The following is a 72,089-nucleotide window of genomic DNA, read 5'->3' as shown; positions in this document are numbered from 1 at the left end:
CCTGGGCCACATTCACCTTAACTAAGCTAGTAGAAGCTATATGTGGCAAGTTGGGGGCAAATATAGCTAGATCATGAAAAATTTATCTTTGGCGCACCTAAGATAAAGTTTCACACATGCACATATTTTCACACAAGCATGATCCACATAGCCTTTACACACCTTGTCTTAGCATGGTACACTCACATCATCATGCACACACTTCTCTATATATACTTTACCACCAAAAATACGCACACAAAGGACTTATTAATTACAACTTGACCTCAAAAAATTTTCCATAGAGCTTCTCTATATCACACTTTACCACCAAAGATACGCACACAAAGGACTTATTAATTACAAATTGAGCTTGAACTTTCCCATAGAGCTTAGTCAGCACCCAAAAGAGATACCCAAGAAGCAGGAAGCCAAAAAAGATTCAATTAAATGCACATCTATCTTTGGCATGCTCAAAATAGATTTGTGACTTGTGGGACTTTTTCTTGACAAATTTTATCATAAATGTGTTTATATGGTATATATGAAGCTCCATGTCAAGTTTCATCAAGATTGATAGAGCCTAACTCCTAAAAGAAAACACAAGCTCTAATTGAAGAAAAAGCGGACACATAATTGCCTATAAATCTCACCACAATGCTCAAAAATCCATGCAACTTCATGCACATCACCCACATCCTATACACATTAGCCTATACATTCACTTTGGCACAAATTTGTAACCATATGGACATACTTGCATCTTTGGCACGCCAAAGATAAATTTTACTAGAATGCGTGTTTTTTGCAGTTTAGAGATTGTATTAGCTCTTCTACTTGCTAGTAAGGGGTGGCACAAGTCTGACAAGCATTTCTGATGATTTCTTGTCAGGATCTCTCTCATCTACATTGGGGGATCCAAAGAAGAAACACATGAAGCCTAAAGTAGCAGAGCTACCACTCTACTAGCTAGAAGAACAATCTCTCAAGAAGGCGAACCAAATACCAGCTAGAGCACCAACATGTAATGTCTACCATGGGATTTTCAAGAATGCTCAAGGGGAAAAGGTAGAAGTGAAAATGTTACCAAAATAAGCCAAGGACCTAGCACAACAAGATACAGTTAGACCACTATGGGAAAAAATGGGTCATAGACTTTATCTAGTTGGAACCGTGTAGCATCGACTTCCAAAGAGCTTATGAGCTGATGTATAGTGTCAACTAAGATGGTCAAGCCACCATTTTGGATCCAGTGGAGATAAACATCACTTCAGAGCAAATAGCTGACACCTTGAAGCTGCACAAGGGAGCAAGCATACCATGCTATCAACCAAGCAGATCAGCTACCACCAGCCCCCGAGAAAAATTTATGGCTGGTGGACAAGATGGATGCAAAAGGAGAAGATGCACCACCCAAGACACCACCAATTGCTACAAGATTGCGACGACAAAGAATTTTCAAATTCCCTCAAGAAAAAACAAAAGAGGAAACGGAAATGGCATTAGCGACACTTGAAAGTGACGAGAGCCCCCTAGAGAAAAGAGCAAGAGAAAAGGGCAAGGCCAAAATCAAAGAGACATTTACCAAGAAGCGGCCATGCCCGATTTAAAGAGTTAGCACAAAGAGTGGCCAGGGTCGAGAGAGAAGTAGCACCTTTTGAGCTTGAACAAGGGCTAAAAGGAGATTTTGAGGAAAAGAGGCAACCAAATCCAAAGTGCTTCAAGATTCACATAAAACAACCATTATACTGTCACCACTATGACCCATTGGTGGGAATGGATGCCCTTTATGAGGAAGAAGAGAATTAAAGGGAGGAAGTCAAGGCACATCAAGCTAAAAAAACACAACCAGTAGAGGCAAAAGTGGAAGAAATGACTACAGGGAGCATAAATAAGTACCCACCAGTACGTGCCTAAAGACCAGCCTCAAGAGGAGCCAAGCACTCAACATGATGAATTCCCTGACACTCAAACAGAGGTTCTATAGGTGTCCAAATAGAAACCCACTACTCAGCCATGTGTAGAGCTACCAAACAGAAGAGACAATTGAACAATCACATCAACATGAAGCCAACACTTTCAGGCAACTTGAACACTTGGAGTACATTGACAAATATGCTAGATATGTCCTGGAATCTGTGGATAGAATGAAAAATTAAGTCTATTCTTGACACCATCATCTCCATCACCTCTAGCAAAAACTAAAGTTCTCAACGGCTAGGCTTGAGGTGGTTGAATCATTAAATGATACATTTAGCAAGGCCATAGAGACTACAAATAAGAAACTAGAAGATGTGACACCAAATCTAAGGAAGACAACACAACAACAAGAGAAATATCTCAAAGAGGTAACCATTGCCTTACAGTTGACCAGTTTATTTTCTCAAAGAGCGCAAGTCCAGCTTGATGTAGCAAATGCTCAAGGGATGCTCAATTAGCACAATTAGAATCATGTTGTCAAGAGAAAACTCAATTACTCAACCAACTGCAGGCCAACCCCACCATGGTTACACTGCAAAACACTAATGAGGCTTACAAAGCCCTAGAGCAACAGACAAAAGAGCTTGAGATGGAAGTCAAGCTTGAGAAAATGCAACATCGAGAACTCTCAATTGGATTTATGTAGAAAGAAGAAGGATATCAAAAGGAAATTGCACATCTCAAGGATGAGCTTAAGAAATCTCAAGAGGCTATCAAACCTCAAGCATCCACCTTCGGGAAGGAACAACAAGAGAAAGCCATGGGAGACACAGATGCTTTACAATTCATGAATTTTGAAGAGACACTCACCATAGAAGCAAGTCTCCCTGAGCTTCTGGTCACACAAGAAGAATCTGTACCCTTTGCACCTACAACAAGCTTGATTGTAGAAGAACAAGGCTTGCTTAAAAAGCAAGTAGAAGACGAAATTGAGCAAGTCTAGAAGGAAGCCATGTAGTGCGAGGAGAGGATTCTTCATTCGATCAATGTCAGCCTTCTCATACCACAAAATATCAATGAAGCGTGACAGGCTCTCCCCTACCCACTATTGACGTTTGAAGTATTGCAAATTAAAGAAAGATTGCTCAAGGAGCTTGCTATCAACCTAGCAATGGTACATCCCAAATGGCGCGACACTTGGCTAAAACGGAACCCGAGATATCTTATTCTCTACACCAATGCACCAATGGAAATCAAGCAAGATCCAATGCAGTGCCCAGTCTAGAGGATCCACAGTTGGTAATAGAACTCCATCATGAAGCAAAAGCGGCACACTTGGCTCAATTACCTATGGTTCCCGCTACCACCACACAACCTGAAGATTATATGGTGGAGAATCTTTCATCAACAATAAAGCTTTTTGTGGGATATCAGAGTTGGCTTGCATTATTTTGGTCAAGATTTCAAAGATGCTTCTTACTTTTCTATAGACCGTCCGTGAAGTTGAGCACACAAATGCCACCTGGATGTCATTCCTTGAAGGAAATCAGGGTTGATGCTATGATTTGTCAAAGCTACCATTGACAGACGCAAAGTGGACCCCGAACCCCGATGGCCTCTAAAACGCCAGGGACCGAATGGCACGCCTCGAGCCTGCCACGATAACATGAACAACGGGCACCACCTAGCTTTGAGCGGCTAGGACGCAAAACCATGATGATATGAACACCGCAAGCCTACACACCGAGAGAGAGAGAGAGAGAGAGAGAGAGAGAGAGAGAGAGAGAGAGAGAGAGAGAGAGAGAGAGAGAGAGAGAGAGAGAGAGAGAGAGAGAGAGAGAGAGAATACTTGCAAATGATGAAAACCCTCGGGGGTGTGAGGGTGAATTATTTCTGCAATATTTACAAGGTGGCATGTCGTAGTGGTAGAGAGGTAGGGAGAGGAGGTGGTGCAACCTACTTGGTGTGTTCTCTAAGGCGGGTCAATGATTGTGAATACTTACCACCAAGAGCGTGCATACGTGTGTGCATCGACCATTGGAGTCGAGAGATGGATGTGGTTCCCTTCGCATGGTGCAATTCTCAAGGCAAACCCAACACACAAGCCCCCTCCCCGTGATGGTGATAGTGTCAATCCTTCCTACTACACTCTACCAAATGCTTGGTTCCTCATGAATTGCCGCCCCCCCCCGATAGTGACCTCTCAGTGCCAATTTATAGGTGTTGGCTGCTTGGATTATGGTAATCCCAGTGTGGTTAGGGTAAGCTTAATCAGGGAGACAAAGCAAGTGGTGGGCCCGGTGTGGTTGACCCTTGCTTTGTTTTGGGAGGTTATTAAAAGATGGGAATCTCTAGGTGGGCCTTTGTGACCATCACCTAGAGAGAGGATATTTACAAAAAATGGAAATTTACAATGGCTTGGGTGAAAACTGAAGATAATGATGAAAATAACCTATAAATTACTGGGATGGCATTGTGGTTGCAAGTTGCCGGCGAATGGCGTGCTGCCGGTGCGTCGGTGTCGAGCGTACTTCTTTTCGGAGTCGGCCGGGGCATGCCTTTGGCGCATTTTCTCTTTTTGTTGTTGGCGGCGCGTGCTTTGGATCCTTCTTCTTTTGTTTGTTGATGGCGTAGCCGTTGTTTTCTTCGTTGTATCTGTGGTGCGGTGTGCATATGCGTGTGTGTGTATGTATTCCTGCATGAGGGCGGGTGTGTGTGTTTTGTATAGGTATGTGTGTGCGAAAACGTGCGTGGGAAGGGGGGCTTTATATATATAATGTATATATAGTTTTTTTTGTTTTTCTTGTTGATGGCGGATGGTCGGCGGCCTGTTTCTGCGCAAGGCGGATGGGGGGGGTAATAGGGGTAGAAAGTGTGTGCGCGGTGTGTGTGTGTGTGTGTGTGTGTGTATTGTGTGTGTCTGTGGGTGTGTATTGCGGACTGCGCGAGGCGGATGGGGGTGTGTGTGGGTGATATGCGGATTGCGCCTGCGTACAGCGCCGATGGGAGAGAGGGAGAGGGGGTTGATCGTGTGTGGGTGTTGTGTGTGTGGGTGGTCCTATGCGACGTTGCCCATTAGAGGGATAGAGAGAGAGAGAGAGAGGATATTCTTGCTTGCGTGGCCTGCGCACCCGGGTGAGAGAGAGAGAGAATCCGCGCTGAGCTTTGAGAGAGAGAGTGTGAGGGACAGGGAGGGGTGAGGCTTTGGGATAAGAGAGAGAGCTCGGGGAGGTCACCTAATAAAAATGTAACCTATCACGTGAGTTCAATAGAAGGGTATTTAAAGTTCTTGAAACTTACAGAAATATATAGACAGAAGGGCATTATTTTTTCAAATTTGAAAAAAACTTACATATTTTAAAAGAAAAGGGTACATTATATTCCTAAAACAATTCATAGATAAGGGGTTTTACAAACATGTCTTGAACGCACGTGATATGGTAGTTTTACACATAGTGAACCCCCCGAGAGCGAGAGCGAGAGAGAGAGAGAGAGAGAGAGAGAGAGAGAGAGAGAGAGAGAGAGAGAGAGAGAGAGAGAGAGAGAGAGAGAGAGAGAGAGAGAGGGAGAGGGAGGGGTGAGGTGGGGAGTGGGGTATGGGAGATGTGTGGGTGAGAGGGAGAGGGGGGGTTCATTGTCTTGCATGGGAGCTTGAGGACGAGGGGGGGGATAAGTCAATGGGTGGAGTGAGGGAATATATCCGCGGGCCAAGAGGGGGGGGGGGATTGAGTCCGAGGGGAGGGGAATGAGGCCGATGGAGGGTGAGGCGAGCGGGTGGGGAAGAGGGAGGAGGGGTCAGGGAGGGAATACTAGCGGGCCAAAGGGGGGGCGGGGAAGAGTGGTAAGGGGGGGTAATGTGAGGGGGAATGTAAGGGTGAGTGTAAGAATACGGAGAGCGGAAGGGGGGGGTTTTCATGCGGCTCATGTAGAGGGAGCACGAGAGAGGGGTCGAGAGTTTTTTTTTAGAGCTTCTGCTTGGTTGGGGAGGGTAAATTGGAGAGAGAGAGAGAGAGAGAGAGAGAGAGAGAGAGAGAGAGAGAGAGAGAGAGAGAGAGAGAGGGTTTTTATCCAATGCCCGTAGGGCGGGGGGGGGGGGGGGGGGGATAAGCTACGGTGGGGGGGTACTGAGAGTGGGGGGAGGTAAAATGAGTTTTTTTCTTTTTTTTTCTTTGATTTTTGAAAGTCGGCTATCATTAGCCCTCTCCCTTTTGGCTAGAGGCATTCATGCTTCTAGCCCTTCTTCTGCTTCTTCAGCTATAGAGTTAGAGGGTTCTCCCTCTTCTGAAATGTCTAGCACAAATTCTAGGTCAAACCTAAGAAAATACCTTTTCAATCTCCATCCATTGACTCTAGTCTTGTGAATTCTCCCATCTGCTTCCATCAGCTTATAGCTGCCGTTGTCATAGCGCTTCTTGATGATGAATGGCCCTTCCCATCTGGGTTGAAATTTCTTATCCTTCCTAGTGTCAAATCTGTTGTCGTATCGCAATACTAACATGCCTTTTTCCAGTCCTTTCTCTTTAAGCCCTTGATTGAAAGTGAGTCGGCGTCGTTCTACTTCTGCTGCATAGTGATTGATTGCTTCTTCCCTATCTAGTTGGAGTCTCTCTAGATCCAAGATGTGGTTTCGGAGGTTTACAATTGGACGATGTGTCTGGCTAGCCAAGACTCGTAAGCTGGCTATTTGTACCTCAATGGGTAGAAGCTAGATGCCTCCTTCCCATAAACTAGATGGAAAGGAGTGAAACCTAGTGATGTTCGGAACGTTGTTCTGTAGGCCCAAAGAGCTGCCATGAGATGTTTATCCCAGTCTCCTGTGTGGTTGTTCACCTGTTTTGTGATGGTATTGCAAATCATTCCATTTAATTTCTCTACTAGACCATTGCATTGTGGGTAGTATGGTGTGGAATGCCGACGTGTGATGCCTAACTTCTTCATCAGTTCTCCCACCAAATCACCTCTGAATCCTGGTCCTCTATCTTATATTATCTCAAGAAGAGTGCCAAAACGGCAAACGATATGCTCAAAAATGAACTTTGCCACCTCTTGGGCTGTAATGCGGGTGGTGGCCGTTGCTTCTGCCCATTGTGTCATGTAGTCTACACCCACTATGATGTACAGTTTACCTGATTGGGCCCTTGGTAAGGGACCGATTGCATCTATTCCCCATTTCCCAAAAGGACCATATGAAATGATAGGGGTTTGTGGCTCGTAGGTTAACGTGTGATCACTGGCCATTTGACAAGCCTTACATGTTTTACACCAATGGTGTACATCTCTGTTCAAACTAGGCCAAAAGTATCTTGCCTGTAGAATCTTCCTACTGGTGATATCTAGAGAAAAATGACCGCCGCAGACGCCATCATGGAAACTTGAAATTACCTCTGTGATTTCACTGGAGGTTGGCACCCGCCCGAGAATTTGATCTTTGCCCTTACTATACAAGTGGTCGTCTATAAGGTGGTACCTAGTAGCCTTCCTTACCAGCCATTGTTTTTGGCCTTTGGTGTGTTCTACTGGACATTCTCCTGTATCTAGAAAGTTGATGATATAAGGCATAGCATCACTACCTTGGAAGAGGGGTAGTTTTAATTTGATTGCTCCTACAGGAACATCTTGTATTCTTTCTTTAGCTAGTGTATCTGCCTCTTGATTTTCTGCTCTGGGGACATGGAAGAGCTTCACTACTTCAAACTTCTTCAGAAGGTCCTTAACTTGGCGAAGTTGACCAAGTAAAACCTGGTTTTTGCACTCCCAGGTGCCATTTATCTGCCTTATCAAAAGCAAAGTGTCGCCGAACACATTCAGGCGCTGAATTCTATGTGAAATACATTGTTCCAACCCAAGGATTAGGGCTGCATATTCTGCTTCATTGTTGGAGTGGGAGTGTAATAACTGCCCCATGGAGAATACTCTTTCTTGCTGTTCATTGAAAATGACCATGCCTGCTGCAGACTGATCCATTGTTCTCTTGTATGCTCCGTCAAAGAAAAGAGAGTGAGCTCTCTCTAGCTTAGGACTTTCTTTCGCTGGTGTTCCCTCCTTTGCTTCCATGTTGACCTTCAGCTTCTTCTCATAATGGTGATGAGTGAGAATTCCCACTAAACTAGCCCTGGTGGAGTTTTCTACTTGCATGGTGTAGTCAAACTCTTGTAGTTTAATTAACCACTTTGAGATCCTAGATGAGACATCCATGTGTCGCATTACATATGGGAAAACCTCTTCCATTGTCAGGATTACAAATGTTCTAGGCAGAAGATAGGAGTGGAACTTTGTGGTAGCAAACATTAGTGCAAGAACCATGTGTTCTACTTCGGTGAATCCTTTTTCTGATGGGGTCATGACTCGACTAGAGAAGTAAATAGGGTGCATGAAATAATTTTTGGGATCCTTTTGCATTAGCACTGCTCCCAGTGTATCATTTCCCACACTAGGGTTCACATAAAATGGCTCGTCCCACTTAGGAGGTGAAATAGTGGGAAGCTTAGCTAGGACTTGCTTCACCTCAGTAAACTGCTGCTCATTCTCTTCACTCCATGAGAAAACATCCCTCTGGGTGAATTGTTGTAGGGGACGGACCACTTGAGAGATAGAAGGTGAATGAAACTGCTTAAGTATCTTACCTTCTGAAGGAAAGAAACCAGTTGCTTGGCGGTGGTGGGTGATGATAAAGATACCAGAGCCTGAATCTTGCTAGGGTCAGCCTCAATTCCTTTTGCTGAAATTACATGACCAAGGAGAGTGACTTTGCTCTCACCAATGTGACACTTGTCCACGTTGAGTTGGCCACCCAGGGTTTGCAGCCTGGTTAAGCCATCATAGACTTTGCTTAAATGAAGGGCTCGTGAGCTATAGATGCAAAAATCATCTATGAAAACCCGTATTGATGTCCCAAATTAGGGTTGGAAAACAAAAGTCACATAGCATTGAAATGTGGCTGGGGTGTTAGTGAGGCCAAACGGCATCACTCTGTAGGCAAAACATCCCCAAGGTGTGATGAAGGTTGTCTTCTTTTGATCCTCCTCCGCAATTCTAATCTGGAAGTATCTTGAGTATCCATTGCATATTGTGTAGCGTTCGTGACCTGCCACTTCATTGAGTATTTCATCCTAGAATGGGAGGGGAAAGTGGTCTCTCTTCGTGGCTGCATTGAGAGGTTTATAATCCACACAGACCCTCCACTTACCATTTTTTTTTGGTGTGACTACTACTGGGGAGACCCATTCTGAATCTTTGACAGGGTAGATGAAACCTGCTTGTAGAAAACTTCTCACTTCTTTAAGCAATGCCTCTTGTTGGATTACTCCAAGTCTTCTGAGCTTTTGTACTACGGGTTTACTACCTTCCTTGAGCTTTATGTGGTGCTGTACTACTGGAATTCCTGTGATCTTATCATAGCCATCAATGAACAAAGTAGTGAAGTTACCTAACATGGAGACGTACTCCTTCCTTTCTTCATTGGTTAACTCATTTGAGAGAATTTTTTGTAGCTTACCTGCATCCTCCAATGACTGCATACTTGATGATCCCTTTTGGTTTGCCGAGGTTTCTTCAGATTGTGCTAATCTGTCTGGTTTTTTAAGAATGACTCCCATTACTTCGATGCTACTGTCACTCCCGTCGGTGGTGGTTGTGTCTTCTCCTGAGGTAGACGAGTAGTCGCTGGTGGACTCATCTTCTGAAGCCTCCAAGATCATGTTGCGTTGCTTTGCAGTCCTCATGTCATAGAATATGGACTTCCCTTTAGCATCATTCATCTGGATCATCCCGGTGCTCCAGTCTTGTTTAGCTTCCATAGCCATAAGACAAGGCCTTCCAAGAATGATGGGATTTCCCTCCCCTTTGTGTGGCATGACAAAGATGTCTACCTCCACTTCTGTATTGAATGCTTTTACTTTGACCGCATTTACAATGCCTACGCATTTTACTCTTACATTGTTTGCCATCTTGGCTCGGCAGGGTGCCGGCCTACTTACCTCTAGACCTAGATGGTGCATCATCTTTTCACTCATGACGCATATTTGCGCGCCACCATCTATGTAGATGTTTGAAAACCACTGCCCTTTGATGTGAGCGTCCATGGTTGGCAGGATGGCATCGAGATCCCTCTCAGAGATAGCCCCAGCTATCCGTGGTCTTGATTTCCTGGTACTTACCATTTTCGTCTATTGCCTCCTCATTCTGGGTGCAAGGTGGAGTAATTGGGGCGAAGTTATCTTTGGGCCCTGCATTAACACATCCTGAACTAAGTCATAGGGTTGTGTCATAGTCACCTAGTGAGAAGTCCACGATGTCTATTTTCCGCCGCGGTTTAGCTGCTTGCTTGCTAGACTCGGCCTTCCCTTTCATCTTCTCTTCTTTTTGAGATGCCTCCTCGTGCCTCGCACGCTTCACTCCCATAGCATCCACTTCTTCTACCTTCACTTTTCCTTTGTGCTTCTCTTGAGCCGACTCTTCTACCTTCGCCTTCCCTTTAGCCTCTAAGCTAATAACACTCACCGCTTGGTTCATAGCAGGTGGTGGGGGTAGTGGCGGAATGAGAGGTTGGGGTGGTGGTTGTTGTTGTACAGGTGGTCGCAGGATTTGGACCCGTGGAATTGGTCCTGGCTGCCTAGGTGGTGGTGGTCTTGCTCTTGGCGGAGAGATATGATTCTGTCTCTCCCCTCTATTGAAATTCTGCCACCTCGGGTGTGGGCAGTAGTATATTCCATGGCTGTCTTCCCCACAGTTGTAACAGTGGTACTCTGGGTTTTGCCTTCGTTTTCCTCTTCCTTGTTCTGGGTTTCTGCTAGATGCATGCCCTTGCTGCACCAAATGCACAAATAAACTCTCTAGTTGGGTGGTGATGCGACTCAGCAGGTCTTGCTGTTCTTCGGATGCCTCCTGTGGTTGGACTCTATGATTGGCTGTTGCAGCCACTGGGGTTGGTCGGGCCGAGCTTGTTTCCTCTGACTCGTTTACTCTTGCTTACATGCGCAGCTTCTTGTCTTTAAGGCGGGCTACTTCGACTGCCAACTCATATGTTGCAGGAAACCTTCCCTTCACCTTCTCTCTAAGCGGCAACCATAGACCAGCAATGAAACGGTCCTTCTTTAGGAAATTAGGCACTCCTTTGCCTTCCTCCAGTGTGGCAACCCATCTCTCCCATAAGTCCACAAACTTTGACTCATAGGTGGCATACTCCAGCAGGCCTCCCTGCTTTAATTCTATCAGTAGCTGCTATAGCTTCTCCGAGGTTGTGCCTCCACCAAACCTCTTTACAAAAGCAGCCCTTAACACATTCCATGCATTCTTGGTAGCCTGGGGCAATGCATTATACCAGGACTTGGCCTCTACTTTGATCAGTAGAGGAAAAATTCTAAGTCGTGAAGCGTCGTCATCTTTGTTGGAGACGACACAAGCAATGTCAAAATCATCCAAAATGTCGGTGGTGAGATCCTCTCCCTTCTTTCCACTGAACGTGGGGAAAGAAATACTTGCCATGGTGATGACTCGAAAAATTACAAACTTTTTTTTTTACATCAACAGGAGCGGCTATAGCAGCTTTTTACAGGGATGGATGGATATGTTAAAACAGGATAAAAATAGAGACATTAAAGGAATGATGGTAATCTAATATGGGGAGAATGATAGGGTTCGGGGAATTGAGGATTTCTCCTAGTACCGCTGCACTGAATAGGTAAACGATCTTCTGTTGGTAGAAGAATTTCCTATCTACATAGATATTCACATGCATATGCTGTAGGAATCTGAACGGGAATGCCGTTGGCCCGTTTTCCATCATGCACAGAGGGTGGAATACTTACTTATACTCTTACCGTGCAACTGTTGATGAGTCGGCACATCCACAAGAGGTCGTCGCCTTTCATGGGCTCTACCTTTCCTTCGTTGCTTAGCACGTACGGGGTGATGGCGACGTGTCTGACCACTCCCAGCCTTATGGCTAACAACAATTGTAGGTAATTTCCGTAATCGGCGTGTTGCATGAATTCTACTCCATTCAGCTGCAGCTCGTCTCCAGCCCACTGGGTCTCTCCACTTCTTCTTCAGGATTGTCAAAGTGGATTGGTAGCACTCGCATGCGTCATGAAAATCGGTAGGCGACCTTCCGCCGCTTAGCTTCGGATGACTTCTTCTTTGACAAAGTGAGTACAACCCGGCTCTCTGAGCTTGAAGCACTTGCTTGGCCAAATGCCTCTCCCTTCGGGGTCATGTGTTTCCAGGCTAGGCTATCTTCTCCTTGCCTTTGGCTCGAGCAGCCCCTTTAGGCCAGTTTGGAGTGATATCTTTGACTGTAGTTTCTTTAGGGAAAAGAGGCCTCACCGTTTGCTTCCCTTCCTTGACGTGAATGATTTCTTTGCGATGAATGTTGATGTAGATGACTTCAGCCCTTTTGCTGCCTTCGTTGCTGGCACTCATCGACTGTGTGCCTTGGTTGACAACAGTGATGGCACTTCACCAATATCCCACGTGATGCTTTCGATTTATAGTTAGAACGAGCAACATGAGATGGAGAATTTACCTCTTGAACGCTGATGACACTGCAGCCTGGCAGTAGCACCTCAGTGAAGGCGGCTAGTGCCTCCTTCGTCTCCTCCACTTAGAAAACTCCTTCAACCACTCCTCCATGACTGATAGTGGGCGTAACTTTCAACATTGTAAACTGAAGGGTCTTAGAAAAGCACTCCTCAGTGAGGGCACCAAATGATGGACGCAAAGCGGACCCCGAACTCCGACGGCCTCTAAAACGCCGAGGGCCAAATGGCGTGCCTCGAGCTTGCCACGATAAAGTGAACAGGGGGCACCACCTAGCTTTGAGCGGCTAGGACGCAAAACTACGATGATATGAAACCGCAAGCCTACACACACACACACACACACACACACACACACACACACACACACAGAGAGAGAATACTTGCAAATGATGAAAACCCTCGGGGCTGTGAGGGTGAATTATTTCTGCAATATTTACAAGGTGGCATGCCGTAGTGGTAGAGAGGTAGGGAGAGGAAGTGGTGCAACCTACTTGGTGCGTTCTCTAAGGCGGCTCAATGATTGTGAATACTTACCACCAAGAGCGTGCATATGTATGTGCATTGACCATTGGAGTTGAGAGATGGATGTGGTTCCCTTCGCATGGTGCAATTCCCAAGGCAAACCCAACACACAAGCCCCCTCCCCGTGATGGTGATAGTGTCAATCCTTCCTACTACACTCTACCAAATGCTTGGTTCCTCATGAATTGCCCCCCCCCCCGATAGTGACCTCTCAGTGCCAATTTATAGTTGTTGTCTGCTTGGATTATGGTAATCCCAGTGTGGTTAGGGTAAGCTTAATCGGGGAGACAAAGCAAGTGGTGGGATCGGTGTGGTTGACCCTTGCTTTGTTTTGGGAGGTTATTAAAAGATGGGAATCTCTAGGTGGGCCTTTGTGACCATCACCTAGAGAGAGGATATTTACAAAAAATGGAAATTTACAATGGCTCGGGTAAAAACTAAAGATAATGATGAAAATAACCTATAAATAACTGGGATGGTGTCGTGGTTGCGTGTTGCTGGCGAATGGCGTGCTGCCGGTGCGTCAACGTTGAGCGTACTTCTTTTCGGAGTCGGCCGGGGCATGCCTTTGGCGCATTTTCTCTTTTTGTTGTTGGTGGCGCGTGCTTTGGATTCTTCTTCTTTTGTTTGTTGATGTCGTAGCCATTTTTTTCTTCATTGTATCTATGGTGGGGTGCGCATATACGTGTGTGTGTATGTATTCGTGCATGAGGGCGGGTGTGTGTGTTTTGTATAGGTATGTGTGTGCAAAAACGTGTGTGGGAAGGGGGGCTTTATATATATAATGTATATATAGTTTTTTTTGTTTTCTTTTTGTTTTTCTTGTTGATGGCGGATGGTCGGCGACCTGTTTTTGCACAAGGCGGATGGGGGGGTAATAGGGGTAGAGAGTGTGTGCGCGGTGTGTGTGTGTGTGTGTGTGGGTGTGTATTGCGGATTGCGCGAGGCAGATGGGTGTGTGTGTGGGTGATATGCGGATTGCGCCTGCGCACAGCGCCGATGGGAGAGAGGGGAGGGGGGGGGGTTTGATTGTGTGTGTGTGTTGTGTGTGTGGGTGGTCCTATGCGACGCTGCCCGTGAGAGGGAGAGAGAGAGAGAGAGAGAGAGAGAGAGGATATTCTTGCTTGCGTGGCCTGATTGCCCGGGTGAGAGAGTGAGAGAGAGAGAGAGAGAGAGAGAGAGAGAGAGAGAGAGAGAGAGAGAGAGAGAGAGAGAGAGAGAGAGAGAGAGAGAGAGAGAGAGAGAGAGAGAGAGAGAGAGAGAGAGAGATAATCTGCACTGAGCTTTGAGAGAGAGGGAGGGGTGAGGTGGGGAGTGGGGTATGGGAGATGTGTGGGTGAGAGGGAGGGGGGGGGGGGGGGGGGGGGGGGGGGCATTGTCTTGCATGGGAGCTTGAGGACGAGGGGGGGGGGGGATAAGTCAATGGGTGGAGTGAGGGAATATATCCGTGGGCCAAGAGGGGGGGGAATGAGGCCGAGGGGAGGGGAATGGGCCGATGGAGGGTGAGGCAAGCGGGTGGGGAAGAGGGAGGAGGGGTCGGGGAGGGAATATTAGCAGGCCAAAGGGGGGGTGGGGAAGAGTGATAGGGGGGGGGGGGTAATGTGAGGGGGAATGTAAGGGTGAGTGTAAGAATATGGAGAGCGGAAGGGGGGGGGTTTCATGCGGCTCACACATAGGGAGCACGAGAGAGGGGTCGGGAGTTTTTTTCAGAGCTTCTGCCTGGCTGGGGAGGGTAAATTGGGAGAGAGAGATATTAGGGAAGGGGTATGTAGGGAAAATGAGAGAGAGAGAGAGAGAGAGAGGGTTTTTATCCAATGCACGTAGGGCGGGGGGGGGGGGGGAATAAGCTACGGTGGGGGGGGGGGGGGGTAAAATGAGTTTTTTTCTTTGATTTCCGAAAGTCAGCTATCACCATCAAAGGAGGTGCTCCACGGCTTCTATGCTAGGGTAATGTTCTTACACTGATACTACATGTAGACATATGAAGAGGCATTCTATGTGGGCTTCTTCACTTATAGAAGCACAATATTCATCACGGTCATCACCAACGGTCATCACTAACTTAAGAGCTCTTTTTGTAAGTTACTCAACCATTGAGCACAAAAAATAGGATTACTATCCAATTTATGACTACAGAAGATAAAGAACTATGGCTCAAGTATTGGCAAGGATTGGAACACCGCCTAAAGCACACTGAAGCACGTAATCCCCCCGGCCACTACTTAGCACCCTAAGTAGCTGTGTCACAAATGACACAATCAAGGAGGGGGGAATGTTAGCTGCTCAGCTAACAAGAACCTCAAAGGAGCATCATAATCATTTTTTATCCCCAGTTATTGTATCAAAACCTTATTCATTGATTTGAAATCCTGTAGAAGTCCAAACATTACACTTCACTTTAGACCTTGGGCACCTTTGGCCTTTTGGTTGACCTCAAATGGACCCCAAACAAGCCAAAAAAGGGCCACGCAGTGCGTTTTTGTTATCCTTTTACATCCATCTGCACACGTGGCACTCAACTTTTCTCAATAATGCATCCCACAATCATGTGAAGTGCCCCCCAAATATAGTTCTCATGATGACCTTTCTGCATAATCATCACAAGAAAACATTCCCGTTGTGTCCTCACTTATCCACGTGCAAGTGTTGATCCCATTTGTCCTCCTCCACTGTCATAACTTGCCACTGAATCCAAGATCTGATTGATGAATGGAAGAGGGTATGGGTTCTTCTTAGTGGTTGCATTTAAGGGTTTAAAATCTACACAAATCCTCCACTTTCCATCCTTCTTTGGGCTGACTACTACTGGACTCACCCATTCTGTGGTCTCCACTAAGACTATGAACCCTGCCTTCAATAACTTGTCCACCTCTTCCCACAAGGCTTCCATCTGCTCTTGACCCATCCTTCTTAGCCTTTGCCGCACTGGCTTAGCACCTTCCTTCAGCTTTATATGCATCTCTTCTCCTTTGAACCCTCTAATCTCTTCATATGAAGTAATGCACAAATCAAGAAAACTTGCCAGCATGTGCAAATATATCTCCTTCTCCATAGGTGAGAGGTCTCCACTGATCATTTGTGTCATCAATTCCTGCTTCTTTGACAATTCAACTTTGGTTTGCATCAGCCCTTCAATCACTTCATAAGGCCCTTCACATTCATCTTGAATCTCATTTGCAAATGCAACTAAACAAGATTCATGGATTTCTTTGTCCATCAGAAGAAATGCAACATCAACATCCTCATCACTGCTGGTAGTACTATCACTGTCCTCGCCAGGCACTGTGGAATAGTCTTCATCACTAGACTCATCCTCATCTTCATCAAGTTCCTCCAATAGTTTCTTTGTGTCCATATTATATAGATTCTTGGCACCTGTCTTTCCATAGAGGCTAATTGTACCACATCTCCAATCTTGAACAGCTCCTACTGCACGTAACCATGTCCTGCCCAGTATAATAGGATACGATTACATCACATGAAAATCAACCACCGCCTTTGAATCATACACCTCCACTTCTAAGCCCTTTACAACACCCAAACATTTTACTTTCTGATGAGTTGCCAATCTGATTCAAAAACCTGACACCCCAGTCACTGTAAGACCCATCTTCTCAACGCATGAGTGTGTTATGACACATATTTGGGCTCTGCTATCAACGTAAGCCTATCCTAGATTTTTTCTTTTGTGCCACACATCTACTATTGGGAAAATGTCTGGTAGCTCATCGATCGCCAACACCTTCACTGAACCTCTCTCTGATTCTTTCTCCATTGGGTTAACCATCCTCTTCCATTGTCGCTTTAGCTTAGGAACTATCTCTATAAGCTACCCAAAAGTAACATCTGCTTTCTTGCTTGTCAGATCCTCCTTCAAGTCATAGCTTAATTGCCCATCTCCTAGTGGAAAATCTGAAACATGAAACTTGCGATGAGTCCTTCTTTTTCTCTTGGCCTTGACATCTTCGTCTTCATGTCTCTTTCCCTTCTTCTTACTCGGACCTGCACCACTTCTTCCTTCCTTATCCTGTGTGATCCTCTTCCCAAAAGGCACCACTAATGTATCCTCCAGCTTTGCTGCCTTCTCCAAGGTGACCACACTTATCACTTTTGTCTTTCCCTTTTACTCTTGGGTTAATCCATTGGTTCCTTCTTCTCCCTTAATTTCAATGCCATAATCATTTGTTTGACCTAGTTAGCACCTATCTTGGCAATGGATACATGTCTCCCCCCATCCTTGGTGGCTTATCACATTGCGGGCTGATGTGGCCCAACTCTCCACAATTATAACACGTGGGCGTCTGCGTCCAGACACTACCATTGCTTTGTCCAACACCATTCCTGGGTTTTTCCTCACCTCCTGGGCTGATTTGCAAACCTTGCCCGACCTCGATTATTTCCCTTATTACCTAGCATGTTTAGGCTGATATTCTTCATTAAATCTACCACTTGCCTCATGTCTTTCCTTAGCCCATCATCTTGCAATGTTGTAGTGACCACTGCTGGCATAACTTGATGAGTAATAGAAACCACTGGTTCATGATGAACCCCTAGCATACAACCTTGCAAAGAATTCATAGGCTGAAACTTAGACCTCCTGGGCAAAGACTCTACTCCAAGATGACTCACTCTTCTTAGTTCTTTGTTCCTTGCTACATCTATTGCATCTTTATATGTCCTAGGCTTTTTTAGATCCACTCTCCAATGTATATTCTCCCAAAGACGAGCCAAGAATCTGTCCCTCTTCATCATGTCAGGTGGGGGTACCTGTGGTGCTAAGGCCTTGAACATCCACTCCCATGCCATTGAAAACTTATGTATGTACACATCTACTAGCTCACCTTCCCTTTGCACCAAACCTTGTACTTCTTGCCACACTTTGTCAGGATCTTCTGTCTTCACAAACTCCACTTCCAATCCATGCCATAGATTGTCCCAACCTAATCTCACAGGTCAATCAGCCGCTTGCAACTCCTCTTCAAATGCTTTGGACCAAACTCGTGCATCACTCTTCAAAAAAATCTGGAGAAGACGTAACATCTACGCGGGATCATGAATCTAGTTGCTATTGTAACATTTAATGGTCTAAAGAGCTTGTAAATAGCGAAAAATAACTTAACATAGTGAGCATTTCATTAAGAGAAAGTTCCTAATGAATGGTTCGAGATAGCAACATTAGCATAACAACATTAGTTTGGCATATCAATACTTGAAAGAGGGAGAGAAATAGAACAATTGACAACTATTGAGGACCGGATTTACATGGACCGGTCCCCCCTCCATTAGGCATTTGTATCATAGCTTCTCCATTAAGAGAGACTTTGTATAATACAATTCTTTGTGTTCCTTGGTAAAAACTCATTGGTGCAATGAAGATTGAATCTTGAAGCACCAAACTTACACGTGATAACACATAACATCAATTCCTCATTGGTCTCAATCCCAAGACCTCACACACCTTCAAAGATGGTGAGAGATAGCGGGGTATGAGAGTAGATCTATAGGAAGAAGGAGTATTCTTACAAGAAACAATTATTTCCTCACTTAATTACTCTTGTAGCTTAGCTTAGCTTAGTAATTAGATAATAAAGGAGAGAAGCATGGCATTGTAGCTTGGCTCTTGGTTGGATTTTCATTCCATATCCAAGCGTTGTTGGTGTAGGACTCCATTCTCAAAACTGTTGTTGAATAACCACACATGCAATGAATAATCTCCAAGAAATTGAGTTTTGATTAATTCATGGCTAAGTAGTACTATGTGTGAGATAGAATCAGAAAATCAGAGAGACAGTGAGAGAATGAGAGATACTCAAACAAAACATCAAAGATTGTATATCAAGAAAATCCCTAATACAATTTTCCTAAACAAGACTCAATACAATCCCGACCTCCCAAAGTTTCCTATTCCCAAATATAAAGCTGCACCCTAAATTCAGTTAGAACTGCCTAATTCTTGGCATACACTAACAATATCCGATTAAGGTCTTCAGGCTTACAATATTTGACTAGCTACTAACAATCAGACAATACATCCGATATCCAATTTGCTACATATCCGACTTTGTATTTACCCTTCAACACATGGCACCTCTTGGTGGTGGATTTGACAAAATCCGACCCAGATCCACATATCCCTTGATCAATAAAGACCAAATCAAAAGAAAGTGTCATGATTACATCATTTCAGACAATGGGCTCATTGGGAAGTACTTCAAAATTTGACAAGTAATCTGGAACAAGCACAATAGGTTCAGAAACTGTCACTGATCCAACTTTAACACCAACAACTACTTCATTATCTGGCAAAATAGTGATCTCCTGCTCATCTGATCTCTGAATTGCAGACAAACCTTTATTAGTACCCATATCCATTGAAACTGGATCAAGTGATATCTTCTTCTCAGCAAATGCAAATTGTGCAATATTATTTCCTTTATAATCCTGAACCTGTTTTTTGTACAAATCTCTGTCTTTCTTTAACTGTTCCATCTCCTTTAGTAAATCAGCTTCATGGTTACTGACAAACCCTAATATGAGCTTCTCATAAGGATGCTTGATAAGGGGACTCATCTTTTCTTTGAAAGTTGCCCATACTTCTTGCATATCTGTTTCCAAATGTTGCCTAAGGACTGACATGTCCCCTTCAGATATGAGAACACCATTGACATCTACTTCCTCTTCTCCCAACACCTATTTCTCCAATTGCTCCAAAGGTTTAATTCTCTGATTCAAGATCTGATTCTCCCCCTGCAACTCTTTATTGACAGTGGCCAATTGTTACAATTCTGATTGCACTTTTGTTTCTAAATCCACTGTCCAGTCCTTAAACATCTGCAAAGAAAGCTTTTTCTTGGATAACTCATTCTCATGTGCCACCATCACATCCTGAATCTCCTTCTAATGTGTAACTTTGACATTCTCCAACTCTTTCTGCAAGGCATTAACATTGACATTTTGATCACGCAACAATATTTTTGAAACACTAGAATCAGCCACAGATTGTAACTGTATTTCCATATCCTGCTGCTGTTGATGAATAAACTCTTTGACACCTAAAAGCATCTTCTTCTGCCATTCCAACATCTATTGGCTTGAAAGTCTTTGGAGAAGAAAAATCATCAAAGTTCAGTTGTCTGACTATAGGTTCCACCTCTGCTTTTCTCTTCTTGGACAAAGTGAAAACCTTGCCAATCTTGACTTGATTTGATGTCCTTGCATCAGGCTTCTTTAATGAGATATCCATGTCCACTTTTGAGAGCTTCATTGTGATTATAACCTACTTTAATCATGAACACATAAGTCTCTACCTTCACCTGATCATTGAGTAGCTTTGCAAGAACTTGCACCCCACGAATATTAGGGTGTAGCTTTGTAGACCCTTCTGCCCTGCCTACAGTAGTCAAAGAAACATCACTACTGTCCAAATTTTGAGCATAAGAAAACAAGGCTGCCAAGTAGGCACACAACCTACTGTTTGTAGATGCTTTCCTCCTGTCAGACATATTAAACTCCCCATTGATCCTCTCATAAACTAGATAAGCCCAATTAACACTTCCTCCTTGCTCAGCAAAACAGAGAGGAGCAAGATTCTCCTTGGACATATAATCAAATTTAACTAGGAAACAGATTTTCTCTAGATACCACTTCACCTGCTCTCTTCTAACATTTTTGACATTTTTCAACATGTAATAATTTTTGCCACCCTCTCTGGCTCCAAACTCCTTCTTCAACAAGAAATCAGAGCACCTAGGAATCTGAGAAGTTCCATTGATTGAAAGTTTAAATACCTTAGCAATAAATTGAGGATTCAAAGCTACATTGGTAGACAACATACCCTTTGTCTTTTTGGAAATCTCCACTTGAGATTTAGCATACATATTTCCTTTCCACTCTTGCCATGGCAAAACAACAAAATCAAATAAACCTATCTTCTTTAACCACAGTGAATGTACCTCTGCAGAACAGTCAAGCTTGTCATAATAATTAATATATAATTCTCCTAAATGATTTTCTCATGTTAAACTGATCATTTAATATGGGGAAGTGAAGGAGTATGAGCGAAAGTGCGACGCGAGAGAGAGTGCGAGAAGAAGAGCACGACGATATGGTGAACTCGCTCTACTATAATGTGTAGAGCATAGTGAGTTCTTATTAGGTTTTTACAAAAGAATATGTGTACATACCTGGCGGCCCACCCACTTACCTGGGCGACCACATTGGGCTTTATACCCCAACAACCTCCCACTTAAAGTCCAATGTGGTACTTTAAGTGTGAGAGAAGCTACTATACAAGCTAATATACAAGAGATGTAGAGAAGTGATGTACTACCCTACACCTAACTGCTTGCGAAAATGCGCAAAGCTCTCTGAGGGAAGTCCTTTTGTAAGTAGATCAACCGGATTTTCTGTGGTGTGAACTTTGACAAGCTGAAGTTGCTTATCCTCGAGTATTTCCCTGATGAAATGATACTTCACATCCACATGCTTTGTCTTTGAGTGATAAACTGGATTGCGAGCCAATTGTATAGCACTTTGACTATCACAATATAACACAGGCATCTCTTCTTTGATTCCCAAATCTGTTACTAGTCGATTAAGCCAAATTGATTCTTTGCATGCCTCTGATGCTGCAACATATTCAGCCTCTGTAGTAGACTGAGTAACACAATCTTGTAATCTAGAACGCCATGATACTGCTCCACCAGCCAATGTAAAGACATACCCTAACGTAGACCTTCGGTTGTCTAAGTCACCTGCATAATCTGAGTCTGTAAAACCCTTTACACTTAGCTCCTGACTCCCATAGCATATACACATACTCTTTGTAGCTTTCAGGTATCTCAATATTCCTAATGTCTGGGCGAGTAGCAATCATTGCATACATCAAACTACCCACTGCAGACGCATATGGAATCTTATCCATTTCAGCCTGTTCTTCCTCAGACACAGGACAATCTTGTTTGCTAAGTTTCACATATGGTGGCAATGGAACACTCAGTGCCTTTCCCTTCTCCATATTGAAACGTTGCAAAACCTTGTCAATATACTCTGTTTGAGATAACCAAATCAACTTCTTTGATCTATCTCTCTCAATGCGCATACCAAGTATATGACTTGCCTCACCCATGTCTTTCATGTCAAACGATTTTGCCATCTTTGACTTCAAAGCTGAAATTTCTTCCAAGTGCTTGCCAGCAATCAACATGTCATCCACATACAAAATAAGGATCAGCCAACTACCATCCTTAGCCTTCTTTGTATATAGACAGTGATCGAACTCACTACGTTTGTAGCCTTGAGAAAGCATAAACTTGTGGAATTTATGGTACCATGCCCTCGGTGATTGTTTTAAGCCATAAAGACTCTTTAACAACTGGCATACCCAATCTTCCTTGCCTTTCTCAACAAACCCTTCTGGCTGCTACATGTAAATTTCCACATCTAAATCACCATGCAAGAACGCTGTCTTGACATCCATTTGGTGCAACACTAAATATAATATGGAAACCAATGCAAGAAAGCATCTCAATGTAGTCATCTTGACCACCGGAGAGAAGACTTCATCAAAATCAATGCCTTGTTCTTGCTTAAAGCCCTTGGCAACAAGCCTTGCTTTGTACTTTGGCTGACTATCATGAGCGGTGATCTTATACCTGTAAACCCATTTACAAGGTAGAGCCTTTTTGCCCTGTGGTAATTTAACTAGCTTCCATGTCTTGTTTTTATGCAGAGCTGTCATCTTTGACTACATGGCCAATTGCCAATTCCCAGAGTCCTTCATTTGCACTGCTTCCTTGTAACATGAAGGCTCATTGCAATCAGTCAACATGACATAGTTCATAGATGGAACAAACCTATTAGGAGGTCACGTGACACGTCTAGATCTATGCACAATAGGTGGCTCAGGCTCAGCCACAACCTGTGGTTCCACTCTATCCTGTCCTTGCTCCTCTTGAGCCCTGACATTTTGTCTTGCACGTGCAGGTCCATCTTCTTGGAAGACAACTCTTCTAATCTCCTCAACCCTCTCTGGTTTAGAATGATATTTGGATTCATTAAAGTGAACATCATTGCTGCGGACAACCTTTCTGGATTCGGGATCCCAAAGTCTGTACCCCATCTCACCAGAATTACCATAGCCTAGAAAGATGCACTTTCTACTCTTTGGCTCAAGTTTGTTCCTAAATTCCTTTGGAACGTGAGTATATTTCTCACAGCCAAAGACTCTGAGATGCTTGTATGAGGACATTTTGCCTGACCATACCATCTCTGGCACTGAATCCTTCTGCAAAACCTTGCTAGGAGATCTATTTACAAGATGAACAACTGTTGATACAGCTTCAGCCCAAAACCCATTTGGCAGCTGTGCATTAGACAACATACTTCTGACCTTCTCTTGTATGGTCCTATTCATTCTCTCAGCAACACCATTTTGAGGAGGATTGTAAGGAGCAGTAAGTTCACGTTTTATACCTTTTGACTCACAAAAGTCCTGAAAGGCCTTTGAAACATACTCTCCACCATTGTCAGTGCGTAAGCATTTAAGCTTCTTGCCACTCTGATTCTCCACAAGTGTCACAAACGTTTTGAAAACACTAAACGCTTCATCCTTGTGCTTGAGAAAGTAAACCCATACTTTCCTCGAGTAATCATCTATAAATGTCATAAAGTAAGAAGCTCCCCCTAGAGATAGGTTAGGCATAGGTCCACACAAGTCACTATGAACAAGTGCCAACTGTGTATCTCTTCTACTGCTTCTATGCTTATGTGGCTGCTGTGTTTGCCTACCATACAGACAATGTTCACAGAATTCAAAATCATTAAATGAAAAGCCAGGCAAATAACCAGAACGAGACAAGATTTCCATTCCCTTCTTGTACATATGTCCTAACCGGCTATGCCACAAAGAAACGTTCGGCTACTCGGTTACATTGATTACATTTTTAGAGACATTTGATACATAAATCATGTAAAGTCCTCCAGACTTTACTCCATGTGCTACTGTCATAGAACCCTTGGATATCTTCCACATGTTCTGTCCAAAAGTGGTGACGTAGCCAGCATCATCAAGTAAACCTGTGCTGATCAAGCTCTTTGTAATTGCGGGAACATGTCTCACATTCTTCAACGTGAAAGAAGAGCCATTTTGAAACTTCAATTGAACATCTCCAACACCTAAGATCTCACATGTCTGCCCATCGCCTAGCCGAACATGATCTTTAGTGGTCACATAAGAGGTAAACCACTCCTTGTTTGGAGACACATGAAGTGATGCCCCTCAGTCTATAATCCAGTCACTCAGTGAATTTCCATCAGATGCTGTAAGAAGAGATGAGTCCATTGTATTCTTCAAGAAGTAGATGTCTCCTGACACTAGACTGTCATCCTCTACAACAATTTTTGTCACATTTATTTCTTGAATCTTCACTGAGGACTTGTTCTTCTCACTATGGTCTTCAGCTTTCTCTTTACCTTTTTCTGCTTTCCATTCTTTGCAGTCTCTTTTCATGTAACCCTTCTTGCCACAATGGTAGCATTCTATGTCACTCTTGCCTTTAGCACTGCGGGACTTGCTACGAGACTGATTCCTCTTTCCACCTTTGTACTTTTCTTTCGTCCTTCACCTGACAACTAAGGGTGTTCCTTTTCCTTTGTCCATTGTCTTTCTATTGGTTTCTTCAGTAAGCAGACTTCCTTCTACACCTGCTATGTTCAAACCATCTGGAGGTGCATAATTACTCAAAGCTGTGCGAAAAGTGTCCCAACTTTCCGGCAATGTGATCAACAGGAACATAGCTCTAATAGGTTCATCAAACTTGACACCTTGAGCTGACAACTGACTATAGATTGTGTTGAATTCATTCAGATGATTGGACATAGGTGTCCCTTCATCTTCAAGTCAACAAGCTTCTTAAGCCAGTATACCTGTGAAGTTGCACTCTGCTTCTCATAAAGATCACTCAGCTTTAACCATGCTTGATAAGCCGACATCTCGTCTGCTACATTGAAGTAAACGCTTTCTGCCAAAGTCAGCATAATGGTAGAAAGTGCCAATTCATCCATTTCGCTCCATTCATCTTTGTCCATATCTTCTGGTTTTATCCCCTTGAGCTTTATAGGTTTTATCTGCTTCTTTTGTACCAACACGTGCCAAATCTGTTGCTTCCACAATGGGAAATTGGTTCCATCCAGCTTCTTGATATTGTAAGGAGCAGTGTCCTATGATCCAGCCATAGCTACGCTTCACAGTAGTTTACTTTCCTGGGAAAAATTCGGCAGAGTTTCCCCTGTAAACTGACCTCTGAACCAATGTCAACCTATCAAATGAACCAAGAAAGCTTCAGATTCTGCATAAATTTTGGCAGAGTCTCCTTTGTAAAATGGCTCTGGTGTACTAAAAAACAGATCAAAAAACAGCTCAAAAAACACTGTCTCTCTGACACTGTAAGCTGTGGGTAAACCTATCCTGCACATGTACTGTCTCTGACTGTCCTGTCACTGTCCTGTAAGCATAGACTGCGACAATGCCTCAACGGCAGTAAAGCAAAGATGCAATCCCAATTGTCTAACTCACGGTCAATACATCCTAGCTGCCTATCTAAGGGTGCTCGAGGGATCGCTCCAAGACCTGTATCACCGAAAGGATCTCAACATTTGAGAATCCCCCAGCTCAATAAAACCTCACTCGACCCTCAACAAAGGCTTCAATAAATCTGACAGTACATAGACTTCCCACAAAGTCATATATCCACAAATTTCCCATTGTATGTTGTACCGCTACGGCGGTTGTTTGCTACGTGACTCACAGCCAGCAAACCCTCAACAGACATACATCATCTCCGACAATACATCCCATGTGGAATTACCTGCAATGTAAGGATGAAATTTGGAATATAAAGCAGCAAACACAAGCTACCTGATGAACTAGTGGATGTCGCTTACAGTCTGTGTGTAGATGTGCCCGTGTCGTATGTGACACGCCTCTAAGAAATGTGGGCCGTCCTTCGATGTGTAGATAGACACAAATCAACACTCTCGGAGTGTCGATATCCTCAGCACCTGCAGTCGTAGGCCGAAAACCCCAAATTTGCAGAGTCAGATCTGCACCCGCTGAGACCACGTAGTCGAAAATGGCCTGCGTAGAACTTTGTCGAAGCCGAATGGTAACCGAGATTTGGGGCCGTGTCTTTGCCTGCCAAATTTCACTCCAATATGATCTGGTGACTCTAGCCTCCTGCAATGCTGTCTCAAGCCTCGATCTGAGCTCTGATACCAGTTGAAGGAGTATGAGCGGAAGTGCGACGCGAGAGAGAGTGCGAGAAGAAGAGCACGACGATATGGTGAACTCGCTCTACTGTAATGTGTAGAGCATAGTGAGTTCTTATTAGGTTTTTACAAAAGAATATGTGTACATACCTGGGCGACCACATTGGGCTTTATACCCCCACAGGAAGTGCCAGGGGAGAAAAAGCTAGAATATTGGTTAAGCTAGCAGACCGGCCACATTAGGAATCCAAACGAGGGAAAATAGGGATCCAAAGGGGGGGCCATCTGCAAAAGAGCCATGTGAAACAATGGGCTAAAAAGACCCTAAGGTTCAGCCCATTAAGACTTCCAAAATGCTAAGGTTCCAAAATTCAAAGGTTATGTCCAAAGGTCAACCTTAAGGAATTGGATGCTTTGTGTGTGACCAAAAAAGTCTTTGCATATCACTACATAGGAGGGGGCGAGCCTAGCAAGTAGGGGATGAGAGAGAAAGCCACACACACACACACAAGCTCCCTTTACACAAAGGGAATGAGGGACACATGTCAGCTCCCTAGGCCAGTTGCTCCCAAAGTGTGCTCAATTCCTATTGGATGACCCTTGAAGTGGACCAATGAGAATTAGGCTAGAGTAAATTTAGTCTCCTGGATGATTATTGGACAACCCGTGAAGGGGTCCAATAGGAATTGAGCAGCCCAATGGGCTACTTAATTCCTATTGGTCAGAATGGGGAAAGGTCCAATGGGGATTTAATTCATTTAAATCAATTAAGTTTAATTGATTAAGCTCTCACAAAAGGGGAAAGGGGGACACATGTCAGAAGGCTATCACTTATGCTTCTTGATAGCCATTGGCTTGACTTGGGGAGGTCCAATGGGGGAAAAGCAAGAGCAAATAGCAAGAGGGCTCGCCCAAGAGAGAGAGGGGGCTGATTTTTGCAAGGCATTATCACACACACACACTCACACAATCTCATGTGTGAAGAAGGAGAAGTCTATCTCTTCCCAAGCTTTAATGGAGAGCTCATCACCTACTCCAAGCTTGTGAGAGAGAAGCCTACATCGACCTACTCTTGGCATGTGGATGCAAATCCAACCAAGAGCCAAGCTTCAATGCATGCTCATCTCCTCTACCAAGCTAATTACTAAGCTAAGCTATGCTAATATGAGTGATTATATGAGGAGATGTACATCTTTCTCGTAAGATACTCCTTCTTCCTCTCAATCTACTCTCATACCCTGCTAGCTCTCACCATCTTCAAAGGTGTGTGAGGTCTTGGGTCTGAGAACGGGGATAATTGATGTTGTGTTTGCTAAGTGTTTTGCTTAGTGCATGAAGCTTTCATCTTCATTGCACTAGCTAGTCTTGAAGGAACACAAAGAATTGTATTGTACAATGTCTCTCTTGATGGGAGAAACCATAATACAAAGCCTTTTGGAGGGGGGACCGGCTCCATGCAAATCCGGTCCTCAACTGTTGTCAATAGCTTAATTTCTCTCTCTTTTGAAAGTATTGTTGATGATATCTAACTAGGTGTTATGCTTTTTGTTGCTCTCTCCACCCAAGCACTCTTGTAATTCTCATTAGGAATCTATTCTAATGAAATTCCCACTATGTTCATGCTAATTTCCGCTACACATAAGTTCTTAGGCCATTAAATGCTACATTGGTATCAGAGCACAAGGTTTCTCTTTTCTTGCTCAAGAAGGGAGGTCCTCAAGCTAGCTATAAATGGTTGGTATTATTAATTTACTGTGAGTAAGTAGAATAGGGATTTTTCAGCCTTGCAGTGCGCCTACCTTGGTGCAGTTAACGGGGCATTGCCGTTGAGAGCTATGGTCTTAATAGTGGAGTCCTACGGGGCTTGCCTACAGCTTAACCACTATTGAGCTATTAGAAGCTTGACAGGAGCCGGTGCTGTTTTGGTGTTGAAAGACCCTCTCTTCTATTCCTTGCAATTAATGGTATTCGAGCTGTGGGTATAGTAGCGTGAGTGATTTTTCTAAAGGGATAAAGAGGAGTAGCAACTAGGGCTTGAAGTACCAAAGTACACCTAAAAATTTTACACCTAAAAGTTGTTAGAATGGCTGACAATAGTAAAGAGAGTGAAATTAATGTTGATAACTCTGATTTTGCTAATGAGCAAGCTACTAATGATGCTCTGATGCTTGTTAACTATCTTGTTTCTAGGCTTCAACAAGCCATGGGAAATCCATCTCTCCAAAGTGAAGTGCAACGGCAGCTTCGTGCTCACCGGATACTCCAAGCTCATCACCATGACAAGAGAACACCTAGGAAGCCTCCTTGTGAGACTCCCAAAAGAGGTCTCTCTCCGATTCGGGAAGAAGAAGAGAATCCGTACGAAGGGCTCAAGAATTTACTTCTTGATGATGCATCTCCTTCCCAAAGGAACGAGAAAGAAGTGAGTCTCCCGCCACCTCGACGGAGATGGCTCCATGAAGACGGCAGGCTAAACGCTCTCCATCACCACCAAAGCGGAGAAGACCATCACACTCTTCTCCACACCATAATTCAAAGAGGGATGATAAAAAGCAAGAGAAGAAAAAGGCGAGAAAGAGGACACCCTCTTCTCCATCTTCTTCATCCTCTTCCTCTTATGAAAGTGATGGTGAAGACAACGAAGATCAAGACAAGAAAAAGGCGAGAAAGAGGTCACCTTCTTCTCCACCTTCTTCAAATTCTTCACCTTCTGAAGAAAGTGATGGTGCAACCTTTGAACCATCAAAAAGAAGAGGCCATAGGAAATCCTATGCCGCATGGAAGAGGTCATCCAAGTTGAAGAAATTCAAAGAGGGAGGGAAGAGCATCCCTTTCCTTACCTATGATGGTACCTTTGGTGCTACGGACAAAGTCTTGGCCTTTATCCAACAGTTCAATGCGACGTTTGGAGATGAGGGCTTCACAGAGTCCTCTAAGCTACGCCATGTACCTATGCACTTTCAAAAGTCCGCCAGACAATGGTGGTCTAGCCTGCGAGCCAACGGTGAAGCTCCACGAACATGGAAAGATTTAAGTGCTTCCATTATAAAGCAGTTTTTGGCCACTGATGCGAAAGACAAAGTACTCACCGAATGCCGAAGCTTAAAGCTCTCTCCCTATGAATCCATCCACAAATATGTAGACAAGTTTTGGGACTTACAACTCAAAGCCACTGTCTTCAAAAAGTTGGATTTTGGAGAGCAAAAGCAACAATTTTGTGCGGGCTTAACCGAAGAAATGGCGGAGTATGTCAACTCCCAAAGGCCACGTACCATATCGGCAGTAATACACCATACTATGGTGGCCTCTCGAATCAATTTCGAAATGGGGGCTAAAAGAAATAATAAGCCCCAGGAAAACAAGGGTTCCAATGAGCCTAAGGGAAGGACAATGTCCAAAAGTCTCCTAAGGGCAACTCCAACAAAGCTAAAGAGAAGGGAGTTTACAAAGGTAAAAACAAACTCTCTCCTGAAGAGCTTGAGCGTTATCGTAAGGATAACCGGTGTTTCAAGTGCGGCAAGCAAGGGCATGCGTACCGCGCTTGTCCCCAAAAGAACAACCGCCAAGATCCTCCTAGAGCTTCCTTGGTTGAAATCCAAGAGGAGGAGACTCACCAAACTCACCACAAAGGATCTCCTCTATGCCATGCTTGGGGAAAGGTAAGAGAACATGATGTTTTTATTCTCTTTGACCTTGGTTCTACTCACAATTTTATATCTATAGAGTTGGCCACCAAGCTAGGCATATAAGCCTACAAGATGGGAGATGTCCTATCCGCAGACAGTGCCTTCAGGGGCAAGAAGCTTCAGTCACTCCCTTAATCGGGAAATTGAGGCTTCATGTCCAAGGCTATGTAGACAAAGAGGAATTCTTTATCTCTCCTCTCAAGCATGAGGATGTAATCCTAGGGGCACCATGGTTTGACCGCCTGGCTGCCAATGTTAAATTTCCTGAAAGGGGAATCTCCTTTAAGTTCAGGGAAAAAGACATGTATATAGATGCTAAGGAAATGGGTAACACTATCCCCATTGTACATACACCAGCTTTCAACAAGTCAATAAAGAGCTCTATTTCCGTGTTATAAAGCATAACCCAATCTCCCACCTGAAAAAATTTGAACTTGATATTTTGATTCACCCAAGCTTTTCTCCTCCTCTGAATTATTTCAGTTATATAAAAACTGACATGCCTATCTTCTTCCAACTGCAACAAATACCTTCTTCTATGTTGAACAGACATTTTGGGAGTCATTTTCTCACTCACCCTGAGACTAGGCACCACAAACTCCATAGGGACAACTACTTCAAGCCCATAAATTAGCCTGAATGGAGTCATACCTGTAGTCACTTTGAAAGCTGTCCTAAAGGACCACAAAGCTGAATCTAACTTTTCATCCCAATCCTTCTTATTGTCCTGCACAATCTTCCTCAAAACGCTGATCAATATCTTGTTAGTACTCTCGGCTTGACCATTGGCCTGAGGATGATAAGATGTGGATTTTTTGTGCATGATCATATGAGTTTTAGTAAGTTCAGCAATAACAACATTCAGAACATGAGATCCTCTGTCATTTACTAACTCCATAGGAAAACCAAACCTGGTCATGATATTATGATAAAGAAACCTTGCCACACTAGTAGCTATATTGTCTTTCAATGCTACAGCCTCCACCCATTTAGTAAAATAATCAGTAGCCACCAATATGTACTTGCATCCTCTGCTGGTAGTTGGCTTCACTAGTCGCACAAAATCTAGACCCCATTTTTGAAAAGGTTCTAGAGGCAAGATTGGATGATCATTCATTATTTCTGTAGAATCAGGCTGACCCATCTTCTGACATATCACACAACTCTTAGCATAATTGTGAGCATCCTTCAACACACTGGGCCACCATAATCCTGCTTGTAAAACTTTCTTTCCAGTAATATCTCCAAAAAAATGTCCTCTAGCAGCCCCAAAATGTGCTTCCTGTAAAACTGCTGATTGTTCAAAATCAGGGATACATCTTCTAAAGACTTGATCAATTCCTTTCTTATATAAAGCTCCAACAAAAACCAAGAAAGGTCTACTTTTTAGTGAAAAATTTCTTCTCTGATCTGTAGAAAATTATGATGGCATTGTACCATCCATCAAAAACACTAACATCTGATCATACCAATAATCATAATTGACAGTTTGAACATCAAACAACTGAGCATTAGGAAGATCATCAATAGCACCTGTAGGCTTTTCACTTGTCTCAATCCAACTTAAGTAATCTGCAATAGCATGCTCCTTGCCTAGTATGAATAATAACAAAATCAAAATCTTGCAATAATAACATCCATATAGCCAACCTTCTTGTAAGCAATGGTTTCTTGATTAAGTAAAGCAAAGCGTGATGATCTACATGAAAGATTACCCTGTTTCACAACAAGTAATGCCTGAATTTGGTCAAAGCATACACCACGCCCAAAGCTTCCCTCTCAGTCACTGCATAGTTTCTTTCAGCAGAGGTTAACACACGAGAAGCATAATATACAGGTCTAAACCAGCCCCTAACACCTTCGTGCATCAATACAGCTCCAACAGCCACATCTGAAGCATCCACAAAAACATGGAAAGGTAAATTCCAATCAGGAGCCTGTAAAATAGGAGTAATTGATATCATCTTCTTTAATAGTTGGAAGGATCTTTCCTGAGCATCAGACCACACAAAAGGTACATGCTTCTTAGTCAAATGAGTAAGAGGCATGCACACATTGGCTAAATACCTGATATACCTGCTATGCCACTTAACCTGGCCAACAAATCTACCCAACTCCTTAACATTTGTAGGAGCCTTTGCTGCTTGAATCACTTCAATCTTCTTATCACCAATGGACATCCCCTGATGAAATACCACATGACCCAATAGAATACCACTCTTGACTGCAATCACACTTTTCTGAATATCCTACATCTTTCAAAGCATAACCTCAAATCCTGCAAATGTAAGTCCTTTTGCCAAAAACTGAAAAATCATCCACAAACACCCTCATGAAATCCTGCAAATAGGGCTCAAAAGTCTTATAAGCGATGTAATTGAAAGATGGTGGACCATTCTTCAGCCCAAAATTCATGACAGTAGAAGCATAAGGCCCCCATTCTGTTATAAAAGCTGTTTTGTGCTGATCTTCCTCAGCCACCTGAATCTGGTTGTACCCAGAAAACCCATCCAAAAAACTATACATTTCTTGTCCAGCTACTGCATCCAAAATAGCATCACAAAAAGGCATAGGGAAAGGATCAGTAATGGTTGCTGCATTTAATTTCCTATAGTCAACACAAACCCTGCTTTTCCCATTCTTTTTTGGAACCACAATAATAGGAGACAACCATGTGACTTCATGGATAGGTTGGATAAACCCAACAGCTAACAACTTGTCAATTTCCTGTTTTACTTGAGCTGCAAAATTAGGGTTCATTCTATACCTTTGCTGAACAATAAGAACTGCATCCTCCTTGAGGTTGATATGATGTTGATGCAAATCAGGATCAATCCCTTTAAGATCAAAATAATCCCAAGAAAATACATCCTTAAATTCCTGTAACAAATGCAACAAGTCCTGCAAAAACTGACCATCCACATGTACATTGACCTTCACCATTTTAGGATCCTCTTCAATGCCAAAATTAAGCTCCTTCAACTCATCTTGTTCAACTCTCTTAGGGTCTGCCTAGCAACATCTCATAAGAACTATGCCCTTCTTTCATCCTTAGTACCACAAAGTTCACCAAAAATTGCATACCTGATATTAGCACAGAAGTTCGTCTCAAAATCCCAACCGGCTGCACCCTTGTTTGATCAGCCATCTTAACCTGGAAAGGTGCTGGTTCTAATTTCCCCAAATTCATAGCAAGATACACATATTCAGGTAATATGTTCACTCCAGATCCTCCATCAAGCAGCACTTCTTCAAACAGTCTTCCTTGAAAAGTCACCTTAATCACTGGTACTGCAAAATTCACATAAGAAGGGTGTATAGAGTGAACAGCTGGTTCAATAATGGGTTGTGAGGACAATTCAGCTCCTCTACCCAACAATTTATTCAACAATGTTTCCCTGAAAGCTGCAACTAGACAAAGCATCTGATCTAGGGACAATTGCAAAGCAGAGTTGATCAGTTCTTCAAACCAATCGCTTGCTTCACCTAAAACCTGCACTTCCTCCCTTTTAAAAGATGAAGATTCTGCTAACTCTAAAACTCCATTATCCAAAACCTGATGTCTTTGTTCCTTTTCCACCTGCTGGTGGATCCTATCTCTGATCCCTTTTTGTTGTTCCCAGTCAATTGGACCCTTGGCCTTGGACCGAGTTACTGCCAAAACCTCAATTCCCTCAAAGCTCAAATCTGAATAACTGTTACTGCATCCTCATCAGGTATCTCCTCAATAATCACAGAGGAAGCTGGTCCATTTACAAGTGCTGTAAAATCGGAATGTCAATAATGATAACATTAGCCTGAGCCTGAGGTGGATTTTGAGGAGCTGGTTGTGGTCTTACCTGCTAATTGGCCTGATTATAAGGTACAACAGGTATCCCCCTTTCTTCTCTGTGTTTGACCCATAAGTCACACCGGATTCCAACAAAATGATTAGGATCTCCACAATACACACAAGGACTGACCCCCTGTGGTCTCCTCTGATTATTATTGTGATTTCTGCCAGGGTGTCTGGGAGGTCCGTGAAATGGTGGTTTTCCCTTGAAAGGAGCCACCTGATTTACATCAGCCATAGCCCTACCCCTACTCACATTGGGAGGTGGTTTATTTCTCTGCTTTGGATTGTACCAGCATTGAGTAGTGGTATGCCCATCCTTTTCACAAATTTCACAAAACCTCTTGTCACTAGGAGCAAGAGTAGAATAACCTATACCCTTCAATTTCTGCACCAATTCATCTTCAACATCCTTCTTATCCTTTTTCTTACCACAGCTTGGAGACCCCTTTTTCTTCCTCACTTTACTTTTTCTATTGTCATTATCAGATGAAACTTCAGACTGAGAATCCGACCTTGAGTGTCCAGTTGATGCAGAATCACCACTGGAATCAGAGCTCCTCCTGCTTCTCGACTTAGTCATGCCCAATCTTTTCTCAACTCTAGATGCAGCCACCACCAAATTGTCAAAACCCCCTACAATATCAATACTTGCCACATCATTCTTCAAACCTGTCCTTAACCCTTTGAGAAAGTACCCTGCCAACATTTCTTTAGTGGGCCTCTCATTACCTTAAAGTTTCTCAACCAAAATCCTCAATTTTTGGGCAAAATCTTCCACCAACATTGAACCCTGTTTAATTCTTCTAAATTTACTCAGAACATCAGTAGTAGTTTTCTCCTTTCTAGTCTTTGCAAGAAAGAAACTTTTAACTCATCATAAGTTGTAAAGTGAGCAACACCATATTGGCCAAAACAACTCATAGCCTTACCTTCCAAAGTTGCTGCAAACTGTTGTAATATGATATTATCAGGGAAGATACCCTGATATCCACTAGCCTTCCACCTTGTTTCAAACTGAGCCACATGGCAATTTGCCTCCTCCTTCAACCTGCCCTTGAACTTTGCTGATTTGATCTTTGGATTAGGGGGTGGTTGAGCCATAGGAATAGGTTGTTGGAGCCTCCTAGGTCTTTGCCCGACAACGAACAACAGTGGGTCAAAGCTTAGTTGATGTCTACTTCTAATTGGTCTTCTTGCCAAGATTAGTGCCCCCAAGAATTGCCTCACTGACCTTTCCTCTAATGCTCCTTCACTCTCCTATCCTTGATTCAGCAATGGAACTTCAGGTGGTGAAGTAGGTGCATTATCATCACTGACATAATCATAATGAAAAGGATCTATATTTCCTGCTTGAGTCTGAGCACGGGTGTAGTACACCATTGACCTTCTCCTACACCTCTTGGACATGCATCATCTCTGAATAATACACAAAGCACAGTACGACCCTTAGAACCTGAATTACAGCCTCAATGAGAGGTTTGCAAACAGCGGGATCGCCAAATGTGCTGTTGAATAACCACACATGCAATGAATAATCTCCAAGAAATTGACTTCTGATTAATTCAGGGCTAAGTAGTACTATGTGTGAGATAGAATTAGAAAATCAGAGAGACAATGAGAGAACAAGATATACTCAGACAAAACATCAAAGATTGTATATCAAGAAAATCCCTAGTACAAGTTTCCTAAACAAGACTCAATACAATCCCGACCTCCCAAAGTTCCCTATTCCCAAATATAAAACTGCACCCTGAATTCACTTAGAATTGCCTGATTCTTGGCATACACTAAAAATATCCGATTAAGGTCTTCATGCTTACAATATCCAACTAGCTACTAACAATCAGACAGTACATTCGATACCCAATTTGCTACATATCGGACTTTGTATTTACCCTTCAACAAAAACTTGGAGAAGAAGATGAGCTTTCCATTAAAGCCTAGAGAAGGAGATGACTTTCTTGCTCTACACATGAGTTGTGTGAGTGTCTCTGGAATAATGCCTTTATAAATCATCCCCCTCTCTCATATTGGTCGACCCCTATTGCAATTTACTCATGCTGGCTTCCTGTTGGCCCTTGAAAAGCTTAGCCAATAGCATTTGAGAAAGCTTTTTACTCTTGCTGGCTTCCTATTGGCCTGTGAAAAGATTAGCCAATAGCATTTGAGAGGCCCAGTCAAGAGCCTTGTGACAAGTTTCCACACCGTACCTCTTTTGTAAAAGATCAGATAATTAGTTTAATTATCGAAATTCTTATTGGACCTTTTAGTCTTCTAGCCAATAGAAATTAAGAAAATTTGTGGGCTGCTTATTTCTCGTTGGACCTTTTGACTGTCCAATAGTATTTTTCGGAGATTAATTCTCATTGGTTCTTTCATCAAGAAATTCTAAAATAAGAAATTGAATTTACACTAGCTGAGCCCTCATTGATCCACCTCTATGTCCATCCAATAGGATTCACGCAAGAATTGGTGGTTTTACTGCATGCCTAACATCTATCCTATTTGATTTGTAGAAAGTGTAATGTGTGTGTGTGTATATGATTACCAATCTTCTGTCATCTTCCCAGCTCACTGCCTCCTGAGTTCTACCATAGCCCGAGCAAGCATGAGCGAGCATACAAGAACCCGAGCGAATATCTATGATGGTGTTGTTGTCAATGCATATGGCCTAACAAGAAAACTATGCAAAACACAATATTAGTTTCTTTAAAAAAAATGGATATAGTTTCCTTTGTACATGGATCAATTTTTCAAAACAAACCAATAGACATTTAAGGCACCACACATGAGCATTTGAAATTCTAACCAAATTGTTCCAAAGAGTAAATACTTCTCATCCAGGACTCAAATCATTAGAACATCAACTCAAAAGTTTCCATCAAAACATGACAAGAACCATATGAAAATAACAAGACATGAATTTCAATTCTAACATGAATGCTACAAATTTCTCATTTCTTATGATTAGTCACATTCATTGTCGATGTAGACTTTCCCCCTCCAATGCATTGTCAATGCATATGACCTAACAATAAAACAAAGAAAAACATAATGCCAGTTTTTGAAAAAAATTGCACAGAGCTTCCTTTGTACATGGATCAATATTTCAAAACATACACATGAGCCATTTAAGGCACCTCACAGGAGGATTTGAAATTGTAACCAAATTGTTCCAAAGAGTGAATATTTCTCATCCATGACTCAAAACATTGAAACATCAACTCAAAAGTTTCCATCAAAATATGATGAGAACCATATGAAAATAACAAGACATGAATTTCAATTCTAACATCAATGCTACAAATTTATCAATTCTTATGATTGACTAGTCACATTCATTGTCGATGTAGACTTTCCCCCTCCAATGCATTGTCAATGCATATGACCTAACAATAAAACAAAGAAAAACATAATGCTAGTTTTTGAAAAAAATTGGACAAAGCTTCCTTTGTACATAGGTCAATATTTCAAAACAAACCCATTAGCCATTTAAGGAACCTCACAAGAGGATTTGAAATTGTAATCAAATTGTTCCAAAGAGTGAATACTTCTCATCCATGACTCAAAACATTGAAACGTCAACTCAAAAGTTTCCATCAAAATATGATGAGAACCATATGAAAATAACAAGACATGAATTTCAATTCTAACATCAATGCTACAAATTTATCAATTCTTATGATTGACTAGTCACATTCATTATCGATGTAGACTTTCCCCCTCCAACGCATTGTCAATACATATGACCTAACAAGAAAACAAAGAAAAACATAATACTAGTTTTTGCAAAAAATTGGACAGAGCTTCCTTTGTACATAGGTCAATATTTCAAAACAAACCCATTAGCCATTTAAGGCACCTCATAGGAGGATTTGAAATTCTAACCAAATTGTTCCAAAGAGTGAATACTTCTCATCCACAACTTAAAACATTAGAACATCGACTCAAACGTTTTCATCAAAACATGACAAGGACCATATGCTACAAATCTCTCAATTCTCACACTCATCGTCGATGTAGACATGCCGTCTCCGAAGTGTCTCACAGATTTCAGAATCCTATCGCATGTCCGCTTCCATGCTCCGAGCCATCTCCTCTGCGTAGACCGGCATGGAACTTCCAACCAACAAGAAAATGCATCATCATGACAAAATACTAAACAAGACATAGAAGCAATATCCATAAACACTAAATACCAATGTTGACATCAAAAGGATTAAAAAAAAAAGCAATGTCAATGGCATAGTAAGACGTGGGCCTCACTCGTCATCAAAGGGATTGACACGCGATGGCATATCACCCTCATCATCAATATCTAAGGAGGTGGAGGGGTCCTCTTTGCTCCGCTTTCTACGACGGAGTAATGGTAGCACATATCCTGAAATCAATGGCTCATCAATGTCGAGCGCAACACATGCCCGTCATGATCCCACACAAGCTGCCAGTGTAGGGGCTGTACCCCATCCAAGCTCCAAGCAAATACCTCCATGCCGACAAAGGAGCTCCACAAAGCATGCAACAAAAGAATAGCTCCGCTGCAATCCACCTCGCAATGGCTCGCCTGATGATGATCTAGCTTGAGAGAGCTCCGGAACATGATGCATCATAAAAGAATCCGATGACTGCATGCCAAGGCGAGAAAATAGGACAGTGCTCTCTGCTACGAAGCACCGTGGACGCATACCTACTCGATGAACCATAAATAGCACAGAGCAAAGACACTGTAACAAAAGAGGCACGGTTAGAGAAAGCAAAAACATAAGTCATTAGAGTATTAATACAAAGAAATTATGTCACCTCAATAGGACCACCAAAACTCTCAAAATGACCATAGGCTCCATGATGGAGTACTACAATACGTCGATGAACAACCATCTCTGCAGCACGACAAAACCTCTCCACCCACCCAGGGGCCTCTTCTATTCAAAGCATTAAGTATTACAAACACTTACAATGATTATTACTATCTTATGGCATGATCATAAACAAAAGGATCTCACCCGCCGTAGACACCATGATTAGAAGCCAGCCTGAATCTGCTAGCGTCGAGAATGCCAAATGAACTCCAGCACGCACATGATCCTCACTGCAAATGTCCCACTGAGGTAGAGTAGAGGAGCCTACTAGAGACCCACCAAAGGGGAGATCCAAGAAAATGAAATCAGCAGCCCATGGAATGGCTCTCCCCACGCGAGTATATAGTGTAGCCTCCAAACGTGCCCGTGAAAGATGCTCATGTACAGGGATCCATATGGGATTCCGGACTCCCGATCTGAAGTCTGCAGCAATGGCAATGTAGTCCCCCACTATGTCCATGCACTGTGTCTCAACAAAACTAGTGAGAGGCGGAAGTGAAAAAATAGACCCGGTGGCCTCTACACCAAGACTATGCACAATGGCCTCATCATGGGGAATACGCAATAGAGACACCACCTAGCAAGATATGCGGCTAGGACGCATACATATACACAATGAAACATGCCATGGAAAACAATTTCAAGATCCACGCCCAAATGTGGAATGGGGTGGTCAGAGAATAAGGTGAGAGGAGGGGTGAGTGAGTGAGAATGCGCTCGCTACTCGTGTATGTAGTAAGGAAGATAACGAGGTTAGGGATACATGAAAGTATGCTCATTTCTCATACAAAAGGTGGCGAATCCGCACACCTCAAGATGGAAGTAGCAAGATGATAGGAATATGAGAGGGAGAGAGAGTGTGTGCGTATGGTGGCAAATCCGCACACCTTAACATAAGTAGAAAAACAAATGGCAAGGAAGAAGCATATACCATAATCACAATGAGATGTATCCAAAGCGACACAAAGTATGGCACCAAGATGGAGTGTGTTGATTGCTTGCAAAAGATGAATACAATAGGTAGTGTATGGCAGGAAAATGAGAAGGGGACAAGATCGTAGGAGGCATAATGGAGAGATGGGAGTTGATGGCGAGGAATATCATGAGTGTGTCCACCCTTCTTCTTCTTGAAATTGTGCCTTCAACCCTTAATTACAAGTGGTGTGGAGGTGTGGTGCTCATCTTTTGTGCATGGTGATGGTGATGATGATGGTGTTGTGATTATGTGATTAGGGTTCATGCTACAAGCATGTAGCACAAGAGTGTGTATGGATAGGTGTGTGTGTGTGTGTGTGTGTGTGTGTTCTCTCCCTTAGTGAGCTCTCATGGCCTCCTTATATAGAGAAGGAGGGGAGGATTTAGAGATATTTCTATTTGAGGTGAGTGTCCCTCTTTGGTGACTAGGAAAATGGGGTGCATGTGACTGTGGATCCCATCTTGTCTCCTCATTATTTAAAATACCAGAGTCAATAGAGAGAGAAGATGAGAGGTAAGAAATTTACAAGAGGATAGGAGATATTTACAATAGTCTAGCTTTGGCTAGACATAAGCTTTTTAGGGAGAGAAGAGAGAGGTAAGAAATTTACAAGAGAGATTGTCAAAGGTGGATAGTTGTTGATGAGGATGGATCCTCCAAAAATGGTGATAGAATCACTCTAGACTTGCCAAGACATCATTAAAAGAGCCTTGTCTCTTGTAATCATGCTTGAAGACTTGTAGAACCATAGCCATTCTGGAGGGAAGAAAATTGGGGATGGCCTGTCTCACCATTACACGAGAAAACTGGGGTCCACTACAAAAATCATATCTCCGTGTTCATAACTCCAAAAATTCTGAAAAAAATTGAGCTAAAAGCTGAGATTAGGAGCTACATCTTTTATGTTGAATGCTCCTTCAGATTCGGGGTTCTTCTTTACTTAAAAAATTCAGCCAAATAATGTATTATTTGTGGCTGCAAAAGTCTTTTGGTGGTCCCCTTTGAGTGGACTTCTCTCTTGCCTTCAAGTGTAAGCTCCTTCATGTGTATGAAAACATGACCTAGAGTTTTGAAAAGTTTGGCAATCATCTAGATGGAGGTATTATTGAAATTTGAAAGTGGGCTTGAGGTTTGAAAATGAAAACTAGTGAATAAAATATTTGGTAGGGTGGAATAATATATAAATATATTAGAAAATACTAAAATATATAATGTAATTTAGAATATATATATTTAATATTTAAGGTCAAAAGAGAGATCAACAAAGAAAGTTTACTTATTTATGCTACATTGTGATTGATTAGCATAAGTCTTATTTATTTCATAAAGGCTAAAACGTTTGTGAAAAAGGGAAGAAAAAATCAAAAGTAACTTATATAATAGGAAATATTTTTGGTAAAAGAGAAAAAAAATATGGGGGGGTCCCATGCATGGAAAAACTTCCCTCATTAGCCCTCCCCCTAAGGCTAGAGGTATTCATGCCTCTAGCTCTGTACTTGAGCATGTTGAAATAGAGTAGGATTTCTCCTTGGTGGCTGGTAGATCCTTGTAGGGAATAATGGATCCCTTGGAAGCATGAGGCTCCCCAAAGTTCTTTTCGGTGTCCACCTGGGTCCCACACTAAGCGTAAATCCATTGTATGCAATAATGCCCTCTTCAGAAGATCACACTTATAATGATTCTTGAGTCCCCAAACTGCACAAGAATTAACTCTTGCATAAGTGATAAAAGGTATGAAAAGAACTTGATCAGTCCTTGAAAGTATTCCAAAGTGGGACCATGCATGGCTTCCTCGTCCAGACACATAGCCAAAAGGGAGTAAGAAACCATAATCCTCATATCTTGCTTGTCCTTCTTCATGCCAGATTGATAGAGACCTGTTGCCCACATGGATAGATTGCATGATTGATGCCTGTTGCACAAGAGAGCCCACCATGTACAAAAGATAAACTACAAACCACATTTTGAAAAATGACTCCATGTTACCACTAGTACGCAAAGCCATTCTTCCTTGATTGGTGTGTCCTAGATTGATTCCACTGGTTGTTGATGTCAATCCTTCCACTCTTGTCGCAACCCAACTTAAAGAGCTTCCCAAATTAATGTTACACACAATGTTCACAATTAGAAAGGAAAACCTAAAGTGCCAGTAGACCTCAATTTCATTTCTCTGCATGAGTCTTTCTCTAGAAAGGACTTGCCAAGTGGTCGTCAATATAACTTTTGGTCGTCCTCCACCAATCTCGTGCCATAGGGGTAGTTGAAGTGTCTTCACCACTTTCACCTGTGGTTGCAAATTTGAAGGGTCCACCTTGTTGTGCTTGAATGTGAGGCCCATTACCTCAATGGAGCTATCACTTCCTTCACTCCCTATTGACTCCTCCTCTGAAGTGGTTGAAGAGTCACCACTAGAAAACTCATCCATACAGGTTTCTAGATCCATGTCGCATTGCCGACCTGTCTTCATGTCGTAAAGTATTGGCCTCCCTTTTGCATCCTTCATCTGGATTATTCCGGTGTCCCAGTCCTGCTTAGCTCTCATAGCCATAAGCCAAGGCCTCCCTAGAATGATAGGGTAGCCCTCCCCTTTGTGTGGCATGACAAAGATGTCCACATCTACCTCGGTGTTGAATGCCTTTATCCTAACTGCATTTATGACACTGACGAAGGAAATTTGGAATGGCGGCCTCTACACCAAAACAAACTCCATTGTGCCACAAGGGAAATGAGATGAGGGCACCACCTAGTCTTGGAAGCGTGAACTAGGACCGCTACAAAGAGAGAGAGAGAGAGAGAGAGAGAGAGAGAGAGAGAGAGAGAGAGAGAGAGAGAGAGAGAGAGAGAGAGAGAGAGAGATCACTATGAATGAAGCATTAACCTTAGTGTGTGTACAAGGAATGGATAACTTCAAACACTCCCAACACAAATAGCATGTAGATTACTAAACAACCACTCAAGGATTAGCCAAAATCACATCAAGCACTCTCACACACACATAAAAAATTTCTCTTAATTAACATAAGTAAGAGGAGGGGAGGTTACTAGCATGAAACAATTTGCACTCTAGAATGTGCAAGAATAGAGTGAATGAATGAGCTTTATGGGCTCATGGTGAGTGATACAAAGACTCAATGGGGCTGAGGGAGGCTTGAAATTACAAAGGGGAAGGCATCTTTATATAGGAAAGAGAGTGATTAGGAGTGAGGTTAAGATCCAAGTGTAATTTGTACAAATGAAGCTTGATTAGGGACATTCAACAAATGAAGAAGCTCCTTCCAAGTGATTTGTTGACCAATTTGCAACTAATTAGCTCCATCATCACTTGTGTTGTCTTCACTCCTTCCTCCATAGCTTGAGTCCAAGAGCTTCCTTATTTTAAAATGTAAAGAATCTACATAAAATCAATACATATCTAGTAATAATAGAAAGGGGTTGAATGAGAACTTATGAATTACAACAAGATTAAGCATGACTTGAGAGGTGATTAGAAGAGGAATTTTGATGGTTTTTTGAGCTTGAGAGAGAGGAGGAAGGAGGGGAGGGTGAGAAGATTAATGGCTGATTTTTAGAGAAGGTCTCAATGTGGAAAAGGAAGGGTGTGTGTGTAAAGGTAGAGGGGGTGGTCTCCACCACAGTTGAAAAAATTGGCGTCTGCCATTTTGGCCATATCTCCTAGAGCGTAGATGCAAAAATTATAAAACAAATATGGTCAGAATCTCCAGCTCATCAGCTACAACTTTGATGAAGACAACTTTTCTTGGATCGGAGTGAAAGTATTTTTTAAAAATCCAGCAAAATCATGTGTCTGGTTCCTTCCTTTACCAAGTCTTCCACTTGGGTCCCATCTGTTTGAATCATCATATGGCTCCAAAACCATGATGATATGAGCCACTCATGACCCTTGAAACATGGGTGCATGGCTCCACAACCACATCATATCTTTTCTTTTCACATTTACATATTTTCCCTTCCCTTTACCACTAGGTTCTCCCTCTACCTTTCACCTCCGGTGAACTAGTCAAGAAAAAATTCCCATCAAATCATTTTTTTAATTTTTCCAAGAGGTTGTTCTCACTCTTTCTTTTATTGTAAACCTCTAGAAGCAAGGAAAACCAACAAAATATAATAAACAAAAATTTGTGATAGGCTCGGATCATAGCCCCCCCCATACCTGGCTAGGGGTATTTATGCCTCTAGCCTACTTTCTTTGATCTTGAGCTGACCTTATCCTGATGTGATAAGGCTTTAGACGCCATCCATTTGTGCTGGTCTTGTACACTTTACCATCAATGTCTTGAAGTATGTAAGAGCCATTTTTGATCTTTTTGGTGACCAAGAACGGGCCTTCCCATCGAAAAAGAAACTTTCCATCCTTACGAGTGTCGAAGCGATTGTTATATCGAAGCACTAGAGATCCCTTTTTGATGTCTTTGGATGCTAGCTTTTTGTTGAAATTTTCTCTGCGCTTCTCTGCTTCTTGAGAATAGTGGTTGATGGCTTCTTCACGATCCAATTGCAGCCTCTCTAGATCCATGATCCTTTGATGTACTTTCTCCTTTTGAGAGCCTACCTGGCTACCCAATATTCAAAGACTTGTTAACTTCACTTCAATGGGCAAAAGCGCCTCCTTTCCATAAACCAAATGAAAGGGTGTGTACCCTAATGTGGTTTTGAAGGAGGTTCTATAGGCCCATAGAGCTCCATTCAGGTGTTTGTCCCAATCTTGGCGCCTGGCATGTACTTGTTTGGTGAGAATTTTGCAAATGATTCCATTTACCTTTTCCACCAAACCATTGCACCAAGGGTAGTAAGGAGTAGAGTGTTGATGCTGAATATTTAGCTTCTGCATGAGTTCTCCTACCAAGTCTGGTCTAAACCCTGGTCCTCTTTCAGATAGTATTTCAAGAGGGGTGCCAAACCGGCAACAGATGTGGTCAAAGATGAACTGACTCACATCCTTAGTAGTAATTCTATTGGTTGGCATAGCCTCAGCCCATCTAGTCATGTAGTCTACTCCCATGATGATGTACTCTTTACCTGACTGAGTGCGTGGTAGAGGACCTATGGCATCAATTCCCCACTTCTCAAAGGGCCCATATACCTTTATTGGGTTCTGAGGTTCAGCTATGAGCCGTCGTGGTCCTGCTTTCTGAAATTCATCACATGTTTGACACCAGTATTTGACATCACGATGAAGACTTGGACAAGTAAACCCAGCTTGTAGAACCTTTCTACTAGTGACGTCGTGTGCAAAGTGTCCTCCACACATATCATCGTGACAAGATTTTAAAATCTCTTCAATTTCACTCTTCAAAGGCACTCTCCTAAGCACACCATCCTTACCAAGACAATACAAGTCATCATTTACTATGCGATACCTGGTAGCCTTCCTAGCTAACCATCGCCTTTCCCTTGCATTCAAGTGTTTAGGAGCCTCTCCTTGCTCCAGAATGTGCATAATATCTTCTAAGTCTAGGTATTCTTTCAACCTGTATTGTATAATCAAACTCTTGAAGTCGCACCACCCACTTTGCTATTTTGTCATAGATTTCCATATGTTGTAGTGCATAGGGAAACATATCCTCCACATTGATAATTACAAACCTCTTCGGCAGCAAGTATTGCCGAAATTTGGTTACCGCAAACATGAGAGCTAACACTAGCTGTTCCATCAGGGTGTAGGCCTTCTCTGTGTTTTCCATGAGGCGGCTAGCAAAATAGACAGGCCTCATAAAGGATGTTTTTGGATCTTTTTGTAGGAGGGCAGCACCAATGGCCTCTTCTCCCACACTAGGGTTTACAAAGAATGTTTCTTCCCAACAAGGTTGGAGGATTACAGGAAGTGACCCTAACATTTTTTTAATCTCTCTAAAATGCCCATCACTTTCTTCACTCCAAACAAGCGTCTCTTGACGAGTCAGCTGTTGTAGAGGAAATATCACTTGGGAGAGTAAGTGTATGAATCTACTCAAATATCTTAGCTTTTGCAAGAAAGAGATTAATTGTTTGATGGAAGTTGGGGAAGGTAGATTTAGCAATGTTTCTATCTTTTCAGGATCTACCTCGATTCCATCAATGGACACTACATGCCCCAATAGTGTAACCTTGCTTTCCCCAATGTGACATTTGTCCTTGTTTAGTTGTCCACCCAGCTTAGCTAAACGAGTAAATCCTTCATCAACCTTGCCGAGATGCATACTTTTGGAGCTGTAAATACAAAAGTCATCTATGAAAACCCTTATGGACTTACCAAAGTAAGGTTGGAAGACCATGTTCATGAATCGTTGAAAGGTGGCTGGAGTGTTGGTGAGATCAAAAGGCATGAGTCGAAATGCCAAACAGCCCCATGGTGTGATGAAAGTAGTCTTTTTCTGGTCCTCCTTTGCAATGCGTATTTGAAAGTAGCCAGAGTAGCCATCACACACTGTGTATCGCTCATGGCATGCTACTTCATTTAGAATCTCATCTTGAAATGGGAGAGGGAAGTGGTCCCTCTTTGTTGCAGCATTTAGTGGCTTGTAATCCACGCACACTTACCATTTACCATTCTTCTTTGGCCTCACCACTACTGGGGAGACCCATTCTGAATCTTCTACTGGGTATATGAATCCTGCTTCTAAGAGTCTCTTCACCTCGGACAACAGTGCATTTTGTTGCACAACTCCTAATCTTCTTAGTTTTTGTACTACTGGCTTGCTCCCTTCTTTTAGATGGATATGATGCTTCACTGCAGTGACACCTGTAATGTGAGTGTAATCAGAAATAAACAATGATGCATGCTTCTTGAGAACATTTACATAACCCTCCTTTTATTCTTCCTTTATATCCTTGGATAACATCTTCTCTAGGCTGGCATCCCACACATTCTCCATTTGGATCCTTGGGTTGTCTTCTGATGAGGTAGTTTCCTTTATGGTGACGCCCATGACTTCAAGAGTGCTATCACTCTCTTCACTTGAACTCTCTTCCTCGTCCATGGATAAGGAGCATCCACTTGAGCTCCACTCATCAGCTGACGTCTCTAGTTCAAGGTTCTCTTGTCGCCCATTCTTCAAGTTATAAACCACCTCCCGACTATGGCCACCCATGCGAGGCCTCAACTCCAAGTCTCATGTTGCCCAATCTTTCCTAGCTCCTATACCCATGAGCCAAGGTCGTCCTAAAATAAGGGGGTATCCTTCTCCCTTTACTGGCATCACATAAGCATCAACCTCTGTAGTGATTCCAAAAACAGAAACTCTCAAAGATTTCACTACACCCACACAAGTGACAGAGACATTATTGGCCATTTTTGCCCTAAAGTTTGATGATTCCATTACCTCTAAACCCAATTGATGCATTAGCTTTTCTGTCATGACACAAACCTCTGCTCCACTGTCAATGTAACTTTTTGGAATCCGTTGTCCCTTGATTTGAGCCTCCAGCAAAGGCACTATATCCTTGAGACCATATGCTTTGATTACACTTACTAGCTTACTTCGCTTTGCCCTCGTGCTCACCATTTTTGACCATTGTCGTCGAAGCTTTGGGGAGATATGAAGTAGGTGTGGCCAAGTAATCTTTGGTCCTTGAGAAATCACATCAGCTGTCAAGTCATAAGGTTGTGTCCGAGATCCCATAGGGAAATCAGAGATGTCAATTTGAGACCTAGTACGGGTCTTTCTCTTCTTGGCTTCATCTTTAGTTGCTCGAGATGTACTTGCTTCATTTCTTGCATCCTTGCTTGTTTCTTTACTTACTTCATCTTGGACACGCACACGTTTAATAGGCATTGTAGCCACTTCATCTATCTTCATCTTCCATTTAGCTATTTCTTCCTGGTTACTTCTACCCTTGAGGACCTCCTCCATCCTTATGATGCTCACATTTGGTTAAGTAGCAGGGGCTTGAGCTTGAGCACGAGGTGGCTGCAAAATTTGAGGTTGCGGTTGCTCTTGTGCTTGAGCTCTAGCATGGGGAGGACTTACTTGTTGTCGAGGACCTCTGACAGGGTAGTCATATCTTCTGGGATGAGGGCAATTATACATGCCGTGGCCATTTTCCCCACAATTGTAACACAACATTTCCCTTGGTTGACGTCGCATTGGTGGCCGATTCCCACCATTTCCCTCAATAGGCCTTCTTGCACCCTGCACAAGATTTACTCTCAACCCTTCTAGCTGGTTTGTGAGATTGTTTATTTGTTGGAGCATATCTTCTTGTTGACCTCTATTGAGGTCTGGTGCATTAGGCACATTTGGAGGTATGTGAGAAGCTTCCATAGTTGTGATATTGCCTCCCAAAGCTAGCTGGCCAGCTTGGGCTTGATAGAGAATCTTTCTATTCTTTTCCCTAGCAATTCTTAAGGCATCTTCAAAAGCATTTGGAAATTTTCTCTTTACCTTCTCCCTTAGCAAGGGATACAAACCTGAGATAAATCGATCCTTTTGGAGGCAATTGGGAGCTCGCTCACCAGGGTTTAGTGAGTCTGACCATTGCCCCCAAAGTTTCAGAAAACCTTCCTCATAGGTTGCATAACCATGAGGGTCAACTTGATGAAGGGCCAGAAGCCGTTGCCATAAGTTCTTCTACCGAATTGGCTCGTTGAAATCTTCATAGGAAAGCCGCCTTCAATCCCTCCCAATCAACTCTTTGGGTTGGATCTAGAGCCTGAAACCATACCCTAGCTTCTTCTTTGAGCACCAAAGGAAAAGCTCTCAATTTCAATGCTTCGTCATCCCTCCCAGAGACAAGGAAAGCCATCTCCAAGTTATCCAAAAAATCCCCAGCATTTTCCCCACTACGCCCAAAAAAATTAGGGAAAGCCATCATAAAATGGGTTGCCTTCCTCTCAATACAGCACAAAGATGAAAACGTCTAGGCCCAAATCATATCTTATTAAGGGTAGAATAAATGGACTGATAGATGCATTAATCTCAGCTAAACGACGAGGGCCTTGTAAGTTCCTTATGATGTTTTGGAACCTAAGCTTTGTGCTAGCTATTATGTGCACAGTTTGTCTAGCAAGAGGTTGGAAAGGTCCATATAAATCCCTATGATTCATGGAGTATGCTTAAAGCAAGATGAAGATGTGAACATCAAAAGATACATTATACTCCAAAATAGGAAATATTATAAGGTCAGGGGACAACAATATCTCTCTCAACCTCTCAGCTCCAAAATAGAAGACCAATCTTTGTTGGAAAAAAATCTTTCTATCAATGCGCACATTCACCCTAATATTCTGAACTGATTGAAAGTTGTAGAAAATGGGATTATTCATTGGTGCATTAAATACAAACTTCCATGAAGCACTTCATTGAAGTTGAGCTCTCTTGGATCCCACCATTTGAGAGATGCGAAGAATTTGCTCACCAATGATTAGTCTAGCTTTGGTGTGACCATCTTCAGCTTTGTAGAGTTCATAGGGTTCAATGGCTACCCTCTCAACCACCTTGAGCCTTCTTGCTAGTAGTAGTTGGAGTGCATCACCATATGTAGCCTCTTGCCAATACCGCACCCCATTGATGTGTAGCTCCCCCTCCAAAAACTTGTTAATACCCGAGTTTGAGAGTTCTTTCACCACCTGAAGTCGAGGCTTCAAAGGAAGTGTCTTCACACTAGCCATAAAGCACTCAACACAATGCTTTGACCTAGGGACTTGATGACTACAAGCTTTTCCTTGAAGCAAAGAAGGGTGTGTGTAGTTAACTCTCTTTACCCGCATACGTGCCGTTTGTCGATAAAGATGCTTCTTTTCTCGAGCTTCTTGGGGAGACCATAGTGGAAGTCTCGGAGAATTTGATGGATCTTCCTTCATAGGATTGACAGAGCGCTGCTTGAGAACTCCTCAGTGGGGGCACCAATTTATGACGAAGGAAATTTGGAATGGCGTCCTCTACACCAAAACAAACTCCATTGCGCCACAAGGGAAATGAGATGAGGGCACCACCTAGTCTTGGAAGCATGGACTAGGACCGCTACACAAAGAGAGAGAGAGAGAGAGAGAGAGAGAGAGAGAGAGAGAGAGAGAGAGAGAGAGATCACTATGAATGAAGTATTAACCTTAGTGTGTGTACAAGGAATGGATAACTTCAAACACTCCCAACACAAATAGCATGTAGATTACTAAACAACCACTCAAGGATTAGCCAAAATCACATCAAGCACTCTCACACACACATAAAAGATTTCTCTTAATTAACATAAGTAAGAGGAGGGGAGGTTACTAGCATGAAACAATTTGCACTCTAGAATGTGCAAGAATAGAGTGAATGAATGAGCTTTATGGGCTCATGGTGAGTGATACAAAGACTCAATGGGGCTGAGGGAGGCTTGAAATTACAAAGGGGAAGGCCTCTTTATATAGGAAAGAGAGTGATTAGGAGTGAGGTTAAGATCCAAGTGTAATTTGTACAAATGAAGCTTGATTAGGGACATTCAACCAATGAAGAAGCTCCTTCCAAGTGATTTGTTGACCAATTTGCAACTAATTAGCTCCATCATCACTTGTGTTGTCTTCACTCCTTCCTCCATAGCTTGAGTCCAAGAGCTTCCTTATTTTAAAATGTAAAGAATCTACATAAAATCAATACATATCTAGTAATAATAGAAAGGGGTTGAATGAGAACTTATGAATTACAACAAGATTAAGCATGACTTGAGAGGTGATTAGAAGAGGAATTTTGATGGTTTTTTGAGCTTGAGAGAGAGGAGGAAGGAGGGGAGGGTGAGAAGATTAATGGCTGATTTTTAGAGAAGGTCTCAATGTGGAAAAGGAAGGGTGTGTGTGTAAAGGTAGAGGGGGTGGTCTCCACCACAGTTGAAAAAATTGGTGTCTGCCATTTTGGCCATATCTCCTAGAGCGTAGATGCAAAAATTATAAAACAAATATGGTCAGAATCTCCAGCTCATCAGCTACAACTTTGATGAAGACAACTTTTCTTGGATCGGAGTGAAAGTATTTTTTAAAAATCCAGCAAAATCATGTGTCTGGTTCCTTCCTTTACCAAGTCTTCCACTTGGGTCCCATCTGTTTGAATCATCATATGGCTCCAAAACCATGATGATATGAGCCACTCATGACCCTTGAAACATGGGTGCATGGCTCCACAACCACATCATATCTTTTCTTTTCACATTTACATATTTTCCCTTCCCTTTACCACTAGGTTCTCCCTCTACCTTTCACCTCCGGTGAACTAGTCAAGAAAAAATTCCCATCAAATCATTTTTTTAATTTTTCCAAGAGGTTGTTCTCACTCTTTCTTTTATTGTAAACCTCTAGAAGCAAGGAAAACCAACAAAATATAATAAACAAAAATTTGTGATAGGCTCGGATCATAGCCCCCCCCATACCTGGCTAGGGGTATTTATGCCTCTAGCCTACTTTCTTTGATCTTGAGCTGACCTTATCTCCGGTGATAGGCTCGGATCAACACCAACACATTGAACTTTTAAATTTTTTGCCATTTTGGCTCGGCATGGTGCCGGCCGACTCACCTCTAAACCCAAACGGTGCATCATTTTTTCAATCATGACGCATATTTGTGCGCCACCATCGATGTAGATATTGGAGATGTGTTGCCCTTTGATGTAAGCATCCATCACTGGTAGTATGTCATCTAGATTCCTCCCAGAGATAGCCCCAGCTATCTTTGGCTTTGGTCGTCTAGTGCTAACCATCTTTGTCCATTGTCTCCTCACCCTAGGTGCTAGGTGGAGTAACTGAGGCTAGGTGATTTTTGGGCCCTGCACAGAAACATCTTGAACCAAATCATATGGTTTAGAACATTCACCCAAAGAGAAATCTACAATGTCAATTTTACGTCGTGACTTGGACGGCTTTTTGCTAGATTCCCCTTTAGTCTTCATCTTTTCTTCCTTTTGGGAAGATTCACCATGCCTAGCGCGTTTTACCCCAATGGAATCTACTCCTTTAACCTTGGTCTTACCTTTTGCCACTCCCTTGATATCCTCCTCCACTTTCTCCTTTCCTTTACCTTCAAGACTGATGATGCTTACTGTTTGATTGCCAACTAGTGGTGGGGGTAAGGGTGGAATGAGAGATTGTGGTGGTGGTGGTGGTTGTGGTTGAATGGGTGGTTGTAGGATTTGCATGGATGGTGCTTGTTGTGGTGCCCTCGGTGGTGGTGGTCTTGATCTCGGTGGTGAAACCTAGTTTTGCCTGGCTCCTCTGTTGAAATTCTGCCTCCTTGGGTGTGGACAGTAGTACATGCCATGACCATCCTCCCCACAATTGTAGCAGTGGTATTCTTGGTTTTGCCTTCGTTGTCCTCTTCCTTGGTCTTGGTTGCGATTGTGTGCATGCCCTTGTTGTATCAAATGGACTCAGAGATTCTCAAGTTGATTGGTGATTCGATTGAGCAGGTCTTGCTGATCTTCAATTGGTTCTTGTGGTTGAATCGTCTGGGCGGCTGTTGTAGGTGGTGCTAGAGGTGGTCGGGTCCTAACGGCTTCCTCTTCATCGATATTTCTGGCTTGTAGGCGCAACTTCTTGTCTTTAAGGCGGGCCACTTCAACTTCTAGCTCATACGTAGCAGGAAACCTTCCCTTCACCTTCTCTTTAAGAGTTGGCCATAACCCAGCCACAAACCGATCCTTCTTTAGGAAATCAGGTGTCCCCTCATCCTCTCTTAGCGATGCAACCCATCGCCCCCATAAATCTACAAACTTTGACTCATATGCTTCCAGCATACTGCCCTGCTTCAACTCTGTCAACAATTGCCATAGCTTCTCTGATGTTGTGCCTTCTCCAAAACGCTTGACAAAGGATGCTCTTAATAAGTCCCACCGTTCCTTGGTTGCTTGTGCCAAGGCATTGTACCATGATCTTGCCTCCACCTTCATTAGAAGTGGGAAGATGCGCAAGCGCGAAGCATCATCATCTCTCACAGAGATGACACATGCTATTTCCAAGTTGTCTAGAAAGTCTGAAGCATCCTCACCCACCTTACCAGTAAAGGTTGGAAATGCTACACTTACCATTGTGAGAGTGAGAAAATTAACTCGACTTAGAAATCTTTAAAAAAAAATAGAGATTCAATACATGGGTGCTCGGTAGATGGAAAACATACTATACAAGGATGAAAATAACTACATCAAAAGACACTTCATGATTAATCATAGGGAGGATAAAGGGTAGAGAAGAGGTGTTTATCTCTTGTAGTCGTTCTCTACCAAACATGGTTGTAATGATCTGCTGATAAAACATCTTGCGGTCCAAGATTACTTTGATTGATTGAATTCGTTGTGGTGCATAAGTTTGGTTCCTTGCAAAAGGCTGATGCGCTGGGTCCATCACATGATAATTCGGAAAGGCTCTCTCCTTCCTGGTGGAAGGTTATAGTCGGAGATGTAGAGCTCTTGGTAGTCGAGGTCAAATTTATAGTACCACAGGACAAGGTTGTCTTCGTCTTCTAGCTCTAGGACTGCCCCTCTAGCAAGCTCTTGGAAAATCTTGAACTCTCTCTCTTTGAGCAACTTCACTTTCCTGCAAGATAGAGTTCCATCTAGTGTATACACAGGTGTGATGAGGTAGGTGGTGAGTCTTACCACTTGTATTAATCCAAGTTGGATGGATACATAGAAAGCTGTAAAGTCATCATCATAGCCTTGATTAGCATAATACAACACCCTGGCAAGAGTGTTTTGATGACTTGTGTCAAACCTGCTTGAAGCTCCTCCTCTTCAGTGGTCCAATTAGAGAATTCAAGAAGCCACTCGTCCATAAAGAGAAGTAAACATGTCAGCCTTGTAAACTGAAGGTTTCAAGAGCCCTCCTCCGTGGGGGCACCAAATGAGAGGCGGAAGTGAAAAAATAGACCCGGTGGCCTCTACACCAAGACTATGCACAATGGCCTCATCATGGGGAATACGCAATAGGGACACCACCTAGCAAGATATGCGGCTAGGACGCATACATATACACAATGAAACATGCCATGGAAAACAATTTCAAGATCCACGCCAAAATGTGGAATGGGGTGGTCAGAGAATAAGGTGAGAGGAGGGGTAAGTGAGTGAGAATGGGCTCGCTACTCGTGCATGTAGTAAGGAAGATAACGAGGTCAGGGATACATGCAAGTATGCTCACTTCTCATACAAAAGGTGACGAATCCGCACTCCTCAAGATGGAAGTAGCAAGATGATAGGAATATGAGAGGGAGAGAGAGTGTGTGTGTATGGTGGCAAATCCGCACACCTTAACATAAGCAGAAAAAAAAATGGCAAGGAAGAAGCATATACCATACTCACAATGAGATGTATCCAAAGCGACACAAAGTATGGCACCAAGATGGAGTGTGTTGATTGCTTGCAAAAGATGAATACAATAGGTAGCGTATGGTAGAAAAATGAGAAGAAGACAAGATCGTAGGAGGCATAATGGAGAGATGGGAGTTGATGGCGAGGAATATCATGAGTGTGTCCACCCTTCTTCTTCTTGAAATTGTGCCTTCAACCCTTAATTACAAGTGGTGTGGAGGTGTGGTGCTCATCTTTTGTGCATGGTGATGGTGATGATAATGGTGTTGTGATTATGTGATTAGGGTTCATGCTACAAGCATGTAGCACAAGAGTGTGTATGGATAGGTGTGTGTGTGTGTTCTCCCCCTTAGTGAGCTCTCATGGCCTCCTTATATAGGGAAGGAGGGGAGGATTTAGAAATATTTCTATTTGAGGTGAGTGTCCCTCTTTGGTGACTAGGAAAATGGGGTGCATGTGACTGTGGCTCCCATCTTGTCTCCTCATTATTTAAAATAACAGAGTCAATAGAGAGAGAAGATGAGAGGTAAGAAATTTACAAGAGGATAGGAGATATTTACAATAGTCTAGCTTTGGCTAGACATAAGCTTATTAGGGAGAGAAGAGAGAGGTAAGAAATTTACAAGAGAGATTGTCAAAGGTGGATAGTTGTTGATGAGGATGGATCCTCCAAAAATGGTGATAGAATCACTCTAGACTTGCCAAGACCTCATTAAAAGAGCCTTGTCTCTTGTAATCATGCTTGAAGACTTGTAGAACCATAGCCATTCTAGAGGGAAGAAAATTGGGGATGGCCTGTGTCACCATTACACGAGAAAACTGGGGTCCACTACAAAAATCATATCTCCGTGTTCATAACTCCAAAAATTCTGAAAAAAATTGAGCTAAAAGTTGAGATCACGAGCTACATCTTTCATGTTGAAAGCTCCTTCAAATTCGGGGTTCTTCTTTACTTAAAAAATTCAACCAAATAATGTATTATTTGTGGCTGCAAAAGTCTTTTCGTGGTCCCCTTTGAGTGGACTTCTCTCTTGACTTCAAGTGTAAGCTCCTTCATGTGTATGAAAACATGACCTAGAGTTTTGAAAAGATTGGCAATCATCTAGATGGAGGTATTATTGAAATTTGAAAGTGGGGTTGAGGTTTGAAAATGAAAACTAGTGAATAAAATATTTGGTAGGGTGGAATGATATATAAATATATTAGAAAATACTAAAATATATAATGTAATTTAGAATATATATATTTAATATTTAAGGTCAAAAGAGAGATCAACAAAGAAAGCTTACTTATTTATGCTACATCGTGATTGATTAGCATAAGTCTTATTTATTTAATAAAGGCTAAAATGTTTGTGAAAAAGGGAAGAAAAAATCAAAAGTAACTTATATAATAGGAAATATTTTTGGTAAAAGAGAAAAAAAATATGGGGGGTTCCCATGCATGGAAAAGCTTGCCTCACTAGATATGTTTTGTAGTGGAGACTCCACAAGATAAACAAATGAGATGGTCTTCCTAGCCATGATGGTGCCAGAAGACACTGGAGCATCACAACAAGATAAAATTAGTCATTTATGAAGCATATTTTTGGAAAGAATTAACAAAATTTTATAAGAAATACCAGGCATTGAGCCCACGTCCTCCTCTACGATCGTATCCACAAATGTTTCCTTTTCCTTTTGAGAGTTGCGCGCATCTTAAACAAAACATTTTAAATCAAAATACTACTAACTTATGGTTGTTTGGCATGCCAAAGATTGAAACATACCTACATGTCTTGCCTCTCGTCTATCTGATGGTGGATTTTGTATCACAACATCCCTCGACATCGTGTCATGCGGCTCTCTTTCACGACCAAGAACATGTCCTTTTTCCATATCTATCCACCGCGGACAATTCTCAATCTCCCATGCACTCAAGATGCGCATACTAGAGGGGTACATGCATGTGTCTTGAGTAGCCATCTAAGTCCACTGTCTTGCCAAAAAAGACATGGCAGGTAACACATTCTTGGATACCAAAAACATAAGGAATCTACAATGAACAGCTAACAAGTTACATGAAGCTCATCACATAAACATAACAAATTAATAAAATTGCAATTAATAAATTGTTCACCTGAAAGACAAACATTGTGCTGCCATTCGTAATGTATCTACCTTCTTCAATGCCTGCTTCTCCACATCCTTCGTCTTTGCTCCAAGAGACACTTCAATTGGAAACAAAAAGGGTCTGTCTTCAAATTTTATCTCCTCAAAATAAAATGTGAGGGTAGAGTCATGTGGCAAAGGCACAACGCCAGGCACATCCATAAGATCTGACACAATCTGAAATGCTCTTTCAAAGACTCTGCCAAAAAACCCTCTCTACGAAGCCACCTACAATTCCAAAAAGAGAGAGAGAAAAGGGGATAGCACAACAAATTCAAGATTAATTATCAAGGATCATCTTACATGCGGAAGACGTGATCTCGTTTCTTAAGACCATATGCACCCCTTATAATCTTGTCCGCTTCAAGCAAAGAAATCGAATCAATCTTGTTTTGAATGGGAGCATCTTGGAGTGCTATTAAGTTCAATTTCTCCAATGTAGCCCAGCTATCATTACCCCATTTCAAAGACAAAACCCTTGCTAGCCAATCCGTCCCAAGGTTGGGATCCACAATGTTAAGTAACTGCAATATGAGTATAAAAATGACAATTACTCTAATTACATATTGTACCATTCGCCACAAACAAAGAGTAGATGCAAAAAAATAAAGGTACCTTCCCAATACGATCTTGATATTTGTGTGTGATCTCATGGTGAATTCTCTCCTCTTCCTTTTTGAAGTCTTCGTCAGACAAACCTTGATTCACATTCGATATTCTCTTCTCTTTCTCTTTTGTCATTTGAATATAAAATCCAAAATAAGAAAGACTATATTACTAATCACGCATACCAATGACAAAAGGAAGCATTTAATTTGGTTCATACAACATAGACCAATCTGCCAAGGTAACGTCGAGTGAGCGGATACCAAGGCTCGGAACCTTTGGCATACTTTTTCTGTACGGCGGCAATAAGATTTTGATCCTTTTCGGGTAAACCATTTAAGTACATCACATGATCCGCCGCACAAATGTGTGTGGTATTAACGATCTCATCACGAAGATGAGTGGCAACCAGAGAATGAGTATTCATGCTGCATTGATATATCATGTAAGCATTCAAATATACGATAGGTTAAATACTAGCAAAGTTGAACAAGAGAGACACTTACAAGTTCATTCTTTGCAAACTGCTTAGCAACGCAATCTCAGGCACTTTGGTAGGATCTATGATAGTGCACAAAACACGAAAATGCTTCTCCTTAGAAGTGGAAAACCTTTCTTTAATTGCCTCTGTCCATGCCACAGTACGATGATTCCCTTCCCAAACATAGAACATGTGGTTGACAAGATCTTGAAACTTTGGTTTCTTTTTCAATTCACATTCGAATTCATCATTGATCTCATTACATAGAGGTCCCCATGTTGCTTTGATCTCATCTTGAGTAGACACAAATGTTAAACTTTAAACAAAATCCAAAGAATGTGAACAATGGCAAAAAGATAGAAAGTATTGACATACCTGTCACAAGGCTCTCCTCTCTTTTGCATGTCAATAAAGAGACAATGAAAGCTCCTTTTTCTGGCATATAGCCTTCTTTTGTGAAGGCAGACTTCAACCCACTAAGATCGTCTCTCAACCCTCTCACCCTTGCATATGGAATCAATCTGCACAAGGGAATAGAGGGACAATCAAAGCAGCGAAATATACGTGTGCTCTCAAGCATATCTGCTCCCCTATGCATGAAGATTTTTTGTTCATCCTCCGTTTCTGCAGCTGCACTAACCTCGTCCCTTATCTCCCATGGAACTATCTGCAACCCATTCTCCTCAGGGGCTAGTGTCTCATCTATCTCATGTAAAGATCCCTGCCCCATGTCCATAGATATAATCTCCTCTTCTTGTGTTTCTAGCTCCTCTACCATGATAGTAGCTGAAACTGAAGAGACTTGGTCACTACTATCCACCTGACCATAAGAGATTTGGTCACTACTCCTCCCTCTTTAGGCACGACCACGGGATCTAGGGCTGATCCATTGTAAATAAACAATTCAACATTTTTAGTAACCTTCAAAAAGAAATTAGTTGTTGACGGAAGCATATAATGAAACATAAAGTATTGTTATGAAATAACAAAACGAAACAGAATTTAATTCAGAGCACTATTTCAAATACTATGCATAGCCCATGAGATACATCTCCAACAGATTTTAGAAACCAAAGCTATATATTTATTCCAACATTATCAAAAATTGTAAACAATTCATAAGAATATTTAATTACAGATATTTAAAACTTTGAAACACCTGGCAGGAGGACGCCCTCTTCGATTAGATGCACCATTTTTGCCTGCCATCGATTTCCCTTGTCGCGAATTGACCTACACAAGTCAAAGCTAAAATTAAACTTGCAGACATGGCATAAGCAGCTCTACATTTAAAATAAAGGTGTATTAGCAAAAAAACAAACAAAATGCACAATCTCTTGTTGGTTGGACATAATGATACATCATTTAACACCATTTGGTGGGAAGCAATTGGCTAAGCAAGTCAACCACGAAAAAATTTCTAGCTTGTTGATAGGGCCGCGCGCCGGCGTTCGGTCATTGCGACAACCTAGAAAGAGTAAATGTTTAGAGATTAGGTTAATTTTAACACTTTTCCCCTTGCGGTCAACAAGAATTTTGGACATTGAAAATGGAAGGAAATTAACTTGTCACACATTTTGTTTGATACTTGAGGTTACCCCCCTCTCTCTCTCTCTCTCTCTCTCTCTCTCTCTCTCTCTCTCTCTCTCTCTCTCTCTCTCTCTCTCTCTCTCTCTCTCTCTCTCTCTCCAAAAAGACACAACTATAACGCAACAATATGTCTTTAAATTTTCTTCTTCCTCAACAGTGTCATTTTGAGATTCTGGAAGTAATGTTAACGTCCTTGAGAGCTGCGAAGACTTGCTACCCCTTGCAACCAAGGCATATCTGCCTAAAACGTCGTCCAAAGTTCGTTGCCCTTAGCCATGAACTAACCCTTATTACTATTACTAATATATCTAAATGTTAGTGAATAAAGGTAAATGTTAATGTATCTAAATGTTATTGAATTATACCTGTGTTGGCAGTTGGAAATGCTGAGTGCACTCAGTCAATGGAATCAGCGCAGGCCGAACAACGAACTCAGGCAATGGATTCAGCGCAGGCCGAACATCGCACTCAGGCAATGGAATCAGCGCACGCAGGCCGAACAGCACCACGACGGCAGCAAACAATTACTGTAGCAGCGCAATGGAACTGACTGCAGGAGACTTGCAGTAGAGAAGAAAGTGCTCATGCGCATTTGTCATGGTCTCTGTGTCCTGCGCCTGTGTCATGCCGTCTGTGTCGTGCAGTTCTCGAAAAATTTGATTTTGTTTAAAAACTTGCTAAACCTACATAGTAGAAGCACTTGAGATAGAAACGAACCCGGTTTTTAGGTCAAAATTCTCTCGGGTTTTAGAACCAAATTTGAAGCTTTTGCCGGTAATTCTGGGATTTTATAATTTCAACCGGTTAGAATACACTAGACCCCGGTTTTTTTCTAACATTGCACGAATATTACTACAATCTTGTAGGTATTCTCAGCTTCATAAAAAAATTAAGAGGTAAATCTATAAATTTGAATGTGGGATTACACTAAACATAGGTTTTTTTCGAGCTCTACGAGTCGCTCATGACTATTCTTTGCTGCAATTTTGATTTATATAAAATTCTCAAAAAAACCTCTCAAATATTCAAAGTTCTTTAAAGACCTCCAGTATTTTGTCATAAATGCCGTAAATGTTGCTCCCAAATATCGTGGTGATTGTCTATCATAAGAAGAGTGACTGTCTATAATAAAAAATGCCTGTGTTAATTTGAAGTAAAAAACGACGAGCTCGAACGTGACGTGGAAAAATGGAATTTTATATGATTGATAGGAGACGTTCTTGAATGCTCGATGGCTGCGACATCTCCACCATCACACACTGCAGTTAAATCAATTTATTTTGGTCTTTTCCAATTTTCCCAGTTTGGTTAATGTTTGTACTACCCAGCATCGTAACTCAATTATCCCACAGTTTTTGAGCAGTAATCCTATTGCTCCAACTTTCATTAAAATAGTTTTATGTGATGGCCAGTCATATCACTATCTATGGACCACAAGGTGGCCAAAATCTTGTTCTTATGTTTGAAGGTAGCACATATGCCTTGCCTGTAGCCTCTGTGAGACAACATTTTGAATTAACTACTGCCTTTAATTTGCATCCCTTAACTTTAAGTGGCGACCAGGTAAAGATGGAAGTAATTGAAACTTCTAATGGTGATGAGGTTTTCCTTCTAAATCATGACCAGTGTCAGTTCTTCAAGGTTCGCATTGCTTCAAATTAGACAACTGCACATGGTAGTAGAATCAAGTCTGCACCAGCAATAGTCGATTTGGAATCTGATGAGTTTGAGAAGCTTGGTTCTTCTAGCGTGCTTGAAATCATACATTCAATGCCTTTGCAGAGCAATCTTTATCTGGCACTAAAACAAGCAAAGAATGTCGTTCAAGTCCAAGAGCTGCCTGTGCATTATGATGGCTATGTTGCGTTTGAGTTGCCACCTTCTGGAACAGCCAATGGAATGACAAGGATGGAGCAACGAAATGATAGTCACATGTGGACAGAATATGTCACATGCAGTAATGACGCTTTTTCAGGCATTGTTCGGTTCAGTCGATGCTCAGGTCACTTGTGCTGTCATAACATTGACTGTCCATATTATCTAAGGACTAGATTATATAATGAGGTTCATTGGCGTGGTCGCCTTTCAAAGTCTTCCCCACAAGGCATGCTTACACCTGACTATGGCACCTTGATATGCAGTCATTGCTCTCAAATGCCTGAATGTGTGGCCATCTGTCCTGTAATTATTTATTATTGTATGCCAAGAGATAAGCAAAGTTGGACCCGATGCGTGCTACATTTAGGTGAGCATCACCATCCACGTGGAGCAGGTAGGTCCAGATCAAATGAAGAAAAATTTGCATCAGTGCTACAAACTCGTGCTTTTGCAGATCCATTTACCACTGCGAAGCAGTTGGAGCGTACAATTGCTCAAGATTTTATAATGGAAAAGCTTGTCATGGAGAATGCTGAGAACACCAAATGTATTGAAGACGGTGAGTTTGCTGAATTTCTTGACACAATCACACCTTTGTCAAACAAGCGAATGATTGAGAGAAGCTTGGAATGTGCCAAACGATCAAAAAACATAAGTGCAAAAGGTTTAGAAGTTGTGCTTGATCTAAAGAGCAAGAGTAGGTATCCATACATTCACGATGTTGTTTTTCCTGGTCAACTTGGATATGGACAACAGCCACATGTATTTAAGATGTCAACCATTGGTCCGGGAAGTGGGGTTGATCAAGTTAATCGAATGCGCCCGGGTGGAAACTTGGAACACATGTGGGTGCACTTTGATCATGTGCATCGTGTGCATGGATGGCCAACAATGTTGGCACATGTTTATGATCCGTTTGTTCATGAACTTTTGACAATTGCAACATGTGAATTTACTGTGGAGAATAAGTTTGCACAAATAGATTTTTGGAGGATGCTCAATAAGGTGGTTGAAGTCCAAGGGTATGATAAGCCTGAGTTTAGAGGTTTCATGGCTGATGAAGAAAATGCAAATTGGATAGCAGTCAGGACTGTTTATTTTGGAGGTCCCAATATGGCTATGCCTGCCAAGGAACGATCATGTGTGTTCCATTGGGAGAAATCCATGATCCGTCATACTGTGAAGTGCATTAAGCCTTCCTCCCAAGAAGAACACAAGATTAAATTCCGCAATTGGCGAATCGCATCGTCAGAGAATCAAGAAGAAATATGCAAGGGAAAACTCCGTCGCTATTGGAGAGCTGGGCATGCTATAGATGGAGAGGTTTCATGTCTAGAGACTTGGTTGGCTTGGTGGGATGTCAGAGTTTCACATTGGGGAGGACGATTTGTTATGCAAGATGAGTCTGGTATTTTTATCGCTAACACTAACTTGTCTGAGAGCAAACATGCTAGCATGCGAGCATGCTATGGTTTCAAAGAAAAAATTAGTTTGTATGAAGCTGCAGGGGCAGACATGGCAATGGCAGTGCTACAAAGTGTAAAGTATAATGCTTACCTTAAAGGTGCAAAGACATGCAGTGGTCCGGGTATACAAGACCTTGCCCAGAGATTCTTTAATCGATCGTCCACAGCTTCGGGTGCCGCAAAATTGGTCATTCTTTCTCACTCTTCGATGAAAGAAATGGGTTTGCAAAGTCCAGAGATGAATAGGTCATATACCAAGGAGAAGAGTGTGAAGAAAAAGAGGTCAATCTTTGTGGATGGTGGTGTTGTGCTAGAGGAGGATAGCCACATACCTGATTTTGTCACAGTTACTGAGCAAATTAGTGGAAAAAGACATGCAAATGTATAAGGGGATACAAAATATTGGCCAGAGGTGAAAGTTGCAAAGACGATATGTGCTATTAGGAGAACTGAACTCGGACGTAAGATGACATGTTTTGGGATTTTGCAGGATCAAACAGAGAGATGTGGAAGATTCATTAATGAAGGCTCTAATGACGTTAAGAGAGGGGTTGCAGCACCTTGTTTTTGGGGTCGAAGAAAATATCCATCATCTGGGTCAAATCCCCGGGGGATAGTAGAGGGTTATGTTTGGTTTTGCAATGCTAGTAATTTGCACACATGGAAAATTCATGACATGGTGGTGGGACCGCCCGGACCTGCACCAGGCGTTTGGAGTGTCGTTGAGGGCACTAATCTTGTGCCATATGAGGCAGAACAACTACAAGCTAATGGATTTGTGCTTCACCAACAACATGGAGCAAGAGGTGTAGTTTTGAATGGGGGGATTCGACATGCAAATAGAGTTCCGAGCACCTTTCGACCAAGATATAGGGATGGCAAGGTTGTCAAGTGGCAATCCAAATTAACAAAGGAATTTCAGACAAGAATTGATTTGGGGACATGCTTGGTGGCAGAATTGATTAAAGAAGTTATTATTGTGTGCAATGAAACACACTTTTTCTATGTTGGCATAGAGGGCTCAAGGATAAAGGGAGTTTCATACTCTGTGACATTATCAGATTTTCCAAGGTGCACTTGTGAAGATTTTCAGAAGAGAGAGTCCAAGAGGCTAACATATGTGCCATGCAAGCATATATACTATGTGTTTCTTCATGTTCTAGGTTTGGACTCTCATGCCCATGAGTTCATGCACCAAGCGGCTTTGACAGGTAGAGATCTTTCAAGCTCTTGGTGGAGTACGACCAAAAACGCAGCGGTAGATCAAGTTTTTTGCTCTAAATTTTTTGTCTGTCATTGTGGGTTTTTGGTCATGGCCCCTACAGCCGTGCCTTTGGGTGTGAAGGTTTTACACTTTATGTGTTTTGTGGTCCTATGATGAGCCTTGTTGTGCGAGAGAATATCTAAGGTTTTGAGCAAGTTTTTGAGTATGTACCAATGAATTAGATGTGGATGTATGGTTCTTTTATTTGAAAAAAATTAAGATATGACCGGTTCATTTTACTACTCTATGTTCAATATCTGAACTATTGCAATATTGATATGCTATTTTTTATTGTATATATTCACTTGGTTTCCTGTTCGCTCGGAAGTATTTTCTCGGGGTTAGGGATTCCTCCTCCCTCCTTTGTCTTCTTGCTGGTTGTCCTTTTGTTGACTACTAGAGTTAGCACTATTAGTCACTAAGCCAAGTTCCCATGGCCTATGACCTTTAGAGTATAAAAGTTGGAACTTTGCCCTATGGAAGTCTTAATGGAGTTAAACCTAGAGGTCTTTTAAACTCCATTGATTTACTTTTCTCTTTAGTAGACCCTCCCCATCTGGATCCCAAATTCCCGTCTTTTGGATCCCCTGTTGAGACCGGTCCGACAGCCTTTCCAATATCCAACCTTTGCTCCCCCCTGGTATTTTCCTATATTAAATGATCAGTTCAATATGAGAAAATCATTTGCGAAAGTAGATATTAGGTTTTTCTGACACTAATGCAGGCAGCCTCCATGTTTTCCAAAAAGTCTTCCACATCTTCATCACTTCTTCCATGAAATTTTGGATAACAGAAAGCCATGGCTACCCAAGTTTTGATGCTTTGAGAACCCCTTCTAACACATGCACAAGAGGAGCATGGCATTGAAGCTTGGCTCTTTGTTAAATTTGCATTCCATATCCAAGAGTTTTTGGTGTAGGCCTCCATTCCCAAAACTTGGACAAGAAGATGAGCTTTCCATTAAAGCTTGGAGAAGGAGATGACTTTCTTGCTGTACACATGAGTTGTGTGAGTGTGTGTGGAACAATGAATTTATAAATCAGACTCCTCTCTCATCTTGGTCGACCCCTATTGCAATTTACTCATGATGGATTCCTATTGGCCCTTGAAAAGCTTAGCCAATAGCATTTGAGGAAGCTTTTTACTCTTGCTAGCTTCTTATCGGCCTGTGAAAGGATTAGCCACCAATATCATTTGAGAGGCCCAGTCAAGAGCCTTGTGACAAGTGTCCACCCCTTTTCTCTTTTGTAAAATCTCAAATATTAATTTAATTATCTAAATTCTTATTGGACCTTTTACTCTTTTGGCCAATAGGAATTAAGAAAATCTGTGGGTTGCTTATTTCTCATTGGACCTTTTGACTGTCTAATAGACTTTTTGGGAGATTAATTCTCATTGGTTCTTTTATCAAGCATTTCTACAATAAGAAATTCAATTTACACTAGCTAAGCCCTCATTGGTCCACCTCTATGTCCATCCAATAGGATTCACGCAAAAATTGGGGGTTTTCCAGCATGCCTGACATGTGTCCTATTTGTTTTGTGGAAAGTGTAATGTGTGTGTGTGTGTGTGTATGATTCCCAGTTTTCTATCATCTTCCCAGCTCACCCCCTCCTTTGTCTTTTTGCTGGTTGTCCTTTTGTTGACTACTAGAGTTAGCACTTTTCGTCACTAAGCCAAGTTCCCATGGCCTATGACCTTTAGAGTACAAAAGTTGGAACTTTGCTCTATGGAAGTCTTAGTGGAGTTAAATGTAGAGGTCTTTTAAACTCGATTGATGTACTTTTTGCTTTAGTAGACCCTCCCCATCTGGATCCCAAATTCCTATCTTTTGGATCCCCTATTGAGACCGGTTCGGTAGACTTTCCAGTATCCAACCTTTGCTCCCCCCGGTATTTTCCTATAATAAAGGATCAGTTGAATATGAGAAAATCATTTGGGAAAGTAGATATTAGGTTTTTATGACATTACCTCTCTCTTGATATCATCGTCGTCCTCGACTATGAGGTAGAGAAGATAAAGCCTAATCATTAGTCCGTTTACTAGCAGGTAGAGGATCCATATTTTACCCTACGGCATCTTTCCAGAATGGATGACTAATCCATTTGGTGCTTGAGAGACTTAGATACCGCAAGCATGTCTACTCATTAGTCCGTATCAATCTTCCACAGTAGAGTGACAAGCTCTACTTGCTGTTTGGGAGACATCCTCGCCACAAACATGATCCTAAGCATGCATACTTCTTATCATTTGTGCACAATAAAGAAAAAAAGAGAGTCTTATAAGACAAAAACATTGATCATTTAAAACATATTTACATTTTCTTACTCTAGGGAATGATTGTAAGCATTGACAAGGTTTAGGTTATTCTTTAATTGTATGTCTTGCATCCATCTAGCATCTTCAAAAGGATAGTTCTTAAACTTAATAAGATACCATCAAATAATCTTACCGCCTCTCAATACCTTATCTTCGTGTCAGAGAATGGACTCTGGTTGCAGTACCTCTTCTTGGTCTTCAATCTCCGGTGGGTCTTCTATGGTTGTTTCTTGGGGTGGCTCTCCTTGGTAAGGCTTTAATAGGCTCACATGGAAAGCATTGTGTATGAGTAGTGGTTGGGCAACTTGAGCTGATAAGCCATCTCATTAATTGACTTAAGAATCTGAAAGGGGCCATAGTACCTTTTTTCTAGTTTAGCATAGTATTTTTGGTGTCCCATAGGATTCTTGCCCGTCGTGTGCCTTAACCGAGCCTTGGGAAATTTAAGTAAGACCCAATCATTTTGTTTAAAGGTTAGGGATCTTCTGTGCTTGTTAGCAGAAGCCTTTTGCCTTTGCTGTGGGATGGATATAAAATCTTTAATCTTTTGGGAAGATTCTTGTAGGTCGCGGCTATATTCATCTGCAGTGAAGATCTTCCCATGTACCTTAAGTACCAGGGGACTTTTTGATCTTCCCTCTATTACCTCAAAAGATGATTTTACCGTGGATGTATGTACTATGTTATTGTAAGCATACTCCACTAAAGGTAAGTACTTCTCCCATTGGGACCTTTGATCTACTTCAGTGACATAAGATTTTAGTAGATCAAGAATTGTTAGGTTAGCTATCTCACTTTGGCCTTCCGTTTACGGGTGATAGGCCGAAGAGAAATTTAGCCTTGTACCTAAATTCTCAAAGAGACCCTTCCAAAAATTGCTGGTCATCCTAGGATCTCTATCCAACACTATTGACATTGGCAACCCATGGTACTTAAAGATTTGTGATATAAAGAGGGTTGCCATTTGATGGGCCTTAATAGTATTTTTGACAGGTATGAAATGTGCTTGTTTGCTGAACCTATCTACTATTGTCCATGTTCTCGTATTCCCATGCATAGACTTAGGCAATCCAGAGATAAAGTCCATGGATATTCTCTCCCAGGGTGAATTAGGGATTGGAAAAGGTAGTAAACCAGGTTTCTTCCCTCTATCAAACTTCATCTTTTGGAAAACCACACATTTTGAAACATACTCTTGTATGTTCGCTTTCATGGTAGGCCAATAGAAGTACATTTCTATCCCTGTTAGGGTAGCTTGAATCCCTGTATGCTCCGCATATGGAGGAGCATGAGATTCGTACATTACTTTCTCACATAGGGAGTTGGTAACACATAGCCTATTACCACAGAGAAGATAACCATCTTGTACGGTAAATGGTTCCTCTTTCTTCCCTAGTGCAAGGGATGACATCACATCTTTAAAATCGGGATCGATAGCATACTCATCTATCATAGAGGATAGATCATTGTGAGTTGATATGGAAACCTCATTCACTCTTGGTCGTCTTGAGAGTGCATCGGTTACTTGATTATGCTTGCCAGCAATGTGAGCAATATGAAAATTAAATTACAAAAGGAAATTTGCCCACCTCATTTGTTTGTCGGAGAGCTTGGTCTACGTCATGAAGTACTTAAGGCTTTGGTGATCCATTCGCAGAATGAAAGGAGTCCCCAATAAATAGTGCTTCGACGTGTCTAGGGCATGTAGAACTGCTAACAGTTCCTTTTCATATATGCATAGAGCTTGCTCAACTGGGTCGAGCCTTCGATTTTCATATGCTATGGCGTGCCCTTCTTGGAGCAGCACGGTTTCAAGGCAATCACCACAAGCATCGCATTGGACCTCAAATGGCTTTGAGAGATCCAGTAGTGTAAGTAGAGGTTGAGAGATAAGCTTCTCTTTAAGCTTTTTGAAAGCAGTGTTCTCCTTGGTAGTCCATGCATACTTAACACTAGTTTGGTACCAAAACTGAACACTTAAGTGTCCCTTTTTAACAAATTTAGATTAAATGCTACTTGCATCAAATGGTGCATTTAAGAAAACCCTCTTGATATGCTTAAATATGTTAGCTAGAGGGTCTTTGAAAAATATAACCTTGCATTTTAGAAGCTATCATCGTCAAGAAATATACTCATCAAGTGGACCCCCATAATACTACAATTGATGCTTTGAAGAAATCAACTTTATAAGCTCAAGAAGAAATGAAGCAACCTTGTAGAAAATTGTACACAACTTTTCTACTGTTGTTGCATAGATAATTTCAAGTTTCATGTGCAAACAAATTTACTTGAGAGTATAAAATAATGGAAAGTTCTACGTGTTTGATATGGCCATTTCAAGCATATCATTGTATGCATAGAAAAAATATGGTTTTGATTTTTAGAAAGTGCTTACCCTCTCCAATGAGGACTCAAGGTGGCAAGTAGAAGTGCTTTGGTAAGAAACAATTTTTGGATCATTTCAAATATATAAAACTGCGCATGCAAAAAGTTTGATATTTTAATTCTTGAGACATAAGTGACAAGATTTAACTAAGTTAGAGAGCCAAAAAAATACGTAGTTTCTTGGTTTTAATATATAAAGTCACTTGATGTTGTAAAATTGCACTAGAATAGCCCCAATTCCATGAGAGGACCTTTGAAAGGCCAAAATTATGCTCTTAGTCATCACGTGCTCAAGTATGAAATTATGTTCATAACTTGCAATTAAATTTGAAACTATTCCTTGAAGGTCATTCCATTGTTTTGTTACACTAAGTGCTAGCACTTGGCTAAAAATGCTCTTCTCTATAAAAACATATAAGAATTCTATGATTTTTTTGACAAAACAGCTTGAAATTTTACAAAAATTACGACTTAGAAATTATCACAATTCTCTCCATAGGGCTTGTATTTTGACTTGGAGAAAAATTCAATGTTTTCTTTTCCTCATAACCAACCTATGGTAGAAGCAAGGTGTAAAACACTTATTTCTAGCTTGACAAATAAATTGCCAAAACTTCGTAGGAAAATAGGACACTTTAGTTCCAGATAGTGAGAAGGGGCTAGATGGAGTTTCCATAGTTGAGGAAGATTGACCAAACCGCCTCTGAAATGAGTCCAAGAAGTGAAAGATGGGAGCCTCTTTGAAATAAGATCCAATCAAAGAAGTCTGGCTAGATCAACAACCCATGGAACTAGATAAACAATCTTTGTATGGACATTAGGGATCATATCAATCCGGCTTATCAAAAGTTTGAACATTGGGGACGCTATATTACACTTTACCACCAAAGATACGCACACAAAGGACTTATTAATTACAACTTGATCTCGAACTTTCCCATAGACCTTAGTCAGCACCCAAAAGAGATACCCAAGAAGCAGGAAGCCAAAAAAGATTCAATTCAATGCACATCTATCTTCGGCATGCTCAAAATAGATTTGTGACTTGTGGGACTTTTTCTTGACAAGTTTTATCATAAATGTGTTTATATGGTCTGTATGAAGCTCCATGTCAAGTTTCATCAAGATTGATAGAGACTAACTCCTAAAAGCAAGCACAAGCTCTAATTGAAGAAAAAGTGGACACATAATTGCCTATAAATCTCACCACAATGCTCAAAAATCCATGCAACTTCATGCACATCACCACATCCTATACACATCAGCCTATACATTCACTTTGGCACCAATTTGTAACCATATGCACATACTTGCATCTTTGGCACGCCAAAGATAAATTTTGCTAGAATGCGTGTTTTTTGCAGTTTAGATATTGTATTAGCTCTTCTACTTGCTAGTAAGGGGTGGCAAAACTCTGGAAAGCATTTCTAATGATTTCTTGTCATGATCTCCCTCATCTACATTGGGGGCTCCAAAGAAGAAACACATGAACCCTAAAGTAGCAGAGCTACCACTCTACTAGCTAGAAGAACAATCTCTCAAGGAGGCTAGTGTTACGTGGCTAACCAAATACCAGCTAGAGCACCAACATGTCACTGTCTACCATGGGATTTTTAAGAATGCTCAAGGGGAAAAGGTAGAAGTGAAAATGTTATCAAAATAATCCAAAGACCTAGCACAACAAGATACAGTTAGACCACTATGGGAAAAAATGGGTCGTAGACTACATCTAGTTGGAACCGTGTAGTGTCGACTTCCAAAGAGCTTACGAGCTAATGCATGGCATCAACTAAGAGGGTCAAGCCACCATTTTGGATCTAGTGGAGATAAATGTCACTTTGGAGCAAATAGATGACACCTTGAAGCTGCACAAGGGAGGAAGCATACCATGCTATCAACCAAGCAAATCATCTACCACCAGCCCTCGAGAAAAATCTATGGCTGGCGGACAAGATGGATGCAGATGAAGAAGATGCACCACCCAAGACACCACAAATTGCTACAACATTGCGACGACAAAGACTTTTGAAATTCCCTCAAGAAAAACCAAAAGAGGAAACGGAAATGGCATTAGCGACACTTGAAAGTGATGAGAGCCCCCTAGAGAAAAGAGCAAGATAAAAGGGCAAGGCCAAAATCGAAGAGACAGTTACCAAGAAGCATCCATGCCCCATAGTACAATCTAAACATTTGGCACAAAGAGTGGTGAGGTTCGAGAGAGAAGTAGCAACATTTGAGCTTGAACAAGGGCTAAAAGGAGATTTTGAGAAAAAGAGGCAACCAAATCCAAAGCGCTTCAAGATTCACATAAAAAAACCATTATATTGTCATAACTATGACCCGTTGGTGGGAATGGATGCCCTTTATGAGGAAGAAGAGAATTAAAGGGAGGAAGCCAAGGCACATCAAGCTAAAAAAACACAACCAGCAGAGGCAAAAGTGGAAAAAATGACTACAGGGAAGCAGGAAGAAGTACCCACCACTACGTGCCTAAAGAGCAGCCTCAAGAGGAGCCAAGCACTCAACATGATGAATTCCCTGACACTCAAACAGAGGTTCTATAGTTGTCCAAATAGAAACCCACTACTCAGCCACATGTAGAGCTACCAACAGAAGAGACAATTGAACAATCACATCAACATGAATCCAGCACTTTCAGGCAACTTGAACACTTGTAGTACATTGACAAATATGCTAGATATGCTCATGAATCTGTGGATAGAATGAATAACAAAGTCTATTCTTGACACCAACATCTCCATCACCTTCAGCAACAACTAAAGTTCTCAGTGGCTAGGCTTGAGGTGGTCGAATCATTCAATGACATGTTTAGCAAGGCCATAGAGACTACAAATAAGAAACTAGAAGATGTGACACCAAATCTGAGGAAGACAACACAACAACAAGAGAAATATCTCAAAGAAGTAACCTTTGCCTTATAGTTAACTAGTTTATTTTCTCAAAGAGTGCAAGTCCAGCTTGATGTAGCAAATGCTCAAGGGATGCTCAATTAGCACAATCAGAGTCGTGCTGTCAAGAGCAAACTCAACTACTCAACCAACTGCAGACCAACCCTACCGTGGTTACACTGCAAAACACTAATGAGGCTTACGAAGCCCTAGAGAAATAGAAAAAAGCGCTTGAGATGGAAGTCAAGCTTGAGCAAATGCAACATCGAGAACTCTCAATTGGATTTATGTAGAAAGAAGAAGGATATCAAAAGGAAATTGCACATCTCAAGGATGAGCTTAAGAAAGCTCAAGAGGTTGTCAAATCTCAAGCATCCACCTTCGAGAAGGAACAACAAGAGAAAGGCATGGGAGATACAGATGATTTACAATTCATGAATTTTGAAGAGACACTCACCATAGAAGCAAGTCTCCCTGAGATTGTGGTCACACAAGAAGAATCTGTACCCTTCGCACCTACAACAAGCTTGACTGTAGAAGAAGAAGTCTTGCTTAAAAAGCAAGTAGAAGACAAAATCGAGCAATTCTAGAAGGAAGCCATGCAGTGGAAAGAGAGGATTCTTCATTCGATCAATGTGAACCTTCTCACACCACAAAATATCAATGAAGCGTGACAGGATCTCCCCTACCCACTATTCACGTTTGAAGTATTGCAAATTAAAGAAAGATTACTCAAGGAGCTTGCTATCAACCTAGCAATGGTGTACATCCCAAATGGAGGGACATTTGGATGAACCAGCACCCAAGATATCTCATTCTCTACACCAATGCACCAAAGGAAATCAAGCAAGATCCAATGCAGTACCTAGTCTAGAGGGTCCATAGTTGGCAATAACACTCGATCATGAAGCAAAAGCGACCCACTTGGCTCAATTACCTATGGTTCCCACCACCACCAAACAACAAACCAACTGAAGATTATATGGTGGAGAAGCTTTCATCAACGATAAAGCTTTTTGAGGGATATTAGAGTTGGCTTACATTATGTTGGTCAAGATTTCAAAGATGCTTCTTATTTCTCTATAGACCGTCCATTATGTTGAGTACACAAATGCCACCTAGATGTCATTCCTTGAAGGAAATCAGGGTTGATTCTATGATTTTTCAAAGCAACCATCAAAGGAGGTGCTCCACG

General features: G+C 42.0%; 1 pseudogene; it reads right to left on the bottom strand.

Moving 5' to 3' along the window:
* Positions 1-35,003: 35,003 nt before the first annotated feature.
* Positions 35,004-59,299, bottom strand: LOC147426366 (uncharacterized; annotated as a pseudogene).
* Positions 59,300-72,089: the final 12,790 nt, after the last annotated feature.

The sequence above is a fragment of the Adiantum capillus-veneris genome, chromosome 24, assembly GCF_014529385.1.
Source record: "Adiantum capillus-veneris isolate H3 chromosome 24, ASM1452938v2, whole genome shotgun sequence".
In the NCBI taxonomy this organism is placed as follows: domain Eukaryota; kingdom Viridiplantae; phylum Streptophyta; class Polypodiopsida; order Polypodiales; family Pteridaceae; genus Adiantum; species Adiantum capillus-veneris.
This window is presented reverse-complemented; position numbering and strand designations above follow the sequence as displayed.